The following is a 72,089-nucleotide window of genomic DNA, read 5'->3' as shown; positions in this document are numbered from 1 at the left end:
TCTGAAAACACTTGGGAGACCAATAAATTTGCACCAAAAAAAAAAAAATCTACAATAATGAGAATGAAGAGAGAGTGAACCTGAATCAGGGTAGGTAAGATTGAAAGCCAAATTGAAGGGAAATTGAGCAAATTTGAGGTAAATGTAAACAGGCAAACATGAAGGGCAAGCTGTGGGGAGACCGAAACATGATTTTCTCGCAACAAGAGTCACCTCTTCATCCATGTGTATGCGCATATATATATATATAGAGAGAGAGAGAGAGAGAGAGAGAGAGAGAGAGAGAGCGATGTATATGTATATGTATATGTATATGTATATATGTATGAGTATGAATTGCTTTATATAATGAGGGTTTTGTTACACTGGTTTTGAAATGGTGAAGAAGAAGAATGAGAAGCAATCATAATATGATTTTGCTTTGACGAAGGGAAGACACATAGTAAACCCTAGGGGTTTTTTCCTGAAACGGTGTCGTGGCAAGCTGACGGTTTCTTGGGAAATTAACTAATGACATGGTGGTGATTTCGGTAACGTCACATGCCTATTAATTAGTGTTATGATATTATTATCAGTAATGTTAAGGATCACGAAAAATATATCATAAATATTATCATGAAAGATTCTTAATCTTTAGATTACTCATACAATAAAATACTACACATTAATTAAGGTCAAGTTTGGCATCTATTAAATAATACAAAAAGTCAAAAAAATCACATCACCTCTCTAACACATCATATCAAACCTAACCCAAACCCAATCCATATAAGCCAATAAATCAAAAAGTATACTTTTTTAGAACATCCCAAATCAACCCTAAGACTAATCAAGGAATGAAAAATCTTCATGATGTATTTCATGATATATTTTTTATGATTCCTAATATTACTCTATTATTATTGACTACACTTACTATATAAGTTATAAATATTTAAAACAATCCAAATGATACTCTATTCATATATTAATGTATATATTAATTTATACATATAACATAATTCTGGTTTATACATATAGCATAATTCGGGTGATACACTATATAAGTTATAAATATTTAAAACAATCCAAATGATACTCTATTCATATATTAATGTATATATTAATATAAATATTTAAAACAATCCAAATGATACTCTATTCATATATTAATGTATATATTAATTTATACATCTGGCATAATTCGGGTGATTTTGGGTTATTAGGGTTTACTTACGTGTCTATATGTTTGGTAAAGAATTTTGTAATTTTGTCAGGGCCCTAGCATTGCTTATAACACTTTATTTATGCATTTTAATTCTTCGAATATAATTTTTTTTTTTTTATAGAAATGCCTCTTTTAGAGCATCTTTAACGTTGTGGTTGATAAAATTAAAAGCTAAAAATTAAATGTTAAATTTTTTAAGTTGAAAATTTATTTTATAAAAATTAAGTAATAAATTAAAATAAATTGTTTAATATTGATGGTACAGTACAGTTCGTTCTGGGTGGATGGGTCGGACTGATCCAAGCTCTCTGGGTTCCGATTCAAGTGGGTGAGTTCTCCAGATGACCTGCAAACAAGTTCAACGGGGAACAGGATAGTCCTCCGGTGAACCCTCCGACGAGTAAATTAGTAGAGGAAGCAGGGAGTACCGAGAGAGAGAGAGATGGATATAGAAAAGCTTAACCTTCTTCTTGTCTTCGATTCTTGCTTATATCCTTTGGCAATCATTTCACTGTCCCTTGCGACGTGCCCACATCGCCGAAAGCCTGTACTGTAGCTTACCTTGTTCAGGGTGAGGGGGCGCTGTTCCGACGGGGAGGTGTTGTCGTAATAAATGCTGTGATGGGCTGCATTAATGGTGATGTGTTGTGGCAATAACTCTGCAGATCTTTGTCTGCTGATGTGGCCTGTGCTTCACCTGCCATATATCCGAATATCATTGGCCCTCCATGCCCAGTTGGCCTCCAGCTGTCCTGGGCTTTACCAGCAGGGTTATGTTATGGATCCTAGATAGTGGGCTTGGGGCTTGTTCACTATGGGCTGTAGCCTCTGTGGGCCTATCCATGTCAAATATATATAAAATTAAAATTAAAATTTATTATTTTAAATTTTAAATTTATAATTTGTAATTTGTATTTTTTATATTGTAATAGTGGTGGCAGTGCTAATGACAATGGTAGTAGAGATACTAAAATTGTGATTGTGATAATGCTGGAGTGTAATGCAATGGTGGTAAAATGGAATGGTGGTAGTATAATGGTGGTGGTGATTGTAGTGATGGAATGATGGTGGTAATTATAACAATGGTAACAATGTGTACGTAGGTGAAGGGTAGTTATAATGGTGGTGGAGAGGTAGTCCTAATAATAATGGCAACTGTGGTAATAGTAATGAAATAATAATACTATAATATCTATGCAACGATGACAATGGTGATAGAGGTTGTAGTAGCGATAGTGGCGGTGGTGGTGGGGAGGAGTGGTAGCAATAGATGATGTAGTGGTGGCAGTGATAATAATGGTAGGAGTAGTGGCGATGCACCATCAATGTTAGTGGGAAGGAGATAGCAATGACAATAGCTACAATGGTAACGTGACGATGGTAATGGTAGTAATAGTTGTATTGGTGGCATGTTGATGGTAATAGTGGTGGTAGTGAGGTTATAACCATGTATGTCAACATATATGTATAAGTATTTTATAATTCAGTCAAAATTAAGAAGGTTTTTTATCACTTAAATTTTTTTTAATTTTTAGTCTATGTTTTAATATCACTTAAATTTTTAAATGATATCCATTATGTGTTACCAAATATATTTAATTAATTTTCACTTAATATATTCAATTTTAAGTGTAAATTAGGTTATAAAACACCACTTAATTCTTAAACTTTTTTTTATTATCAAATTTTTAAATTTGATGAAAAGTGCTCAAAAATTATCTTCAATTCATTCATCAAAATATTCTCGCTTTAGTTTTTGAAAAGTATTTTAAGCTTGAGTTGTATTTTGAAAGATAAGTTGTTGAAAAGAGTATTAAAAATTGAAAATTTGTTTGGTTATAAGGTTTGAAAATAATTTTTGATATGATTGGTAGTTTTTTTTTTTTTTTTTTTTTTGTAGTTACATAGATGGGTATGAGAAAAAAATTGATTTATTGATGTGCAAAATATGAGATAATAGAGAAGTTATTTGTTGGTCCAATGCAGTGCCACACGATGCTCCACATACATTGTGATTGATGGAGGGGGTGAAGTCTAGGATTTTGTATTGGGTGATTGGGAAACATGAAAAGATAAGGTGATTTGTGATTATCCAGGGGTATAGCTATGTGGTCTTCTTAGACCAATTAATAATTTTTCAAAATGATGACATAGGAGAGAAGATAGAGAAAAAGTGATTGATTGATTGTATTAAGTGATTGGGGAACATGAAAGGACATGATAATTTGTGATTGACTAGGGGGTATAGCCATGTGGTGTCCTTGGACCAACTAATAATTTTTCAAAAGGATGACATAGGAGAGAGGATAGAAAAAAAGTGATTGATTGATTTCTTAATATATAAAAAAAAAAAACAAAAACAAAAACAAACAAACAAACAAAGAGGAGAGATGAAAGAGAAAAAAAAATTAAAAAGAATTTAAAAAATTTGTTACCCAAACATATTTTTAATTGTTTGATCTAAATATTAATTTAAAAACTAAACCAAACGCTACATTAATTTTGCCAATTTTCTATAATCAATTAATCAAACTCAATGAGTTAAATACAATCTCGTTTGAGTATGTGAGAAGTATCAGACTTTCCTTCGATTTATTATGCCTCTGTTTGGGAAGAGGCTTTTTGGGCTTTTTTTGACTAAAACAGCCACAAAAGATAAAATAGGCTATTTTAGCCACAACAAATAAAACATCACATCAAACCCATAATTATTACACTTTTCTCTCACAAAAAAAAGGTCAAAAAGTCAAAAAGCCCTTCCCAAACCAAGCTTTTTAGCCCAGGCTAAAATAGCCAAAAAAACCAAAAAGCCAACCCACTTCCCAAACCAAGCCTAAATGATGGATAAACCAGCAAGTAGGGTCTTTCCTGTAAATAAGCTTCGTTTGGCCATTCTAATTGGAACTAAAAAAATATAAAAAAATAAAATAGACTAAATAAATTAATAAGATAAAAAAATATCACATTTAAATTATAATCATTTCACTCAAAAAAAAATTGTCAAACGAACTTTTTAATCCAAAGTTTAAAAAAATCTCAGTTTCAAAAAGCCAACTAATGGACTCATAGATTCTAATAGGTGGATTTATTATTTAATATGTCTTATGATAATTAATAATATTTAATATGTCTTATTTATTTTTTAGCAGCAGTTTGAAAATTTTGTCACATAAAATGTTACTAATTTTAAGTTTTAACGATAGTTTTAAAAAAGTAACAAAGAACATCACTAATTTTTAATTTTTAATGATAGTTTAAAATTTTTATCATAAAAACATCACTAATTAGTATAAGTTTTTAGCAATAATTTATAAAAATTGTGATAAAAAAATTATTAATTATCAATTTTTAGAGATATATGTAAAAAAATTGTCCTAAAAAATTATTTTTAATGATAATTTTATTAAGACTTGTTTTTAATAAGATTTTATTCGATTTAAATCTAAACAAACTTATTGATAGTTTACTTAAAAAATTATTTGATGGAGACAAACATTGCCAGCCACTGGTGGTGTGTTGTAACCCTTTTGGATTTTATTATATGGGCGAGATGGCTCACGTTCTTTGAGGCAGACCGACTCGATTGGCGGTATCAAGGCAAGGCATAAGGGTATACAAATGGCCCAAGGCTCGTGGGCGGCTTGAAACTCCCCCGCTGCCCGAAGTAGACCCTGCCCATTTCGGCTCAGGCCCCGAGCTCGGACCTTGGGCCTAGGCCTTGGCCTTCCATTTGAAGCCCGGTCCGCTAGCTCCCCAAAAAAAAAAATTCGAGCCCTTGCCCGACCTGGCCCACCAAATAAACAACATAAAAGGCAAATTACAATGGTTAAATAATTAAAATAAATAAATAAATAAATAAGGCGGTCATTTCCTTGCAGGGAAGTAGAGCTGACTGCCCCTGCCAGTGCCGCCTACCCCCTGCCCCCTTGTCATGCATCACTTACATCATCATTGTAATTTGCAATGAATTAAAAAAACCAATATATATATATATATCTGCACCTCTACAGAATTAAAAAAAAATTAATAATAAAAATAATTGAATGATCATATTACTGTTTAACACAACGGTCATTTTTTTTATTTATAAATTTACTTCAATCTTTTAAACTTCTATAAATATCCTCCATTTTCCAAAATAAATCTCACAAACAATTTTCTCTCTTAAACTCTCAATTGCTCTCAACTCTCAATTAATTTTGAAGTGTCATCTCTAAGTGGCAATTGCAATTGTGTAACAAGAAACTTTTATCAGAATAAGCTAATTTTTGTATCGCATTCGCCAGTCGGTAACATAAATTAGTTTAACTAAATTTATTAGCTACTCATTTGTTTTCTTAATTATTTCTGAACATATATTAATTATTATTTTTTTACTCATTATTGTTACTCATTAGTTAAATTAATTGTTAGTTCTTATATATTATTTTACTTACATTCTATGGATCATAATATTCTTAATTTTATGTCGATGTTGATACATATACTACATAATATGAATCTGTTGATTCTCCTTTTAATATTCCTCTTCCAATAATTAGATCATCATTTAGGGGCAAAACTAGTAATGTTTGGGAACATTTTGAAAAAATATCTATAAATAATTTTGATGGTACAATTATATTTAAAGCAAAATGTAAATATTGTGCACATTTACTTAGTACTGCATAGGCGGAAGGTACTAGTATAGCGATTTCAGTTTTTAACCCATCACTTACTATATTCCGAACTCGGGTTAGTGTGGTTTAGAATGGTTATTCACATCTTGTTTCACTTATTCCCCCTCTATTTTGGTGATCGAGTTGTAATTGTGCGTTAAAGACAGGTTGGTTGCTTGTTTTTCCAAACCTGTGATGCCCAGATTTTGGCTCTTCTGCTTGAACGGGCTTCACAAATTTTGCTCCTCCGCTCGAGTGGCCATTCTTGCGCTTGAGCGGGATTTGTCAATTCACAGCTTTTTACAAATCTGCAAATACTAGGAGAATGCATTGGACGCTTGAGCGTCCAGTCTCACGCTTGAGCAGGGTCTTTCATCTGCAAAACTTCTGAAAGAGCGTATCCCACGCTCGGGCGGAACTTTGTATCTGACGCTCGAGCGTCACTTTCCACGCTCAAGCGGACTACGTGTATAACAGTCCGTGAAGATGAACAATCCATGGAGATGACATTTTGAATCACTTTTTCTTCTCTCTCTCTCTCTCTAAAACTTTCCAAAAACCTAGATCTACACATTCTCTCTCTAAAACTCACATTTTCTCTAAGATTTCATCTAGATCCATTGAGATTTCCACCATAGTGCCTTTGAGAAAAAGGTAAAGCGCTTCAAGATCTTCATTTTGATCCGAATAGAAATGGGTTTCAGTGTTCTCGGCATTTCACTCTTGCTTGATTCATCTTCACTCTTTGAGGTAGGGATTTTTCTACACTCTTATATGGTTTTTAGCTTAGTTATTTGTTATTGTGTAACAATTGTAGGATTTGGGAGTAGTTTAATCAAACATAGGGTTTAGGGGTGAAATAAAAAGAGGGGTTTTTGGTGAATATGAAATCAATGAGTTTGGAGGATGAAAATATGTTCATGCTGCGTCAAAATGGTGGATTTTGGTACTTGGGTTGATATTTGGAAAAATGGGATTTTTGCCTTAATTGGATCAAATTGTTATTTTCTATAAATAATTGAAATTGTCATTGAAAATGTGAAATTGGATGATCTTTGATATAAATGGTGGAATTGAATATGTATTATTTCACACCTTTGAAAGTTTTGAATAAATTATCTGTTTGAGATTGAATGTGTTTAGAGATAACTATATTGGGCTATCAGTGAAGGATAGCTTTGACTGTTGTAGAAATTGCATGTGGATTAGGTGAATTGAAACTAATCTTTTGATGGTTGTCATTGAATATGGCCGTATTTAAATACATTATATATGTATGTTTGTTTAGGAGGAGAAAATGGATGTACTCCACGTGTGATTATGTGTTTAAATACATTGTATATGTATGTTTGTTTGGGAGGAGAAAGGGGATGTACTCCACGTGTGATTATGTGTTTAAATACATTGTATATGAATGTTTGTTTGGGAGGAGAAAGTGGATGGACTCCATTATAATTAAGTTGGCCGGAGTGTCCTGGGTGAAAGTCTTGAAATTATACATGGGTGCCTAGCCTGCGGACGAAATATCCGTAAAATAGCAATTGTACTGCTTGTGTAGCCTACGTTTACATGGGTACCGTTTGATAGCTGTCCGCGAACAAAATATCCGTGAAATGGAAGTTTGAAGTGTTTATGCATATGTGTTGTATGATTTGAAAATTATTGAGTTATAGCCTCAATTCGGTTGTTGATAAATAACGAAATTGACTCATGAATTGAGACAAATAAGTGAACGAAATATGAATTGAAAGTAAATAGATTAAGACTTAAAATTGATATCTTATGAGTATATAAAGTTGTGAAAAGTTTTACTACAAGCATTGTTTATGCACTTTGTACTTATATCTCTGCTAAACTTCATATATTGTGTTAGATGATTCCTACTGGGCTGTGACTCACCCTATTTGGGAAAAATATTTTCAGGTAATGGTGGAATGCCTCCACCAAGGCAATAGCATTAGAGACATTTTCGGGAGCAAGAGCTTATTATTTTGATTGTATATTTTTGGTAAAGTTAAGGGCTTAAGATGCAATAAGCGAAACTCACTTTTGTTGTAACCAAGTCAAGACTTGGAAAAGTGTAAGCCAATAGGGCATTTATTTTTGTCAAACTCTTTTGTATCATTAACTCCATGTAATGAAAGGACTATTTATTCTAACTTATGTGATTATTAATGTATGTTCTGGGTAGTATCTATTGTGTATTTCGGGGGCGTGATAACTAGTCATCCAAGAAAGTATGTTAACAAACATTTACAAAATCAACAACCTGATATTAGAAGTCAAATGCAATTAAGGGTTTCATCAACTAGTAATTTGCAAACATTTTCATATGATTCTATACGTGCACACAATTTTGTAATTGATTATATTATTAAAAAAGAACAACTTTTTACTATTAGTGAATGTCTCGTTCGTTTGGGAAGTGGGTTGTTTTTTTGGCTATTTTAACCTGGGGCTAAAAAGCCTCGTTTGGGATGGGCTTTTTAGCTTTTTTGACTTTTGTGAGAGAAAGAATGTAATAATCATGGGTTGGTTGTGATATTTTGTCTTATTGGACTAAAAAACCTATTTTTTCTTTTTGTGGCTAAAATAGTCTCAAACCCAACCCAACCCAAGTTGCCAAACGAAGGCGAAATGATTCACAAAAGTTTTGCACCGCAATATCAAAGTTTTCAAGAAATACTACTAGAAACAAGATTTTGAAGAAATTTGAGGATGTTAAAAGTGAATTATTTGACATCTTTAAAAAATTAAATGGAAGAGTTTGATTAACATCTGATATGTGGTCAAAGAATAGTTTAAAATATCAATGTATCACACATTTTATTGATAATGATTGAAAATTAAATAAAATAATTATTTTATTTAAATTAGTTAAACTTCCATACACTGGTCATTCGTTTGGTGTATAAACAAGAAATGTATTATATGAATGGGCTTTACAAAATAAAATATTTACAATTAGTTTAGATAATGCAGTATATTGTAATCAAATTGTAACTCATTTAAAATCAACTTTACAATTACTTGTTGATGGAAATTTATTTCATGTTCGTTGTTGTGCCCCCCATATTTTAAACTTGATTGTTAAATAAGCTATGTATGTATACGAGACTTTTGTACTTGTAATAAAAAATGTAGTTGTTACTATTATGTATTCTGCTAATCGAATTTCGGAATATAGGAAAATTTGTCAACGAGAGAGTATGCCATTTAAAAAATTAATTTTAGATATAGATTGTAGGTATAATTCAACGTATAATATGTTAAAAAAAGTTTATAAACTAAGAAGAGCAATAGACTTATTTTTTGCAGCAATATCAATAGGAGGAGTACTGACTCCCACAGAACTTAACTAACATCAAGTAGCCTTATATAAAGATTTTTTAAAAAGTTTTAATAGTTCAACAAAATTATTTTCTTATATATATATATATATATTCATACTTCACTATTTGTTTTACATATGAGTTTTCGTAAAATATATGGGTAATGTATATTATGTAACCATTATTACTTCAATGAAAGTAAAATTTGATAAATATTTTGTTCATTTGCCTTAACTTTTAGGTTTAGCCATAATAATTGATCCTAAGTGTAAAGAAATTGATTTACAAGAATTTTTAGAACATATTTTCGTTGATCAAATACAATTTGCCCTTATTATGTAAACATGCAACAAATTATTTGAAGAATACAGAACAACTACATCTATAAATACATCTATACACACTACACTAGCAGTCTTATCTCGAGGCGGGATATTAAGTGTTTTTTCAGCAATAAAAGTAGAAGAATATCTCAACATACAAGCGTAAGTAGTTCTAAACTTCAGTGTTATTTGGACAGCTTGTCAGTGGATGATTTCAATGATTTTGACATTTTGGATCGGTGGAAACAAAATGAAACTATGTGGGATGCAGTTTCTGTAACGCCCCCATTTTCATGCCCAACTGGTAATACAATGATCATGGCTCTTTAAGGTAAAACTGATAATAAATTCTCATACTTGCATTACATGATATAAATAGTCTTCATGTAAGAATATAATTAATTTAACAACAATTAATTAAACAACAAATATCCCTAAGGGTTTACAAATTTCCGAGGCTTGAGCCTGGTTGCACAAAACGGTTATTCAAACCCACACGCATAAAGCCCTTGGCTTGAAATCAGAGTCACAGCAAATGAGCACATTGTCATGACCCAAACCCGCCCCTGTAGGTTTGGCACCGTAACCGGCCAGTATTCCGTGGATTACCAAAGGCCTCTGAACAGATTAACAAATAATAAGGGGCTACGGAAGCAAATATACAAAATAAACAAGGTCCAATAAGCTGTGATAACGTATATGAACAGAACTTCTCAAAACTTATTTATATACATAAACATGCTAGTTAGATACATCAATATTTACAGAGAATAGTTCCCAAGACCTGACTTTACATAACACACATACAAACTAGCATGATCACAAAAATAACCATGCCAATAGGCTTCAAGCGGAACCTCCTCATGAGGCGCAACATTCGGCTGACAAAACAGAACAGAAGGCCGTCAACTCTGGCCTGGGTCATGTGCCGCCTCACCTACATATATATAGTAAACTGTGAGCGAAAACCCAGTGAATAATAAACAGAGTAAAGGGGTTTCAATGAATGAGTTCGTACAGATTTCAGAAATCAATTCATATTGTATCAAAATCATACTTGTTCAGATCATATACAGACAGAAATCTTAAGTCGTGATTAAGTTTACGTGATACATTCGTTAGCATAACAGAACAGAACGCATAAGCGTAACAGAACAGAACGCATAAGCATAAGGTTATGAATAACCTAGTTCCAAGAAGGAACCTTCAGATCTGGGACAGAACAGAACAGCTAAGCCCCCATAGCGGGCCTCCGATACGGGTAACAGAGTACAGACAGATATAAGTTCCATAAAGGAACCTCCGATACCGGGTAACAGCCATAGATATAACATGATACTAAGGATGTCACGAATACATATCAGAAATTGAACAATCATTCATTGTACAGAACATATCATTACCGAAAACAGATCTCATTTGTCACACAAAAAATAAGTACAGTTGAACATATCTTTACTATGTTATTACTCACAGTGGGCGTTGAAACGGACAAACGGAGCCCAAAGGTCAAACAGAATGCCGCACGTGACCTACATAACACATAACAGACACATACTTGAAACACAAGTTCCATTTATACAAAACTTACGTCATTGGTTCTTAGTGTGTTTCTACCCTTGAATTCCCCTTATAGAGTCTTAAACATGGCCTAGGAATGTCTAGGATGGAATGAGGATGCAAATATGCCTTAGAAAATATTTTGCAAAACTTGCTGAAAACAGGGGTCTCGCTCGAGCGAGACTTCCTTCGCTCGAGCGAGCTTGCCAAAACAAAGGGTTCGCTCGAGCGAGGAATCCTTTGCTCGAGTGGTCTGTAAAAATGCAAAAGTACTGGTTGCTAATTTTTTACGCTCGATGCTCGCTCGAGTGTGAGACACAGCTCCTCGCTCGAGCGTAGATCTCTTCGCTCGAGCGTGCGTCTGCGTGCACCAAAAACCTGAGAGCTTGAAATTTACGCTCGAGCCACCATTTATTCGCTCGAGCAGAGCTCTGAACAAACGATGGTCGCTCGAGCGTGGAATCCTTCGCTCGAGCGAGGAAGCCAAATTCTGGAATTTCTAGATTTGCTTTCCAAGTTCGAACCAAGCATCCAACACCCCAAAACACAACCTCTTGAGCCCAATTTCTGGAAAAACACTTAAAACTCATAGTATATCATGTTTTAAAAGTCAATTTGTAAAATTAAAGCTCAATGATGAGTCAATTGAACACGATTTCAACAAATCTTCAAGAACAAAGCTTAAACAAAAATGCATGAGTACAACTTGAATTCCAAAGCTCCAAAACACAGTCAAATATAAGATTAAACTCAGAATTTTGATGAATTTATGGACTTTAGCAAAAATATGAGCATGCATGTTAAGATTTGATACAAAACAACTTCAAATTCCAAGAACACGTACATGTATGCATGAATCTCTATCCAAACCAACATTATAAACCAATTTCTAGCTCTAGTCACCAATTTATCATGAACCAAGTAAGAACAACTCAAAATCATAAAAGGGTGTATTTTCTACCTTTAGGTCTTCAATTCAAGCTTAGTAGCCTAAACCTCCAAGTTGTCTTCAATTCCTCTAAGTTCAAGCTAAAATTCAAGATGAAATCACACTTGTTCTCCTTCTCTCTTTCTCTTACGTTTTTGGTCTCTCAAAGATAATGAAATAATGTAATGAAGTCTCAAACAAGATGACACAACATAGCCCACTCACAATGGCAAAAGGGTAAATACCTAGGTTCTTTTAGTTTAACATTATTTAATCTGATTTAAACATTCCAAATCAAATTTTAATTGAACCTACCATAATTTCACATAAAATCTAACGAGCCCAAAACACTGATTAATTTCAACATCGGGTGCCGATAAGGCTTCCAATTCGCAGATTAAAGTTTAAAACATGAACAGATATTTCGACACTGAACAGGTAGAAACACATAAATCATGCAACACATATGCAAATTAATTCCGGATTTCTTCTAAATTACTATTAGGCATAATTAATCACAGATTAACGTTAATTGGAGGTCGGGGTTATTACAGTCTTTCCCCCTTAAAAGAGTTTGGTCCCCAAACTCAAATTACTTTCATTCGGAATTAACACGAGGTTCAACAGAAACAAATCAGGATATCTCTTCTTCATGTCTTTCTCGATTTCCCAAGTTGCATAGGTTCCCCCGTGGTTTTGCCAATCAACTTTTACCAAGGGTATTGCTTTGTTTCTCAACCTTTTGATCCGGCGATTCACAATCTGGATAGGCCTTTCTTCGTAGGTGTAGTCATCTTTCAAAAGCACATGTGTCGGTTCAATGACATGAAATGGATTTCTCAAATACTCCCGAAGCATCGATACATGAAAGACGCTGTGCATATGTTCCATGACAGGAGGTAAGGCTAACCGATACGACACCGGATTGTTCTTTTCGAGAACTTCATAAGGTCCCACATACCTTGGCGCCAATTTTCCCTTAACACCAAACCGAGTTTGACCCTTCATCAGGGTCACTTTGATGAACACATGGTCCCCCATTTCGTATTCCCTTTCTCTTCTTCGAACATCGGCATAGCTTTTCTGCCTACTCTGTGTAGTTTTCAGACGTTGCTGTATCAGTTTTACTTTCTTGGTTGTTTCTTGCACCAGTTCTGGTCCCAACAAAGGTCTATCACCTACTTCAGCCCAACATATCGGAGAACGACACTTTCTTCCATACAAAGCTTCGTAAGGAGCCATTCCAATGCTTGAATGGTAACTGTTGTTATACACAAATTTAGCTAATGGCAAGTAGATCTCCCAATTCCCCTGGAAGTCTAACACACACATTCTGAGCATATCCTCCAGAGTTTGGTTTGTTCATTCTGTTTGGCCATCGGTCTGGGGGTGATAGGCACTGCTCAGTCTCAATTCTGTCCCCAAAGCCTGTTGCAAACTCTGCCAAAATCTTGATACAAACTTCGAGTCCCTGTCAGACACAATAGACACTGGCACTCCATGCAATCTCACAATTTCAGTCATGTAGATGTTGGCCAATTTATCAGCATTATAGATAGTTTTAACAGGCAGAAAATGTGCAGACTTAGTTAAACGGTCAACTATAACCCAAATAGAGTCCATACCTCGAGAAGAACGAGGCAATCCCAGAATGAAATCCATGGTGATGTGCTTCCATTTCCATTCCGGTATTGGGAGTGGTTGTAGCGAACCGGCAGGTCGTTGATGTTCAGCTTTTACCTGTTGACATTGTAGACATCTAGCTACAAAGTCTGCAATACTCTTTTTCATCCCAGGCCACCAAACATTATGTTTCAAATTATGATACATCTTCGTATTTCCTGGATGCATAGCAAATTTACTGCTATGAGCTTCGGTCATAACACGTTTCCTCAAATCATAACAATTGGGCACACAAAGACGGTTCTGAAATTTCAGCACATCATTTTCAAACACAAATCCTGGCCTCGGTTTCGAATCAAACTCCTCTATAATCTTTTTCAAATATTCATCTTCACATTGTTTTTGTTTGATCTCATCAAGAATAGCAGGTTGAGCAGAAATAGCAGAATACAGTCCATCTTGTTCTAGGTCAGTCAACAATTCTTTTTGGCTAGATAACAAACACGACATAGTTGCACTAGATTTTCGGCTCAAGGCATCTGCCACAGTATTAGCCTTTCCTGGATGATACAAGATTTGCAAGTCATAATCTTTGATTAGTTCCAACCAACGTCTCTGTCTCATATTCAACTCCTTTTGGGTGAAGAAATATTTCAAACTTTTATGGTCTGTATAAATCTCACAAGTTACCCCATACAAATAGTGACGCCATATCTTCAAAGCAAACACCACGGCTGCCAATTCAAGATCATGTGTTGGGTAATTCTTTTCATGAGGTCGGAGTTGTCTAGAAGCATAGGCAATCTCCTTTCCATTTTGCATTAGGACACACCCCAAGCCTTTGTAAGAAGCATCACTGTACACTTGAAACCCATCAGTACCATTTGGCAAAGTTAAGATTGATGCAGTCACTAACTTGGTTTTCAACTCTTGGAAAGCTGCCTCTCTTTGGTCATTCCAGTCAAATGGCATGTTTTTCTGAGTTAATTGAGTCAATGGTAAGGTAAGCTTGGAAAAGTCTTTCACAAATCTCCGGCAGTAACCTGCAAGTCCCAGAAAACTTCGAACTTCTGTCACATTCGTAGGTCTAGGCCAATCCACAATAGCTTCAATCTTCTGAGGGTCCACAGAAACACCATCCTTGTTGATAACATGACCCAAAAATGCCATACTGTCAAGCCAGAATTCACACTTGGACAATTTAGCATACAATTTCTTTTCTCTCAAAATTTGCAAGGCGGTTCTCAGATGATTCTCATGTTCCTTCCTGTCTTTAGAATATATCATAATATCATCAATAAATACAACAATAAAGTCATCCAGATATGATTTAAACACCTTATTCATAATATCCATGAAAACAGCAAGTGCATTGGTCATCCCAAACGGCATTACTAAGAATTCATAATGTCCATATCTAGTTCGGAATGCAGTTTTCTCTATGTCCTCGACTCTAACTTTTAATTGATGATACCCAGACCTGAGGTCAATTTTAGAAAACACTTGGGCACCCTGAAGTTGATCAAACAAGTCATCTATTCGGGGCAGAGCGTATTTGTTCCTGATAGTCACTTTATTCAGTTCCCGATAATCTATACACAATCTCAAAGATCCATCCTTCTTTTTGACAAACAAGACTGGAGCACCCCAAGGTGACGTGCTCGGACGGATAAAATTCTTGTCTAACAGTTCCTGAAGTTGGGTTTTCAGTTCTTTCAATTCGGAGATAGACATTCTATAGGGAGTCTTAAAAATAGGTTGTGTCCCCGAAAACATCTCAACAGTAAATTCAATTTCTTTGTCAACTAATTCCCTCGGTAAATCAGTCGGAAACGCATCAGGAAAGTCACAAACAATAGAGGTCGTTTCTACAGTAGTACTGGCAGATGATTTGGTCAATATGCAACACAGATAACCCCTACATCCCTTCCTAAGCAGTTTTGCAGCTTTCATAGCCGAGATTAAGTATGGGGGAGGAACTACCCCATTCCCACTAAAAGTAAATTCAGGCATACCGGGCGGTCTAAACACAACAGTTTTGTTTGCACAGTTAATGGTAGCACAATATTTAGTTAACCAATCCATCCCCAAAATACAATCAAAATGATGAATGTCCAAAGGTAATAAGTCCACATACAACATCATATCACCAACCCTAACATCATATGCTGGATATACATGAGCACACATCATAGAATCCCCAGATGGCGTAGACACAGATAACACATGTCATAAGTTCTAATGGCCTAGTCAATTTTCGAGAAAAAGCATGCGACACAAAAGAATGTGTAGAACCAGAATCTATCAATACACATGCATTTTGAGAACATAAAAAAAGTGTACCTAACACCACAATATAAGTGTTCGGTACGTCACCGGGCACTAAGGCAAACACGCGGCCTTGTCTCAAAGGTTCCTTCCCTGTATTGGCTTTGACATTGGTTTTGGTCACAGAAGCGGATCCCGCTGAACTTACTGCAGGATGGCTAGTAGTCTCAGATCTAAGCGGACAATCTCTTATTACATGACCTGGCTGGCCACATCAGAAACAAGCACCGGACGCTCGGTATATCCCTGTGCCTTTTACCACAATCAGGACAGACCGGAAGAGACCTACTACTTTGACTCGAGTTGTTCCAAGTCCCTGTGTTTTGCTTCTTATTACTAAAGGGCCGGCCTTTCTTAAAACCAAACCTGGATCTTTTTCCTCTCCACTCATTCGCTGTAGGTGATGGGGCTTTGCTTTGTCTCATGACAGTTAGGGTAGCCTCTGCCATTAAGGCTCTGTTTAGGACTTCTACATAAGTAGGCAATTTCAGGACGCCTACTTGATCAAACACATCGAGATCCAATCCTCCTTCAAACTTTCGGGCTTTCTTGTAATCTGTGTCCACCATATGTGGAGCAAATCGTGCTAACTCGGTGAACTTAGCTTCATATTTTGCCACTGACATTCTTCACTGTTTAAGTTCCTGGAATTCGGACACCTTTCGATCCCTGAAACATTGGGGAAAATATTTGTCGTAGAAGATAGCATTAAACTGTGCCCATGTCATATTTCCATTGCCACTTCAGATTAGCAACCACCACCTGTGAGCTTCGTCTTTCAAAGTGTAGGTGGCTAACAGGACTTTCTGAGTTTCAGAACATGGAAATACTTCATACAACTTTTCCATCTCAAGCAACCACGTCTCAGCTTTCAAAGGTTCAATTCCACCATAGAACATTGGTGGTTTCATTTTCAAGAATTTCCGTGTCAGATTAATGATGTCATTGTTATCTGCCTCGGCTTGTGCCGGTGGAGGCGGAGGGGGTACAGGTTGTTGTCTCTGTTGTGTCAATGTCTCAGTCAATGCTGCCAACATCTGTTCCATTCGGCTCATGCGAGCCTCTGAAGATTCACTTTCACCACTTCCTCTTGCATTCTCCATCTTACAATACAGATATCAAATAATATTAAACATAGGCATAATCTTATTTGTTTCCTTTAATTCATTTATTCAAATGTACATTTAGTCTTAATATCCAGTTGTATTACCACACACTCACACATGCAGATGGAATGCCCTTAATTCTTACTAGGACATCGTAAGCTCATACGGACCTGTGTGTGCGGTATAACTCGTGCTCTGATACTACTTTGTCACAACCCAAACCCGCCCATGTAGGTTTGGCACCGTAACCGGCCAGTATTCTGTGGATTACCAAAGGCCTCTGAACAGATTAACAAATAATAAGGGGTTGCGGAAGCAAATATACAAAATAAACAAGGTCCAATAAGCTGTGATAACGTATATGAACAGAACTTCTCAAAACTTATTTATATACATAAACATGCTAGTCAGATACATCAATATTTACAGAGAATAGTTCCCAAGACCTGACTTTACATAACACACATACAGACTAGCATGATCACAAAAATAACCATGTCAATAGGCTTCAAGCGGAACCTCCTCAGGAGGCGCAACATTCGGCTGACAAAACAGAACAGAAGGCCGTCAACTCTAGCCTGGGTCATGTGCCGCCTTACCTACATATATATAGTAAACTATGAGCGAAAACCCAGTGAATAATAAACAGAGTAAAGGGGTTTCAATGAATGAGTTCGTACAGATTTCAGAAATCAATTCATATTGTATCAAAATCATACTTGTTCAGATCATATACAGACAGAAATCTTAAGTCGTGATTAAGTTTACGTGATACATCCGTTAGCATAACAGAACAGAACGCATAAGCGTAACAGAACAGAACGCATAAGCGTAAGGTTATGAATAACCTAGTTCCAAGAAGGAACCTTCAGATCTGGGACAGAACAGAACAGCTAAGCCCCCATGGCGGGCCTCCGGTACGGGTAACAGAGTACAGACAGATATAAGTTCCATAAAGGAACCTCCGATACCGGGTAACAGCCGTAGATATCACATGATACTAAGGATGTCACGAATACATGTCAGAAATTGAACAATCATTCATTGTACAGAACATATTATTACCGAAAATAGATCTCATTTGTCACACAGAAATAAGTACAGTTGAACATATCTTTACTATGTTATTACTCACAGTGGGCGTTGAAACGGACAGACGGAGCCCAAAGGTCAAACAGAATATGGCACGTGACCTACATAACACATAACAGACACATACTTGAAACACAAGTTCCATTTATACAAAACTTACATCATTGGTTCTTAGTGTGTTTCTACCCTTGAATTCCCCTTATAGAGTCTTAAACATGGCCTAGGAATGCCTTGGATGGAATGAGGATGCAAATATGCCTTAGAAAATATTTTCCAAAACTTGCTGAAAACAGGGGTCTCGCTCGAGCGAGACTTCCTTCGCTCGAGCAGTCTGTAAAAATACAAAAGTACTGGTTGCTGGTTTTTTACGCTCGATGCTCGCTCGAGCGTAAGACACAACTCCTCGCTCGAGCGTAGGTCTCTTCACTCGAGCATGCGTCTGCGTGCACCAAAAACCTGAGAGCTTGAAATTTACGCTCGAGCCACCATTTATTCGCTCGAGCGGAGCTTTGAACAAACGATGGTCGCTCGAGCAAGGAATCCTTCACTCGAGCGAGGAAGCCAAATTCTGGAATTTCCAGATTTGCCTTCCAAGTTTGAACCAAGCATCCAACACCCCAAAACTCAACCTCTTGAGCCCAATTTCTGCAAAAACACTTAAAACTCATAATATATCATGTTTCAAAAGTCAATTTGTAAAATTAAAGCTCAATGATGAGTCAATTGAACACAATTTCAACAAATCTTCAAGAACAAAGCTTAAACAAAAATGCATGAGTACAACTTGAATTCCAAAGCTCCAAAACACGGTCAAATATAAGATTAAACTCAGAATTTTGATGAATTCATGGACTTCAGCAAAAATATGAGCATGCATGTTAAGATTTGATACAAAACAACTTCAAATTCCAAGAACATGTACATGCATGCATGAATCTCTACCCAAACCAACATTATAAACCAATTTCTAGCTCTAGTCAGCAATTTATCATGAACCAAGTAAGAACAACTCAAAATCATAACTAAAAGGGTGTATTTTCTACCTTTAGGTCTTCAATTCAAGCTTAGTAGCCTAAACCTCCAAGTTGTCTTCAATTCCTCTAAGTTCAAGCTAAAATTCAAGATGAAATCACACTTGTTCTCTTTCTCTCTTTCTCTTACATTTTTGGTCTCTCAAAGATGATGAAATAGTGTAATGAAGTCTCAAACAAGATGACACAACATAGCCCACTCACAATGGCAAAAGGGTAAATACCTAGGTTCTTTTAGTTTAACATTATTTAATCTGATTTAAACATTCCAAATCAAATTTTAATTGAACCTACCATAATTTCACATAAAATCTAACGAGCCCAAAACACTAATTAATTTCAACATCGGGCGCTAAGGCTTCCAATTTGCAGATTAAAGTTTAAATCATGAACAGATATTTCAACACTGAACAGGTAGAAACACATAAATCATGCAACACATATGCAAATTAATTCCAGATTTCTTCTAAATTACTATTAGGCATAATTAATCACAGATTAACGTTAATCGGAGGTCGGGGTTATTACACACATTATGCTCTCTACACACACATCCACACCTTCAGTTAGGCGGAATCACCACATCATTTCTTGCACAAAAATTCCATAGGGTGAGCACAAAGCCCAGTAGGAAAATCCTTCATAAAGTATATACATTTTATACAAATCTCAAAAGATGGAATGCTTATGCCATGCCATGCCTTTTTGAAAGTACAACACACCTTCACCTTTTGAAAACCAACATGCTCAATAATGCCATGCCATTTCAATTGCTCAACATTTATCAAATTTTATTCGAGGGGCGGTAAATACAACTCTGGTAATCCCTAGGTCAGTGTCTGCAAGTAGACTATACAAGTACTACCAATTTGTCATTTTTACCAGTATCAACTGGAGGGCTCGACACCCATAATCTGTCATTTTTACCAATCACAGCTGGAAGGCTCGACACTTATTCTTTGTCATTTTTACCAGTATCAACTGGAGGGCTCAACACCTATCATCTACACTACCTGTCAGGACTTACCACCGTATTTACCCCAAAACAGTTTCATGACAACTCATTTCTCAACATTCGTTCTCAATGCAAGTTTTTAAATCAACTTTCAAAATTCAATGCAATTTCACAAGATGAATAAATATTCTTATTTCAATTCATCCAAGGGATAACATAATTCCCACTTTTCAAACATTTCCAATAACGTAGTCAGCTCAAGACCATATTAACACTTTTAAGCAATAATTTCCAAAACCTCATCAATTAACATATTCCATGGAAAATCATCATTTACATGTAATAAATAAACAATTTTCAAACATCATTTATTTTGACACACAGAATAAATATAACAACATATTCTAAAGATTTTCAACACCTTCCTTAAAAATTCCCAATTTCTAAGTTTTCTCACCAAAACCATTCATCTTCAAATATTTAAGAAGATCTCACCAAAACTTATTTCTTTCATCAACATAGTTCAAAAACCCCCAATTTCTATCTCAAAGGATCAAATAGTAAACCCATTTCCAAAATCACCATTTTTCTCGAATCAACAATAATTTTTCAAAACTGAACAAAGGATAATTTCGAAAATCATCTTGATCTTGCAAAAACATATATATAACTCAAAGAAAATCCATACCTCAAGTTTGAAGGAGAAAAGAGTTGAAACTCCCAAAATCAAAGACGATGAAACTCGATCTTCACCGCACACAATAAAGCCCTCAAGAAGTTACATAACTTTGACGAATGAACTATGGCCAAAATCTCAATGGATTTGGAGAAATCAAAGAAAGAAGATGGTTTTCTAGAGAGAGAGGTTCTAGATCTGTAGATTTGAGACTTTTAGAGAGAGAGAGAGAGAGAGGCTTGCAAAAAGTGATTTGAAAAGCTACATTCGCAACCTGATAATGCACGGTCCGCTCGAGCGTGGAAACCCCTGCTCAAGCGTCAGACACAGACTCCCGCTCGAGTGTGGAACCCTACGCTCGAGCTTGAAATACGTTCTTCCAGTATTTTTGCAGATACAGTCCCTCTGCTCGAGTGCCCGAATGCCTGCTCGAGCGTGGAGCAAAATTTGTGAAGCCCACACGAGCGGAAGAGCCAAATTCTGGGCAACAAAGGCTTGGAAAAACAAGCAACTAACCTACTCCAAACACATAACCACAACCAATAACCAACATTAAGGGGAAGACAAGGGAATCAAGACATAAACCACCCTCCAAACCATACAAACCCGAGTCCGAAACACTATAAAAGGCGAGTTAAAATCAGGGTCGTTATAGTTTCATAGATGGCTCGTGATATACTAATCATTCCTATTTCTACAGTTACTTCGGAAACAGCTTTTAATGTAGGTGGACGGGTGTTGAGCGATTACCGCAGCAGGCTTTCATCCCAAATGGTTGAGGTACTGATGATATCCAGAGATCATATGAATGCGCTTACGAGAAAATAAAATTATAGTGAAAATGAGAGAATTCAAAATGATTTGGATGACATATCATTGAACAACACGACTGAAATGTATGTTTCCTCCTATGATTAATCAACAAATTTTCTTTACTATTCCATGTCGTAATTTTTATATATTAGATTATTAAGGTGGGGTATAATGCAAATGATTGGTAGGCTAGTAGGTGCCAACCTAGTTGGGATGTATTAGTGATGCAATTTCTCTACCATCTTCAATAATCTATACCTATTTTATTTAATGATATAATTTTTGTAATATTTTATTTCATTTTAAAATAAAAATTATTCATTCAGTAAATATTATATAATTAATTTACTATTATAATATTGAAAGTTTCATTTTCATATATATAAAATTGTTCATTTCAAAAGAAAAAAATTACATAATTGTATATTTTTTTTAGATATAAGTTCATAATTAAAAAAAACATAAGTCATATATAATTAAATTTAAATACTGCCATGAAACATAACTAAACAAAACATCTCATTAATCTTAACTAAAATACTCTAGTATAATTTTTCTTTTATTTTTTATCTCTAATAAATAATTTACAAACATAATGTATTTATCGTTAATTTTTTTTTAAAAAAAAAGCCGGCTTAAGCTCGGCCCGTGATCCAAGCTTAGATCCTATTCTAAGTAGGCCTGGGCTTGGACCTGTACCTCACTTTTCAACCCATAAATCAGCCCAAATCGACCTGCTAAAAATAAGAATCTGCAAAGCCCACTTAAGTCGGGCCGAGTCTAGGCCTGATAAACCGAGTCGGATCATTATTACATCCCTATCCCTAGCCAGGCAGTACAAATCGTTAAGTAAACTATTCATTCCATCCTGGAGTACAAAGGAAGTTTGCTAAGAGCATCTCCAGTAGGATAGTTATTCTTTGTTTTTAGCCATAGAAGCAAGCTTGGAAGGGTAAAAGATTGCTCCAGCAAACTCGCTTCTGCATCGTTAGAATGGTGGCGAGCTACAATACCTCGCCAGGACAAGCGAGGTACTGTTCATGGGCCTTTCAATTTTTTATTTGTTTTTGCCTCATGAATTCTGTTTTTGGCGGTAAAATTTTTCCCTCATTTTGGTGCTGAAAGTTCTGTCAGTACCTCTCCAAACAAATCTATAAAGAAGGCATTCCAAAACTCACAAACTCTCTCATCCTCTCTATCTTTTTCTCAACCTTTCTGCTCAAGGGAGGTAAAGTTTTGTCATTTATGTTTGTTTATGCCATGAATAGTGGATAAGAAATTGGAGAATATGAAAGCAAATGTTCAAACTATTGCTTTCTTATGTCATTATTTGTTGATTTTGGCAAAAATATTACACATTGCTTTATCATTTGTTCAAATTATGTAAATTTATATTTTCTCCTTCACTTTGTGGCTTCTATGGTTTTTAATCTCATCTCACAAATTGTTGTAGCAAGTTATGGCTCCATGTTCTTAATTGTAATAACCCTCACCACTGATCACTGATAACGTTACTAATTACTGCTAAACTGAGACTGAATATGATTAGTAATCGAATTGATTGAAATACTGAACTGACTGATTGAATGTGCTAGTTTAAACGCATATCTATCTGTTGACTGTTAAACTTATCTGTCCATGTTTTATGTTTTAAACTGCAAATTGAAGGCCTTATCAGCGGCCGAACCCGAAATCGAGGAGTGTTTTATGATCATTAGAATTTATGGGAATTTATGGTGTATTTATCTGAAATGTGATTTGGTATGATTTAATTAGATTAAAATAAGATAAATTATACAAGTTGCCTTATTTACCATAATGCCATTGTGAGTGGGCCATTTCATAGAACCAACTTGAGACTTAGATTCAACATTCCTCAGCCATTTTCTTGAGTTCTCACCGAAATAGAGAGAGGGAGAGAATTAAGAGAGATTTTGGCTTCATCTTGTGAATTGTTTGGGGACTTGAAGAAATTGAAGAAGAGATTGCAAACTTGAGCTTGTATTCTTATAATTGAAGACTTAAGGTAGAACATCCACCTTCTTGAACTTGTTTTTGAATTGATTCATGCATGGTTCTTGTGTCCTTAGTGATCTAAGCCTAGATTGAGCCTTATAATGTTGAATTGAAGCTTAATCTTTGCATGCATGGCATACTCTTGCATTTTGAGGTTGTTCTTCATAAATTTGCCTCATGCATGTTCATATCTTGAGTAGAGACTATGAATTTATCATGTCTTTGGAAGATTTGGCTCATTAGAGCATGTATTGAAGCTTTGAATTGGTTTAAAGTCTTGCATGTTCAATTTAAGTCATGTTCATGAAAATTGGTTTGAATTTGGATTTAATTGAACTACCTTTGGGCCTTGATTTTACAAATTGAGCTTTAAATCATGTCATACTATGTATTTACAAGTGTTTTCCAGGAAATGGGCCCAAAGGAATTGAATTGGGTACATTTGAAGTTGAATTTGAGCTTGAGGTTCAAATCTGAGAATTCCAGATTTTGAACTAAGGCTCGAGCGGGGTGACTGGCGCTCGGGCGTGAAATTCGTGTTCCCAGTACTTTGCACTGTTTTGAAGTCCGCTCGAGCGGAATAATTGACGCTCGAGCGAGACCTTGAAGTCCGCTCGAGCGGAATAATTGACGCTCGAGCGAGACCTTGTGTCTTATGCTCGAGCGGGTGTCGAGCGCCCAATCGAGCGTGATTTTCACACATCCAGCACTTTTGACTGGTTTGCAGTATGTTCGAGCAGGTAAGTCTACGCTCGAGCGGAAACCTTTGTCTGCATGTCCGCTCAAGCGGAGTAACCTACGCTCGAGCGGGATCCCTGTTTTCTGAAAATTCTGAAAATACTTTTAAAGTGCATCTTTGCATCCTCATTTTATCCTAAGCATTCTTAGGCCTAGTTTAAGACATCTTAATGAGGATATAGATGTAGAACCACATCGAGGCAAATTAGGGATTAAGTTATTATTTTCCCAACTATGTAGCTTAGTGTGTGTTCAATCTGTAACTGTGTAAGGTTGGCATCTGGGGACGTGCTCTAGCTTAACTGTAGCCCAAAACTCTGTGAGTAACAACTGTGTAAAGATATGTTCAAATATGAATATCTTCTGAATGGTACTGTACTGTTTCTGAATTGATACTGTTAACTGAATGAATGCATGTCCTCTATTCTGAACTATATTGTGGCATCCATAGCAACTACTGTTACTGTTACTGCTACTGCTACTGTTACAGAGATCTCTGTCAGTTCCTATCTTGGAACTTCTGTTTACTGTTATGATGGCCATCATTGACTGTTCGGTCTTTTAAGACCTACTGTTTACTGTACTGCTATGCTAATGGATGTACCACATATGACTGTTATGACTGAATGACTGATATACTGAATCAATTGACTGTTTTCAATACTGAAAAGACATTCATTCTTAACCTCTTTACGCATTATGTTATTCACTAGGCTTTAGCTCACTGCTCATATATATATGTAGGTGTACAGGCACCAGACCGGAGCTAGGAGCGTGGGTTAGACTCCTTTTTGTCAAAGCCAACTACTATGCCTCACTGCGAGGTTTCGAGCCCGTTCAAGCTACGGCTTTGGGGTGTTTTAGTTTCCCCCATTCTGTTCTGTTTTGTATAGACTGTATAGACTGTTACTGCACTGTTTTAACAAGGATTAAGTCCCTGTCCTGAATGATTGTAAATGTTGTACATATTGTTTTGCACTGATTGTATATATGTATGAAAAGTCTTTTTGCATACAGACTGTCACTGCTCATTGGACATTGTTTATTTACTAATTTGGCTTCCGCCATGCCCCTGTACTCTGTATTACTGTTTTACTGTTAAGCAGACCTTCGGTAATCTCGGATTACTGGCCGGTTACGGTGCTAAACCCATAGGGGCGGGTTTGGGTTGTGACATTAATCAATAGGTCATGATTTTATTACCTATAAAAGAGAAACTACTATGTATTTATATTGCACACCATATGTTTGTTGTAATTTCTATTAGAATAAAGATTGTGAATTGTACCCAATTATTTCTTGTATTAGTTCTTCTATCATATTTGACAAGAATATTCATTAATATCCAATTTTGATTGATTGTTTCATGAAAACAGGGCTTAGGATATTTCAATATAACAACACTCAGGGGTGGTTTGGGATATTCTAAATAAGTGCACTTTTTTGACTTTTTATGAAATATGGGTTGCGTTTGAAGTGATGTGGTAGAGAGGTGATGTGACTTAAATAAGATGATGTGATTTAAATAGGATAGTGACTTTTTGACTTTTTTAATACATGACAAACAAGGCCTTAATACCAATAATGTGCCATATGAAAATTTCAATCTAATTGGTACCATTTCAATTAGAGTTTGGCAGATTGAATAAGATTTTTAAGTAAAGTAATAAACAACTAATAAGGGGATTAAAAGTAAGTTAAATATGTATCAGGGCAAGTCAATGGGCATTTGAATTGGCTTTTATCTTTATCTTTGCTCCAGGACAAACCTCAGATGTTTGAATTAGCTACATAAAGAAAAATAACCTTAGAAACCAGCCCCTGGTAATTTTTTTTAAGCCCTTGGTAAATCTTCCGTTAGTGCCAAATTCCTATTTTCAATTTGCTTTGTCAATTGAGGTCATGTGCTCAACCTCTGATTGCTGAAGTGTATATATGCTGACTCCCCTACATCATAAGGTTATGAATACACAATAATCAAAATTGGCCATTAAGTACTGCTTGTCTTCAAAAAAATAAAAAGTAATAAAAATATGTACTGTTTGTCTTCAAAAAAATAAAAAATAATAAAAATATGTCCTAATAAGTTTATCTGTATCACTTATTGGAGAAATGTCTTGTTTGTTTGTAATTGTGTTGTCTCCTATAAGATAGATGGTTAAGATGTTGCAGATCAGTTTTGCTTTTGAAAACTTTTATAGTGGCTCCTTATACTAACCCCAAAAAATAATGTAATCAATATTTTATGTTACATGATAATTTTTGCACATATTTTGAAACTTCTATGGCTACATATTCATGTGATGTTTCTTCTATTTAGGCTGACAAAATTGATCTTGTTGGCCTGAAAGTTTATGCAATTGATGTATTTGTTATACAATTAATTTGGCCTCATAACTCTTGCTAAATACCTCTTCATTTTGTATTTGTTTTTTGTGTTTGAAATTAAATTTTTCTACTGCAATTTTATTGTACAGTAGCTTGGGTATTAAATTTTAATTCTTATATATTATTCAATCATAGGTATGGATTCACAACAAGATGGTTACTTTACCAATCTTTTACAAGAAAGGCCCAACATTGATGAACATTATCTGATGGAATCTCAATATTTGAATCAAAGCACTTAAGTTTTCGCCCAGGAGTCTCAATTTGCTGCTGAAATTGAATCTTTGTCGAAGAAACCTCAACGTGGAGGAAACTTCACAATTGAAGAAGATAAACTCCTTGTATCGGCTTGGATTAATATTAGTTTAGATGCAGTACATGGGAATGAGCAAAAACGCTCTACCTATTGGAAAAAAGTGTGGGATTTTTTCCATGAGCACAAGAAATTTGAGTCTAATCAAAATGAGAATTCTCTTATGAATCGATAATCAACCATTTAGCTTGCCATGAATAAGTTTTGTGGGTGCTACGCCCAAATTGAATCATTGCATCAAAGTGGCATAAATGAGGATGACAAGGTATTGAATATTGTACATTTACAATTATTATTATTTGTGAAGTCGCTAAATATTATTTATTTATTTAATTTTCAGATTTACAAGGCGAAAATTATGTACAAGGAACTCAAGAAATCTACATTCCAATTCAAACACTGTTGGATTATGTTAAGGGATCAACCAAAATGGGTGGTAGAGTCTGAGAAGAAAAAGCAACCAAAAAGACCAAGAACAGGGACAACTTCTTTTCCTTGTACTCCGGATTCGATAAATCTAGGAGAAGACGATGTCTCACCTAATGCTTTTGTAGACTTGGAGAGACCAACCGGTAGGAAGGCTGAAAAAGAGCGATTGAATAAACGAAAGAACAAAGAAAGCGTACATTCGAGTATTACAAAGACTTTGGAGGACATCAAGGAAGACAAAAAGAAAATGATTGACAAGAAAATTGAAATGATTGACAAAGTATATGTTCAAAAACAAGTGAAACTTCGTATCATGTAAGAAAAACATGAGATGGAACTTGAAAAGCATGAAATGGAACTTTTCAAAGAGAACGAAAGAGTTATTTTGATGGATCTCAGTGGCTTGCCGGAAATCCAACAAGAATTTTATCGTGCTCGGTAAATGGAAATCATTAAGAAAAGAAGAATGAATTAGTATTCATTCTCTCTTTGCTCCTTGTGATATTTTGGCTTTTGTCTAGTAGGCTAGAAACTTGATATATGGTATTTTGGTTATGCTTTTGTCTAGGATAGATGTTGAACTCAGCAATGTTTTGGTACACAATGTTAGTTGTCTAATTTGATGTTGTTTGTGCTGTGTTGTTCTGCTGCTCTTTGTGCTATGTTGCTGCCATTTTTGGACTGTTTTTTAATCTGTTTTTGTTGCTATTGTGCTGGGCTCTTTGGGCTGTTTTACTGGTGTTTTTGAGTTGTTTTTGGGCTATTTTTGTTGCAGTTTTGTTGTTGTTTTTGGACTATATTTGCTGCCATTTTTGGACTATTTTTGTTGCTATTGTGCTGGTGTCTTTGGGTTGTTTTACTGGTGTTTTGGGTTGTTTTTGGGCTATTTTTGCTGTTGTTTTGTTGCTGTTTTTGGACTATATTTGCTGCTATTTTTGGACTATTTTTGCTGCCATTTTTGTGTTGTTTTGCTGTTAGTTTGCTGGTGTGTTTGCTGCCATTTTGTGTTGTGTTTGCTACTATTTTACTGGTTGTGTAACCATTTTCCCCCTTTTCTTTAATCTCCTTTGAGGAGTTTGATTGAAGTTCTTCTACTTATTTTTTATCACTTGCTAAGGTTGAAATGAAAAGCATATAATTAAAACTAATAACATACTACCTATCTTTTTTTTTTTATAAAAGGCATATAATTAAAATGAAAACCATATAATTAAAAGGCATATAGAATTATAAAATTCCACATAAATCAAAAGCATATACCAATTACACTCAAAACTAATAACATACTACATAAAATGAAACTTCAAATTCAAAGCTTTAACGACTCGCTGTATAATTGCCACAAGTGTTCGATAAGGTCCGATTAGAGATGAGAATGTGTTTGCCTGTCTCTAATGTTGTGATGACATTGAATGAATTCCATAAGTTCAATAGTTCTCTCCTATAACACTGTTACATGGGGACTGTCATTGATTTGATCATAATTGAAGTCTTTTACTCCATTGTTTTCCTGTTCATCCTCAATGATCATATTATGTAGAATTATGCACGCCTTCATAATATATTTAAGCATTTTAGTATTCCAAAAATGTGCCGATCGACGCACAATTGCAAATCGTGCTTGAAGCACCCCAAATGCATGCTCTACGTCCTTTTTTGTCACCTTTTGAGCTGTAGCAAAAAGTTTTTTCTTATTTCCCTGAGGAGAAGGAATTGTTTTTACAAATGTTGACCATTATGGATATATACCATTGGCGAGATAGTATCCCATTGTATATTCATTACCATTGATGGTGTAATTGACTGCAGGAGCACGTCCTTGAGCAAGTTCAATAAATACAAAAGACCTTTCTAGCACGTTGATATCATTATGAGACCTAGGTAATTCAAAAAACGCATGCCAAATCCAAAGATCATATGATGCAACAGCTTCCAAAATAATTATTGGTTCATGAATGTGTCCAATATACATACCTTTCAACGCAGTCGGACAATTTTTCCATTTCCAATGCATACAATCAATGCTCCTAGCATCCTAGGAAATCCACGACTTTCACCAACCACTAGTAGTTTAGCGATGTCATTGCTGTTTGCTGACCTCAAATACTCATTAGAAAAAATATCAACAACTGCTTTAACAAAATATTTTAAGCTTTCTATTGCAGTGCTTTCTCCAATTCTCACATATTCGTCCATAAAATCAGCGGCTACTCCATAAACAAGCATTCTAAGTGCAACAGTTATCTTCTAAAGAGAAGACAAACTAAGCTTTCCTGCACAATTTCTTTTGTGGAGAAAGTATGGATCGTGTGCTTCTACTATAGCTTGAATTCGAAGAAAAAGTGAACGCTTCATCCGAAACCTCCTTCGAAATAGCTCAGGAGGATATGCAGGCGATTCAGTAAAATAGTCAAGAAAAAGCCTTTCATAACCTTGAATATGGTCACGATGAATGACTTTACGACCTCAAACAGAACCACGACGTGAGCTTGATCCTATCTCACTATCTAGTAGTTCTTCATCTATAGTAACAACTTTGAGCATCTTTAAATCATCATCAGATTCAGAGAAGTCAGAGTCATTTACAAGCATATCATAAAGAGAATTTGTAACGCCCTCAAAATAAACCCATAAATCATACATTCTTGACATGTTTAGACATAAGAGAATGAAGCATAATTACATTTCATCAGAGTATTCATTACAAAGGTATTACATGTTGACAACAAAGTAAATGCCCTATAGGCTTACAACTTTTCAAGTCAACACTTGGTTACAAAAGGAGAGTACTAACTCTACACAAAATAAGCCCTTGGCTTGATATACATGTAATACAACAAAAATAAACAAAAGAGTCTTCAACTCCCACAGCTATCCAAGCTAAGATCTCGGAGGCGACATAATACCTGAACCTGAAAATGTTGTCCCATATACGGTGAGCCAACGCCCAGTAGAGATATACTAAACATAATATGAGCAATAACTAAAATATTAACATTTGATAAATGTTTAACTCACATAAATCAATTCATAATCCATTTCAATTACATGACAAATGTGTCCATGTTTCATTCCATTTTCCATTTCTTATCCAATTTCTCAATTCATAACTATGGCTCAGAACCTGACCAAACAATTTAAATGAGATTACATCTCATATCAACAGTACTTCCATTTCAATTGAGATAACAACTCAAATTAAACACGTCATACTTCACAATAGATATACATAATTGCTGTATCAATCTCAAATAAAACACTTCCATACTTCATATATGATACACAGATTTGCTGTATCAATACTTCAATAGATATACATATTTGTTGTATCGTTGGAGTCCATCCTCTATTTCCTCCCAAACAATATTTGGTTTAGGAGTTCATCCCCTATCTTCCCCTAAACCGTGGAGTACATCCCATATCTCCTCCCACACAATACAATATATATAAACACATATCATATACATAATCAATCAATATATAAATTTGATGTATTACTCCAACCGTCATATTCGATGACCTATTCAATTGATTAGTTTTAGTTCGCCTAATCATCATGCATTGTCTACAACAATCAAGACTATCCTTCACCGATAGCCCAAAGCAGTTATTTCTAAATAGATAATAAATGCCTCAACAAATATATATTCAACATATTCAAAGTGAGCGATTAATAAATCCAACTCCACCATTCTAACTCATATTATGCCAATTTCATCATTTCCAACTCAATTTCATATTCCCGTAACATTCCTAAATTAATTATACCAATTAATTTATACAACAACTTAGGGTTTCCTTCCCCATTTCTCAATATTGACCCAAAGGTCCAAATATTGGCATTAAACAACAATAAACCCATTTAAGGCCCAAAATACAAATGTATCGACCCATATAACAAAGCCCCTCTTTATACATTTTGAAAACCTAACACCCAAAATCACCCAACTTCAACATTAAATCAAAATGACTAAATACTTATGTCAAAGGTCATAAAAATGAGTAGCTATCCCTACCTCAAATTCGGAGCTCAAAGGAAGAAGATGAAGAAATTCGAAATGCTCCAAATCCCAATATTTTCGAATCAAAATGTAGCCCTCAACGATCTCCACACTTTTTACAAAGGCCTAAGGATAGAAGATCACTCTTACTAGATCAAACCCTAGAGAGAAGTTGTGTTTTTAGAGAGAGGGGCTCTCAAATGGGTGTTTTGAAAAGTAAGAGAGAGAAGGAATGTGTGAAAAGTGATTTAAAATCACCCAGCTGCCAACTGATATACGACTAGTCCGCTCGAGCAGAGAATTGGATGCTCGAGCGTCAAGCACAAAAACTGGACCCGCTCGAGCGCAACAATGCTCGCTCGAGCGCCAAGACACAACTGCAAAACACACCCGCTCGAGCGCAAAAGAAAAGCCGTTCGAGCGTAGATTACACTCCTCCAGTACTTTTACAGACATTGAACACCCGCTCGAGCGCGACCTGCTCGAGCGTGAAGAAATACGCTCGAGCGTGAAAAACATATCTACAGAAGTTTTGCAGAGGTACAAAATGTTGAAAGTGTGCAAACTCCGCTCGAGCGCACAAGGACCCGCTCGAGCGGATCACCAAAACTCTGGGCAACAAGAATGGAGACTAAGGCTCAACCAACCTGTAACAAACTTGCCCAACACATCCTAAAACACAAATATAAGGAATTAAAGGATGACAACAAGACATATACAACAACCAACTCCACGGAACCTAAGTCCGGAATACTGTTAAACAAAGAAGGGAAAATCGGGATCGCTATAACCTTCCCCCCTTAAAGAATTTCGTCCCCGAAATTAAGTACAAGTTTTTTCAAAAATGTGATTTTCTCAATTCTCAACAGTATTACAACTCAATATTCAACAACCTGACCCACTACCGGTCATTCCATCTCTATTCAAGAGGCATTTCACAATATATACTCAATATGCATTATTAACATGTTTTCCCTTGAAATTTACCAATTTCAACACATATTTCACAATTCTATATCATATTCGATGTTCATGATATATTTCCATTTCTACAATATATTCAACATATGCAATGTTATACTAAACTTCCATTTCAAGGCAAGTTTCAAAACACTTCCATAAATCAAAACATATACAATGTTTTACAACTCAAGACATATTTAATGCTCTTAAAGTTCATCAATATTACAAAATCCCAATGCATGGTTAAACATTTACAAACAAGTTCGGATATTTCTTACGGACATCCACCTCACGTTCCCAAGTGGCTTCCTCCACTCTGTGATGTTTCCACAAAACTTTTACTAAGGGAATGGTCTTGCCTCGCAAGATTTGATCCCGTCTATCCAAGACTCGAACCGGTCTTTCCTCATACGAGATATCCTCGTCAACCTCTAAGTCGGTCCAATCCAGCACATGGGACGGATCCGGCTCATACTTCCAAAGCATACTGTAGACGTCCCCAAATGTCCCGGGAAAAATCTTGTTTTGTTCATTGGGCTTACTATAGCTTGGACTCAAATGTCACGGTTCTGAATCTAATCTCGCAAAGTGCAATGCAAGATCGATAAATCACTAAAGAGTCCAAATTTGGCAAATCGTTTTGAAAAACTGATTTTTAGAAAGAAATGTCAAACATGGACTGCTTTGCCAGATACAGAGTCGCCACCTAAATATTTTGTCTTGGAAAATTTAGAAAACCCCTGACTCGTGCCAAAGGCCATGTGTCTATCATCACCAAAGTTGCCTCGGCTCAAGAACTTGGATACGATTGGGAAAGGTCATTTCATGAGCACCCCCGCTAGCTCGATCGAAGATCGGCCACTACTAAGCATGATATCGAGTTTTTGAAAACACATGTGCTCTTATTCTAGTTTATTAGCCTAGAATTACTATGTGATGCGCACAACATACAAGTATAGATTGGATTGCCTAAGTTGGAACAAAGCATTGCATATCCGTTTATTTTGAAAATGAATTGAAGTTTGCTACTCACAAGTAGGCTAAAACACGGGTTTCGATGAATTATTCCAACTTAAGCAACCCAACCTTCGCCCACAAGCATTCAGGCAGTTATATCACACAAGCATATAGCCTCATGGTAAGCATGCTATCATGGCAATCACTCACACACATGCAAGGATGCTAAAGCATAAACACTTACCGAATACTCCGAGCCAAAGAAAGAAGCTAATTAGAAATCATGCATGAATCCTAACTATGCTAAGAATGCCTAATGCAACACATGCAAAAATGCAACTACAATAGGCTCGGCTATTCTAAGATGGCATATAAGATGCAACAATCGATACATGTATTCAACTTGGAATTGAAATACAATGCAGTTAGCATGATGTGCCGAGCCTGGTGCATGCAATACAGATGAATGAATGCAAACATGCGAACATATAGATGCTAATTGAAACATGCCCTAAAACTAACCATCATAAGCTGGTAAATAAATGGGAGAAAGACATGGGGTTGGAAGACATGCATCACACACACGCACACTTATTACAGCATTGCCCTCTCTCGGAGGGTCCAAATAAATAATACATAATTGAATTAACTAATTATTACACAACACTAGCTAATTAACAAATTAAACTAAGGAAGGAAATAAATTAGCATGTAAGCTACATGAAATGGATTGCCTCAGCTCTACCGTGAATGATAAAGGATGCATGCATGCTTGGTCGCCTTGTCGGGAAATCCATCGCGATGCCCCGGCTCGTTTTTGTTTGCAATTGATTTCAGAAACTTGCACAAAGCTCAAAGGAGATAAAACTCTACCCTGGGAATCTAGGGGGAGGCTGCCGACCAGCTATAGGCATTGGAGACCACCTACCGACCACCCTTGGTGGTGAAAACCAGAAAAGGTAGTCGGCTTGCCTGAAAACCTGGTCAGCCGACCAGTTTCTTCTCCTGGTTTCTGCATTTCGTGCAACAAAGGCAAGAGAGAGAAAAAGTAAGGTATTTTCAACATATGTGTGCCTAACTATTCTCCCTATCATTGCATAAGCTCTAGGGAGTGTAGTCCTCGATCCTCGTGTCATCAATCACGCATCTCGATGCATGATGGCCGAGGAGTCGAATTGCACGACTCAATGTGAAATGAATGCACATGTAAACACCTAAAGCCAACAACTCTATCATTGATAGTCAAGAGTGTCGGTGACCGAGAATCGAGGCACGTTTCGTCACTTTGAGTACGAAACGTCCCTCATTTCCCGTGTTTGGACTAAACCCTACTCCAAACACAATGTAACAAACAATGTATGGACAAATGCAACTCTAGCATGCGATCTAAATGCGATGCAACTAAGTGATGCGAAGATGCACGGAATGACATGCAAGCATGCAAATGGCATACACAATGCTATGAACTAATCAATGGCATACTCAATGCACATGGATTATATGGCATGCATACACAATGCACTAACATACGTAATGTTATGAACGAGGCATACGCAATGCAATGATCAAACATGCGATAACATAGACTATAGGGCATACACAATGCAAGATGGACTTAAACCAAGATGGATGGGCCTCAGCCACACCCAAATCAATGGCTAATATGACGAAATGAGGCAACAGGGTACATGAAAACATGCACAAATGCAAGGGACCAAACCTAAGGAACAAAGTGCAACTCTACCAAAGCATGACAAGGATGAAATATGGTATACAATGACACATGTTCCAGCTCTGAAATGACATACAAGATGGTCCCGAATCATGCAAACAACTCACCCGATGCATGTTGGATGGCACAATTACCAAAACTAGTGAAGTGCATTACACTAGAGGTATGCAAAGCAATGCCCAAATGAACAAACCAACCCCAAACAGTCCCTATGCAGGCCCAAAATAGTGGCAAAATGGACTAAGATGATGGCTTGAAATGCACAAAAATGAAGCTCATGCAATGGCCCATAAATGAGGTATACAAGTACAACTCTCAAACGCATTTAAAGAGTGGAAAACATGGGAACATGGCATAAGTATAAGCTCTGAAATAACAAGCCCAATGATGCCAAGACATGTAAACTATTACACAACAAGTATGCATGGCAAGCATCATTCAACCAAGGGACCTCAAAACAAAGCTAAGGAAGCCCAAAATATGAACAAAATCAGTTTGGAGCATGGCCAAAATATGCTAGAATAGAGGGCCAAAACAACATGCATTGTGAGCTGGTGAACATGAGTTACACTATAAGCATATGAAGCACGTGAAGGACTACCAAACCAAGCAAAAATAGAGTCATGGCATGTCAAATGATGGCCAAAAACCCACTGAAACAAGACCAATACATGCAAGAATGACCAAACCAGCCATGGTCAGAGCTTAGGCAGGTCCTAGAAGTCACCAAAAAGTACCTGAACTAGGCCTCCAAATGGTATAAACATATGCTCCTTTGGTAGGCCAAAAATGCTAGCAAACAAGACAACAAGAGAGAGGGTCATCCCTCTCTGATTTAGGACCTCAAAACCATATAACAACCACTGAAAATCCACTGGATTTCAGTGGTTAAAAGGCCAAGTAAGAACTAGCTCGAAGGCTTTATAGCATGGCACAAAACAAGGCTAAAACAAGCATGCAAGAGGGTAGATGACCTCCAACAAGAAAATGGCCTTAAAAAAACATCAAAAGGACCTCAAAACAAGACTTTTTTCAGTTGACAACAAAGCTCAAATAGGCATGCAAGTTTGGCTAAGAGAGTGATCAAGACAAAGCTTTAAAAGAGGGAAAAGAGATTACCATTGAAGCTCAGCAAAACCAGCAACTTCTCTAGCCCAAAAGCAACTCTTCAAGCTCTGAAAATACCCTCCAAGAACCTCAGATCAATGGTGGAGGTCTGTGGCTATGAGGTATGGTGCAATAGGCCAAGAATAATGCACTTTTTAACCCAAAATGTAGAGATATAGAGAGGGATATATATTTTGTCTTAAATAAATTTTTTGGAACCTGGTTCAAGGAGGGGGAGGCCCTCTCTTATAGAGGAGCAAAGGTTCAAGCTTCCTCAAGAAGCTAGAGCAAAGGTTCAAGCTTCCTCAAGAAGCTAGAACAAGGGTTCAAATCCTCCATACACGTGTATAGAGGATACAGTTTGTGCCTTCTAATTGGCACAGCTGGCAACAACTCACAGAGACAAAACTAGAGGGAGCAGGCCGACCAGTTAAGGTGATCGGCCGACCACTTCCCCTGGTCGGCTGACTAGGGTGAGTGGTCTCCCTCAAGAAAAAGTGGTCGGCAGCCCCATTTAATGGTCTCTACATTGAATGCAAGCTAGTGGTATGGTGGGAGACCAGTAAATGTGGCTCAAAGACCAAGAAGACCAGCTTCCTGACAAGAAAATCGGCCGGCGGGAGAAAAGTGGTCTCCAAGGAGAAAAGGTGGTCTCTCACCCTTGTACCACCTCCCAAACAATGAAAACAAGGTCCATGCCAAAATGAACCAAGGCGGGTGCAAAACGAGGGTTCGGGGGGCAAAACGCACAGCCGGGTGCCCCGAAAACAGGCTGTTAAGCATCGAAAGTGGCGTGCGACCACAAAGGTGGTCTCCCGGACCACAGTGTCCCTCTAGAGAGAGGAAGCAAGGTGTGTGCCAAAAACCGTGCCAAACGGAGACTGTTATCTGTCCCGAACCGAGGCGCACGGCCGACGGCTCCGAAAACCGGAAACTGGTCTCCAAACGGGAACAGTGGCCTACGACCACGAAAAGTAGCCTACGACCACTGAGAGATGGTCTACAAGACCTCTCCCTCCCTTTGAGAAGAGAAAACAGAACCTGGTTCGTAAACCGAGGCAAATCACAAAAAGTTCCGAGGCCCGAAGGCAAGGCTTTCAGCCAAAACTCCAAAACTCCAGAACGAGCACAAGATGCACCATCATCAAGCGCTCAATTGATGACGTGTGAGTCTTAAGGTCGGTCAAAAATGGGGTGTCTACACATACTAACATGAAACACGTCATGCACCCCGGACAACTACGGCAGTAAAGCTAAACGGTAAGCAACCTCCCCAATCCTCTCAAGGATCTTAAAGGGACCAATAAACCGAGGGAATAATTTCCCACTCTTACCAAATCTCATCAAACCCCGCCTAGGTGATATTTTCAAGAAGACATGATCACCCGTCTCAAGTGCTAAAGGCCTCCTCTTACGGTCGGCATAACTCTTTTGGGGACTCTAGGCTGTAACAAGCCTCCTACGGATAAGCTCAACTTTTTCCATCGTTTCCCTCACCAACTCCGGGCCCAACAAAGTTGCATCACCCACCTCGGCCCAACAAACTAGAGACCTACAAGGTCGGCCATACAAGGCCTCAAACGGTGCCATACCGATACTCGATTGAAAACTGTTGTTGTAGGAAAACTCCACCAAGGGCAAGTGCCTCTCCCACGACCCACTAAAGTCAAGGACACAACCTCGAAGCAGATCCTCAAGGATCTGAATAGTACGCTCGGGCTGCCCGTTAGTCTAAGGATGATAAGCCGTGCTAAAGGTCAACCTAGTACCCAAGGCACTCTGCAAACTCTGCCACAACCTAGTAGTAAAACGAGGATCTCTATTAGAGACGATCGACACTGGGACTCCGTACAACCTCACCATGTCCCGAATATACAAGTCGGCAAGATGATCTACCGAATCTCTTACGTGCATAGGGATAAAGTGCGCCGACTTAGTCAACCGGTCTACAACCACCCAAATAACATCACTACCCCGCTGAGTCCTCGGAAGACCTACAACGAAGTCTATAGTGACATGCTCCCACTTCCACTCGACAATAGGCAAGGGTTGTAACAAACCTGCTGGCCTCTGATGCTCGGCCTTCACTTGCTAACAAGTAAGGCATTTCGATATGAAGACTGCCACATCCTTCTTCATACCCCGCCACCAAAACTGGCGACTCAAATCACGATACATCTTGGTGCCTCCCGGATGCGCCGCAAGGGGTGAATGATGAAACTCTCGGAGTACCTCTTTTCGGCAAGACTCCGGCACAAACAAACTGTCTCGGTATCTCACACTCAGGTCGAGATACACAGACAAACCTTTCTCAACCTTCCCACTGGAGATCTTCTCCAGGAGGGATTCTACCTCAAGGTCACCTCCCTGTGCCTCTAACACTCGAGTCACAAGTATAGGCTGCGCAACAACAGAAAACAAGGCCGCAGCCTCCACGGATTCGCCCAAAAGCAAATCAAACTCGCCAAGTACACCCAACATCTCCCATTCCCGGATGGTTATACAAGCTACATCACTAATGGATTTCTTACTAAGGGCATCGGTCACAACATTGGCCTTTCCCGGGTGATAGTGCAACTCAAAGTCATAATCCTCTATGAACTCCATCCATCTTCTCTGCCTCAAATTTAAGTTTCTCGGTGTAAACAGATACTTAAAACTCTTATAGTCCGAGAACACCTCGAACCTCTCACCATAAAGGTAGTGTCTCCAAATTTTTAGGGCAAAGATCACTGCTGCTAACTCTAGGTCATGCGTAAGGTAATTCCTCTCATGTGCTTTCAACTGACGTGAGCCATAAGCTACCACTTTCCCCTCTTGCATCAGCACACAACCCAAACCCTCTCGTGAGACATCATAATAAACCGCATAACCCAAACCTTTCTCCGGAATAATCAAAATCAGAGCGGTGGTCAATCTAACCTTCAACTCTTGGAACGACTTTTCACAAGTCTCACTCCATACAAACTTGACCCATTTCTGCGTCAATCTAGTCAACGTAGCCTGGAGAAATCTTTTACAAATCGGCGGTAATACCCTGCTAATCCTAGAAAACTGCGGATCTCAAAAACACTCTTAGGCTGTGCCCAATCTTGCACTGCCTCAATCTTGGATGTATCAACAGACACCCCTTCCCCGGAAACTACATGGCCTAAGAATTTGACCTCTCCTAGCTAGAACTCACACTTCCCAAACTTGGCATACAGCCTATGGGCTCTAAGCAACTCAAGCACCACTCTCAAGTGTTCCTCGTGCTCCTCCTCTGAAGGCGAATAAATCAGAATGTCGACCACGAAGACGACCACAAAGCGATCTAGGAATTCCCGGAAGATTCGGTTCATCAAGTCCATAAACACTTCCAGTTCATTGGTGAGCCCAAAAGGCATCACCAGAAACTCATAGTGGCCATACCACGTACGGAATGCCGTCTTCGGAATATCCTCCTCCCTGACCTTCAACTGATGGTAACCCGATCTCAAGTCTATTTTAGAGAAACAACGGGACCCTTTCAACTGGTCAAACAAATCATTTATACGGGGCATAGGGTACTTATTCTTAACCGTAGCCCGATTCAATTTCCGGTAATCAATACAAAATCTCAAGGCACCATCTTTCCTTTTAGCAAAGAGAGCCGGTGCTTCCCACGGCGAAACACTAGGGTGAATGAAACCCTTATCCAGTAACTCTTGGAGTTGAATCTTCAACTCACTCAACTCGGCTGGGGCAAAACGATAAGGTACCATAGAAATCGGCGCCGTGCCGGGCACTAAATCGATGGAGAAATCAATCTCTCGATGAGGTGGCAAACTAACGAGATCCTCGGGAAAAACATCCGAATACTCACAAACCACTCTCGACAATACAATCTGGGTCTCATCACACTCATCACTCATAAAGCTGGCGAGAAGACCACTAAGCTCACTCCGCCCTCGCGGATCATACACCGATGACAACACACTACCAACTCGATCCCCCAAGAAATGGAAACAATTCCCGCTCAAGGTACATACTGTGACCCTTTGGCGGTAACAATCAATAATAGCCCGGTATGACGATAACCAGTCCATACCCAAAATAACATCAAAACCCGACATAGCCATAACTACAAATGAAAATTGAAGCCGGCGATCGGCGACCTCTATATTGCACCCTCTATACCCTTGTTTCAAAACCAATTCCCCCCCAACAGGTGATACTACACAAATAGAAGATGCTAACTGTGCCAACTCCAGCCCCAAAACAGATGCAAATGCAGCAGATATAAAGGAATGAGATGCACCTGTATCAATCAACACATTGGCAATCGAGTTGCAAAACAAAAAGGTACCTCTCACAATAGATGGAGCCGGTACTAGATCCTACACGGTAACAACATACACACGCCCTGAAGGCCCCTGATCTACCTGCTCACCTCTCAGAGCAAAAGACCGCTGCACAAACTGGGACGACGAAGCTCCCTGATTGGCCCTCGAGGCCTGAACTGACTGAGTCGACTGAAAACTTTGCCTCGACCCAGATGCTCCAGATATGCCACTCAATTGCGAGCAAAACCTCTTCAGGTGCCTCGCCTAACCACACTAGTAGCAAGAAAGCGGCTGACCTCTGCCCTGACTATGGCTCTGAGGTCGAGCCGAAAATGAAGCTGCTCTCTGACATCCTCCCCTCTACGGGCAAGTTGGAGACTTGTAGCCCAGCTTACCACATTTGTAACAGGTGATGTCTCCATGACTACCTCTCCCAGAGCCTGCACTCGGCACTGGAAAGGTCGATCTAGCAACAATACCCTAGGACTACTGAGGATTAGGACCCCTCTGCCTCCTACCGTCCCCCTGACCATCCTGACTCATCTTGGAGCCCCTCTGCCTCTCCTCCTCTTCCTGCATCATAATCTCCATATGGGCCGCAACATCCACAAGGCGCCCATAGTCTCGGGTCATAGAACCCCCGACTCTTATCTTGAGGCCATGCCTAAACTTCCTCTCAAACTCGATACAACGGCGTTCCTCAGACGCCACAAGCTTAGGTGCGAACCTGGATAAGCTAGTAAATGCAGCCTCAAACTCGGCCACTGATAAACTCAGCTGCTTGAGCTGACAAAACTGGTCCCTTAGCTTCTCCCTGACAGCTGGAGATAGAAACTTCTCATGGAAAGCATCTACAAAAGCCTCTCAAGTGCCACCAATACGACTCCTCATATACTTCCACCACTAACCCGCACCCCTCTTAAGCTGGAAAGATGCCAAGGTCACCTTCAAAGCCCCGTCTTCGATGCCAAGCATCTCAAATGTCTTCGTCATCTGCTCCAGCCACTCATCAGCCTTAAGTGGCTCCTTAGGATCCCCAACAAACTCATCCGGATTAGACCGGAAGAACTCCCTCTTCAGAAAGGAAGGCCCTGCATCAACAACCTGGGCTTGAACTGGATTCTCGGCTCTGAGAATGCCTATGGATTCCCTCATAGCTCCTGCTATCTCGCGGGTTAAGGCACCCATGGCCTGCTGACCCACTGGCTCGGCCACATTGGCCTGACTAACACCCTCCTGCTACGCCGGAATATCATCCGGTATAGGCATCTCCTGTCTACCACGCCTACCACGTCCTCGTCATGACATCCTAATAAAGGTAACGAAGAACATTAGCACATTCATAAATGTGCCGAAGCTAAAACACTCGTGTCCTAATGCATGGACAACTGTAATTCATTCCACGTAAGCACATAATCACATAAGCACCTACGAATTTCATTTCTAGATAATGATAGTCCCGAGGCGTTACTAGAGTTCCGGTTAGAAACAGCATTGATCAAGTGCTTTTCCAACAAGACTCACAGAAACCCAAGGATCCAATCAACATCCTAGAAACTAAATCTCATACCCAAATAGTCACATAAACATGTTTTCACATAAGTACATAACATTACATCTAAGTCTCTACCAAGCGAGACAAACCCATTGTGATACTAATCACTTCCCACATACCCAAAGTATTCAAATCCGGTACGCTCTGATACCAAGTTGTAATGCCCTCAAAATAAACCCATAAATCATACATTCTTGACATGCTTAGACATAAGAGAATGAATCATAATTACATTTCATCAAAGTATTCATTACAAAGGTATTACATGTTGACAACAAAAGTAAATACCCTATAGGCCTACAACTTTCAAAGTCAACACTTGGTTACAAAAGAAGAGTCCTAACTCTACATAAAATAAGCCATTGGCTTCATATACATGGAATACAACAAAAATAAACAAAAGAGTCTTCAACTCCCACAGCCATCCAAGCTAAGATCTCGGAGGCGGTATAATACCTGAACCTGAAAATGATATCCCATATAGGGTGAGTCAACGCCCAGTAGAGATATGCTAAACATAATATGAGCAATAACTAAAATATTAGCATTTGATAAATGTTTAACTCACATAAATCAATTCATATCCCATTTCAATTACATACAAATGTGTCCATGTTTCATTCCATTTTCCATTTCTTGAGAATTGGAAGCCATAGAGAGAGATATGGAAGTTTGAATGAAGTAGAAAATTGAGTTGAGGGTAAGATCAAATGAGAGGAAATGTCTTATTTATAGTTGAAAAGTAAAAAAATATGACCGTTGAAAAAATATGACCGTTACAAATTTATGGCCGTTGAAAAAATATGACCGTTTAAAAAATACGACCATTGAAAAAATATGATCGTTACAAATTTATGGCCGTTGAAAAAATATGGTCGTTTGAAAGATACGGCAATAGAAAAATGTAACTTTTACAAAAATATAATTATATGTAAAAGAATGAAAAAAATAATAATTTGAAAGAAATTATTATTATTATTTTTTAGATAGGAAAAAAATTAAAGTATAAGAATATTTTAATAGAAGATAGTTAAAGTAGATAGCCTTGTTAGAGTGTATATTCAAAAAAATAAGTAATTAAAATAATAAAGTGAAATTTTGAATAGTAATTATTTTAACTATCCTTGGGATACTCTAAAAATAAGAATCTGAAAAGCCCACTTAAGTCGGGCCGAGTCTAGGCCTGATAAACCGGGCCGGACCATTGTTAGGTCCCTATCCCTAGCCAGGCAGTACAAACCGTTAAGTAAACTAATCATTCCATCCTGAAGTACGAAGGAAGTTTGCTAAACATGATAAGTGGCTCCTACAACTGCACCACATATCGCCTCCCAACTTCCCCCGCAACAGTCGGTGTGGGTCCTACTCCGCCGCTGTCTCAGGGACCACCGGCGCCATCAATAGGACTCTGGAAGAAGAAGAAGATGAAGCTTTCAGTTTCAAGAGCGAGTGCGTCGACGAAAGGTGCGGTGTACACAGAGGCTGAGGCTGAGGAGGAAGGTAAGCTCCAGCTCCAGAAAGGGATTGCTGAGTTCTACGACGAATCATCGGGGTTGTGGGAGAACATATGGGGAGACCACATGCACCACGGCTTCTACGACCCTAACGCCGCCTCTACCACCACCACCGATTCCCTACTTTCCGATCATCGCTCCGCTCAGATCCGTATGATCGAAGAGGCTCTCCGATTCGCCGGTGTTCCAGGTAATTTATTTCTTATTTGATTTGATTTGATTTGATTTTTTTTTTAAATAAACAGAAATTCTTATATTTTCAGTGATTGTTTTGTTCAAACCTGGTGTGCCTCTAACTGGACCATTTTACTGCGTTCTAATCACTGATTTTTATCATTAAAGATAAGAGCAATAGGAGGAAGAAATTGACAGCACAAGGATTAGGTGATTTCGGAAGAACCATGTTTTGGATTAGTAACTCAAAATTTCCATGTAAAAATTTGATGGAAAGCTTGATATGATATAATATGATGCACTCCAACTCGTTTTATCAATTTGGCCAGTCGTCTGGTAAGAGTAAATTTTTATCCTGATTCGTTTCAAACCCAGTACGAGTAAAAATTTGATGAAATGCTTGATATGATACGATATGATATGATGCATTCCAACAACAGGTTTCATCAATTCGGCCAGTCATACGGTAAGAGTAAATTTTTATCTTAATTCGTTCCAAACCCAGTACAAATTTGATAAAAAGATAAAGCACTCCTTGATTTGATGACAAAAAAGTAACTCTTGCTCATTTCATATGGGTTTGATGCTATGGTTGGAGTAGAAAAAATGGGCATGTTTCATCAAATTTAAATTTGAAGTAAAGTCTGAGTAAGGGTTGGATACCCTCTAAAGAGGGGGAATATGTGATAAAATGGGAAGAAATGTAGAGAATTTTATTATCTTCAAAATGAATCTCTCCATGGAGAGAGACTGAAAAAGACAAAAAAACATTAAATTATTTTTTGTAATACCAAAATTACCATTTAAATATAGAAGAAATAAAAATAAAAATAAGATTGTCATCTATAAAAGTTTTTTTTTTTCTTTTCTTCAAGGTGGGTGAGAAATAATTATGTTTTCTCTTATTTTCTCTCCTATTTATTTATCCAAACAGAAGGAAGAGAAAATATAATCTTTTGTCTTTTTTTCTTTTTCTCTCCTGATTTATATACTCATTTCATTTCTTTTCCCTCCTTGTTCCCAAACAGAGTGAGTGAAATTGTTCTCTCTTAAAATTAACATTTCCAAAGCCGATAATTTGGGAGAGAAAAGAAATGGGTAATTATTAACGTATTATAATTATTGGGTTAGACTTTGAACCTGAGAAAATTTGAGGGGTCTGTGGGCTTACCACTGGTCCATTTTGATAATTTAAATCGTTTATTTTGTAGGCCTCGAGTGTATATCATTTATGAAAAAAATTAAATTGATTTGATAATCATAATCCATTCATTTTATCACATTTATCGTTGACAAAATAGATGACGACAAATATGTTTTTCAAATTAAACCATCCAAAAAAACACGGTAAAATAAAAAAAGAAAATTATGATGGATTCACCTAATTTTTTTCATGGATGATATAAATTTAAGATCCTACAAAATGAACGTTTTGGATCATCAAATCAAGACTATTGGTGAGTACCACTGGCCCCTCAAGTCTTGAGGGAAGCACAATCTTAATTTATAATATCAAAATTGTCTGGAAACTAAAACATAAAAATTTATTTTGGTAATATAACCTGTAGTAGTTTGGTTTCAGTTCTTTTATGTGGGCTATCCAAATAAGATAGGAATACCTTTTATTTTATTTTCCCTTCAATAAAACTAATATTTTCTCCTCTTTGTTTCTCTCTCTCTCTCTCTCTCTCTCTTAAATCAACAAATAATTTATTATTCCCAAACAGATTGTAAATTAGGTACTACAATCTTTTAAGTACTTGAATATAGAAATTTTAGGCTGATTTGTGGTGGTTCTAATGAAGAATTTTAACCTTGTTCAAAAAAAAAAAAAGAAAAAAAGGAAGAAATTTAACAATAGTCTGGGTCTTTATCTCGATTTGTTCCCAAGTTTCACGTGGTCAATGACTTGCTTGTTTCTTCATTACGCATCAGTGAGTCATCCTTCTGTTTATTAATCCTTTTAGAAAACATTTTTGGCTTTTCTGTTTTAATTGAGTCATGTGAGCACTGGCTGTGCTGCTGGTATTTTCCTTGCCAAAGAGCAGATGGTGGAGTTGTTGACTGCTATGTGCTATGGTAAAGTATTGTTAAGGGCTATGATTGGAAAAATAAATTCAGCGGACAGACAGAAATATAAAGAGGGAGAGAGATTTTTTACATGTCTTGATGTCACTACAACTGTGGAAGGCAATGAGCTGGTGACTACTTGATCAGGGCAATGATGACATGAGAACAAAAGGATAGGAGAGAGAGAGAGAGAGAGAGAGAGAGAGAGAGAATTTTTAGGACATGATTATTTGTTTAATTAAAAAGCATAAAAGAGGGAAACTGGCAAAAAACTGGTTTCTCCTCATCAAATTTTTGTGTTCCAAACATCTGTTATGCTAGCTGTTGGATTTTTTTTTTCTTCTCTCTGTTCACATTTTTTTTTTGTCTATTCAAAATTTTGTAATGCACACATGTAATGCACTCTAAAAATAGCAAACAAGGTCATAGACAAAGAAGTGGATGAAGAAGGAAGAACAGACTATGGAAGAACCATTTGCAGTAAAAATAATAACAGGAGAAGAGGAAGAAACATAATTACTTTGAGTGGATAAGTTAGGTGTCTTGTAATGAGAGGAGTCGGAATCTAATATCCATGCAGTGGGTTAGAGACCAGATGCATAGGAACCTTGCAAACCTGGATGCATAAAGGACATTGTAGAAACATAGGACGAAGTTAAGGAAAAAGATACAAGCATAGGCTGTAACTGCCCAATCATAGGCTGCACTGAGGAAGGTGAAACATTGCTTGAGCTAGGAACTGTAAATTTAAGACACATAATTATTCCAATGTCCTTCCTAACGACAAAAACTTCACATGTCAAAAGCGACATGCGGTTTTGACATTCCTGTAACCCGAGTGAGATAAGCAGATGAAGTGGTTAACAGTGGAGGCTGAATGTGTGTCTTGGTGTCCTCATACATGTCTAGATAATAGAAGAAATCCAAGTTAAAGTTCCTTGGGTCGTGCTGAGCTGTGGCAAATGTAGTCTGAATTGCTTTCAACTAGTCTGAATTTGAATTGCAGATCCACTGGTGTGTGATTAATGCTGGCCATAGATGGGTTGTATTGGGGCGGGTCAGAGCTTTGATTCAGACAGTTTGTGCGAACAAAGGAGGCTGTGATGTGAACGATATAGAGAACAACTTGATGGATTTGATTCAATTCAAGAGAAGAAATTCCCACTGAGGTTGCCACTAGTTTGCGATGGTGATGCACTGGAACGGAAGAAGAACCAGATGATACCTCGAAGAGAAAGAGAGAGTAGGTTTGAGATGGTGATCCAACATGGTATGAGAAGAACAAAACCCTAAAGACTGAACTACTCCTATATTAAATACTTCTATAACTTAACCAAAATACATTTCTCGTATCCAATTTACACTAAGTCTTTTCTCAAGCTTCTATGGTTTTTAGGTGAGCCAATGGAGCAGCCAATTGGGTGGCGGTTTCAGCCAAGTATGGATTGTTACTTCTTGTCTGGTCTTTCATTTTACCATCCCTGATCATCTGAGAGAGATTTTGGAGCTTGATCTCCCAGGTTGTGAAGTGGGATAGTTTTCATTTTTAGCGTCGATGTTCCAACTTGCTTTGCTGTTCTGTTTTAGTATTTTCTTTTTTTTTCCCCCCTCACCTGATGTTGCTTGGACCAAAAAAATGGTAAGAATTTATTATATTGTCAAATATAAATAAACTAAGAATTTCTTAGAAAAATCTAATCCAATGTTTGAACTAATTTCTGCTGAAATTAGAATTTGGTCATTCCTGATAGGATTCATTTCGTTCTCATTGTATTTTTCTTCGTTTGTTTCTAGTCATTATGCAGCTTTGTGGCGCTCTACATTATCTGAGTTTGTAAGTTCCGTAGGGAAAAGGTTTGGTGAAGTTTTGTCGATGGGAAGTGTTGCTTGTCTCATTATTAGAAGCTCTCTCTCTCTCTCTCTCTCTCTCCCCCCGTGTATGTGTATATGTGTTTCTCTCATATGCCTATTTGTGAATGGAGGTTACCTTCTACATGTTTCTTTTCTTTATGTTTTAATGTTTCGATGAATTGGTTTGCAGAGAATCCAATGAAGAGACCTAAGAGTATTGTTGATGTTGGATGTGGAATTGGAGGCAGTTCTAGATATCTAGCTAGGAAATATGAGGCCCAATGCCAAGGCATCACCCTGAGCCCCGTCCAAGCCCAAATGGCTGAAGGTCTTGCTGCTTCCCAAGGATTAGTCAACAAGGTTTGTGTGAGCTTTATTATGCTTTCCACTTTCCAGCTGGTTTTTGAAAATGAGCAAGGGAAGGTAATGGAAACCCTTAGTGTACCTAAATTTCAGTTGACCTCAGTCTATGAGATTATTGTATCTCGCCTACCTCCATGGAGTATATGTTGTCTGCATCATTTAAATTATTCGTTTTATGAAATCTCACTTATCTCTTGGAGTAGATGTTATCTGCATCATTTAAATTATTCTGTTGAAATTTGGTTGGTGCATGGGTTTGAAATTCCATTTGGTCCTAGTTAAGAGTATAGTTTATCATTCTTTCACTATCTTAGAATAGGGGAAGAAAACTATTGCATGGAATAAGCAATGCTCACCCGAGCCTCAGGGGAGGTTGATATTTTCAAGTATTTCTGTGGGACATTTCTGATTGCCATGCTACAATTATGACTGAGAAAATCAATCAAGCCCATAAGATTTGTCATAGAATGCCTTCTTTGAAAGATAAAATTCAGTTATCTGAACTGTTGTTATCTTGGTGTGGGGGAAAAAATCACTATGGCAATTATGATTATTCATTTCATTGCAGGTGCACATATAATCTGTGGTTTAATTGTTCAATTATATTGATTTTAGTTTGTCACTGGTTTTTCTTAGACACATCTGATGGAACTCATTGAGAAAATGGTTCCTGTCTCTATTTTATTTTATTTTTGGTGAATTACACTAACAGTCCCTATAGTTTGGTGCTTGTGTCACTTTGGTCAAAATCATCAAAAATATTAATCTCACGGGCAAAATCATCAATTTGATAAAATATAAACTAATTTGACAAAAATAAATGTCAAAATTTTTTTTTGAATTTTTAAAAATTATTTTTATCCACTAAAGATAAAATTATGTAAAGTTGATAAATCTTTTAGACATTTATTTATTTTACCAATTTTTTTTTTTTCTATTATGTGTTTGGATGATGATCATGTAATGGCCCATTCGGGGTCGGGATCGGGGATCCCCGTCGGGCCGGTTTCAAATTGCCATCATTACTAATGGGCGATCGTTTTTATTTTCATTAAATTAGTTTTCATTTTTTCAAAAATCAAATATGGAGACAATTTTTATATCATTGTTAAACCAATCCATTAAATAAAAAAAATCAAAACTAAAAATCTTTAATATATTAAATATATTGATTACACATTAAAATCTTAATAACCATCTATTACATGATCATCATTCAATCATATAATAAAAATTAATTTAGTAAAATAAATAAATAAATATCTAAAAGATTTATTAATTTTACATAATTTTATCTTTGGTGGGCAGAAATAATTTTTAAAAATTCAAAAATATTTTTTTGACATTTATGTTTGTCAAATTAGTTTATATTTTATCAAATTGATGATTTTGCCCTTGAAATTAAGCAATGGTATATTCAATTGTCCTTATTTGAAACAAGATTCGAAATTCATGATCAAATGTGTCACAATTAAAAAGTGAAAGATCAAAATGACAGGAGCCCCAAACTATAGGGACTAGTAGTGTACTTCGCTCATTTATTTTCTTGACTTTAGACAATAAATGCTAGCCATGGATGGTTTTGTGTGACCAAGGTGAACGATTTGCAGGTTTCCTTCCAAGTTGCAGATGCTTTAAATCAACCATTTCCTGATGCACAATTTGATCTGGTATGGTCCATGGAGAGTGGAGAACACATGCCTGACAAAGCAAAGGTTCTTTATCTCTCACTCTTACTCCTCTGTTACTACGATCGATACTTCAAATCCAAGTCATCAAACCTAAGTTCTTGATTTTTGTACTGCTTTTATGGGTATTTGATTTGGTTGTCTCACATTATACTCTCTCATACTGATAGTTCGTTAATGAGTTGGCTCGAGTAGCAGCACCTGGAGGTACGATTATAATAGTAACTTGGTGCCATAGGGACCTCTCCCCTTCTGAGGAATCTTTGCGGCCGGATGAGACGGCTCTATTGAAGAAGATTTGTGATGCTTATTATCTTCCGGCCTGGTGTTCTACTTCTGATTATGTAAAATTACTTCAATCCCTCTCTCTTGAGGTATTAATTTCTTCAGTTGACCAATCTTTTATATATATATATATATATATATCAGCGACAAAAGAAATTTATTAAAAAAGTGAGCAAGTACATGAAGTCCACCAAAATTAAGATAAAAGAAAAACCATGAATCTCATACTCATGACAGTCCAATCTCTATAAATTCAAACATGATACTTCTATACATGGTCTTATATATACCTGACTCTCTTATTTTCTGGGTTTTCATGTCCTGTCATAATTGGATATGTGTCGAAAAATAGTCAACCTAACTCCCTAATAGATTAATCTGAGTATCCAAGCAATATGATTTTTTGACTGCACGGCTATTGCTTATATATATATATATATATATATGTATGTATGCAAGACAACGAATTCGTGATGAACTTTCTCGTGGCAGGATATCAAGGCAGAGGATTGGTCTGAGCATGTTGCCCCATTTTGGCCGGCTGTGATAAGGTCAGCATTGACATGGAACGGCTTCATATCATTGCTGCGAAGTGGTAGGTTGTTTTATGGAATGCATTTGGTATCTTGTTGTTGCCACTTTCTTTGTGCTTTGTTTTACATTCCTGACTGGATAACTTGATCAGGATGGAAAACCATAAAAGGGGCGTTGGTGATGCCATTGATGATCCAAGGATATAGGAAGGGTTTAATCAAGTTCGCTATCATCACATGTCGAAAACCTGAATAATTACGAAAGAGATAAAGAAAGATGTGCGACAACAAAGAGGCAAGGAGACCAATCATGGATGTTTTGGCTACCGTTACTCAGGTGGTATGTAATAATTGTAGTCCTATCACTTATTTCTATACTCATCTCTTTGGAACCTCGTAGAGGCCCACCGGATTCTGGTAGACATAAGGTCCGGTTTTGTAGTGAATAAAATTAAGACTTGAACGATCAAAATGAAACATAGGTGTATTTTTGTTCTTGTTGTGCTAGTAGTTATCTCTCTTCTTGCTGCTCGATTGATCCACTAAGAGATCAACATCTCTCATATATAAGTTTTATTTGGTGGTTCCGGAGCACTATGTGATCGTGTCCTAAGCAATAGGGGATATGTTAATATTTTTTTTAGAAAAAATAAGAACAAAATTAACATTTGAACATTTTAATTTTATTATTTTTTGCACAGCCATATACGCTATTTTCTTCTTTCTTAAGCCCATATATATTAAATTCACATATATATTTGTAACCAAGCCCTAAGCTTTCATTGCAACACCTCCAAATCAACCTCTTTCTTAGGAATTATTGAAATAACTTCGTTAAATATATTAATCAATCGATGCCATGCCAAATCATGTGAACAGGATGAATGCCTCACAATCAATTGAGAATGGTTGTATTAATTTCATTACCACAGCCTCCAGCTGAATGCTAAGGCTCATTGCCTTAAAAAGAAAGAGCCTTTAAATTAAGTTACGAATCATTAGACAAGTCACAACAATAAAGCTTTCTTCCGAAGATGTAATTACCAAGACGACCCTTACTTCCCTTTTGTTTTATCTTTAGCCTTTTATTTTAGCTTTGAAAAATTAAAATTAGACTAGCGGTAACTTCGCATGTTCTTGCTGTGTCTCATGAAAAAAAATAAAAATAAAAAATAAAAAAATAGACATGTCATATGTAGGGGTGTGCGCGGTGCGGGTCGGTGCGGTTTGAGAGAAAAATAGAAACCGTATGGCGGGTGGCGGATTGATAAAAGTGTCACTAGAATTTGCCATTTTCCTTATCAAAAACCGGCGGTTTGGTTGGCAAATAATGGCGGATTTGCCTTGGCGGTTCGGGCGGATTGGCGGTTTATAAAAAATATAATTCAAATTACAAAACTTAAATCAAAGAGTAAAAAAGACGAGAGATATCGTGATGTTAAGCATCTTGCGAAACTTTCTTCTGATGCAGCAAATGTAGCAACAACATGATAATATCAACGACTATGCCATCAGTTCATTACAAGCATCTGTAGAATCTACAATGATGAAATACAATACATAAAATTCCCCTCGAGCAGTAATGTAATACTACATTCTAAGGTATAGGACAACAAGCAAATTTAAGTAAAAAAGAATTTTTAAAATCCTATAAAACATGATTTAATAGCGGTGCGGGTCGGTGCGGTTTGGAAGAAAAATAGAAACCGGCAGATTGATAAAAGTGTCACTAGAATTTGCCATTTTTCTTACCAAAAACCGGCGGTTCGATTGACAAATAATAATGAATTTGCCTTGGCGGTGCGGTTCGGTGCGGTTTTGGCGGTTTTAGCGGTTTCGGCGGTATTATGCACACCCCTAGTCATATGGCATGTCTCATATACTTGTTCTAGCATGTCTCTGCCATCTCTGTATCCTATACGTGTCTGACACGACTACGGTACCTATGTTGAAGTGTCGGTGCTTCATAGTCGACGACAAAGAAAATGAAAAGAACTGAAGAAAAAGCTAAAGAGAAATGGACTGCATAGAAAAGAGGAATAGATGTAATAAAGAAACCCAACAAGAATGTGTGACCAAAGGAGAATCAGTCGCCATTTCCTTTCTACAAAAAGTAAATTCAGATATATTATCTATCCCCTTTGTTGTCACAAACCCAAAAACTATATAAATAATAAATAAATAAAATACTAAACCTTCCCAACCAGAATAATGGCAAACACAACCAAACCAAACCAAGCCTTAAGTCCTATCAAATGGGGTCGGCTACATGAATCATTCTTCTCCACGCGGCCCTATCAAAGGCCATTTCATTAGTCAAATTAAGTAGATTCATATCTCTATTTATAACGCTAGTCAACGTTAATCTAGGCCTACCCCGTCCCCTAAGACTTCCATCTACCGTTACAGCATCGCATTTCTTCACTACTGCCTCTGTTGGTCTCCGTTGAATATGACCAAACCATCTCAAACGATTCTCTCTCAACTTATCTTCTATCGGTACTACTCCTACCCATTCCCGAATACACTCATTCATAATCCTGTCTTGTCTAGTCTTACCACACATCCACCTTAACATCCTCATATCAGCCACACTCATCTTATCTACATGTTGTTTCTTAGTTGCCCAACACTCCGTCCCATACAACATAGCTGGTCTAATAGCCGTTCTATAAAATTTACCTTTTAGTCTAGTGGGTATTCGTTTATCGCACAATACTCCAGACGCACTTCTCCACTTACACCATCCCGCCTTAATCCTATGGGCCACATCTGCATCAATCTCTCCCGTTATTGTGATAATCGACCCTAAATAACGAAAATGTTCACTCTTAGGCAGTTCTTCGTTCTCAATCTTCACTCCTCCTCTGCTTTCATTGTTACTGTTACTAAATTTACACTCCATGTACTCTGTCTTACTTCTGCTTATCCGGAATCCTTTAGATTCAAGAGCTTTTCTCCAAATCTCCAACTTTGTGTTAATTCCTTCTCTAGTCTCATCTACTAACACAATATCGTCTGCAAAAAGCATACACCACGGTACGTCATCCTGAATATTTATCGCCAACTCGTCTATAACTAAAGCAAAAAGATAAAGACTTAAGGTAGATCCTTGGTGTAACCCTACAGTGATAGGAAATTCATTTGTCTCTCCAGCTGGCGATCTAATAGTGGTCACACACAAGCACACGCGCACGCACAGAGAGGTGGGTTCTCTTTTTTTTTTCCCTTTCTATTTAAAAAAATAATAGTTAAGGGTTACTTTACACATTCCAGATCAATTATTCATTTTTTAGAAACACATATTTTAGAAATAAGGAATATTAATAAGATTTTTTTTTTCTTCTCCTCTTTATGGCTTTTGTTTTTTGGGTTGCGGGGGAGGGGGCATATGAAAATGACTATAATCAATATTATATAGATTGCATATAGCGATCCCGGTTTTCCCTTTCGTGCTTAACTGTAATCCGGATTCGATTTCGTAAGGGTGCTGTTGTCTTACCCTCTTTCTATCCCTTTCTCTTTGTGTTCGAGCTTTGGGTTGTGTTGGACAAGTTGGGAATAAGTTGGTTGCGTTTTAAAACGTAAAGTCTTTGCCCAGTTTTTGGTCTATCCGCTCGAGCGGCGCTTTTGACGCTCGAGCGGGACTCTGTTGTTGCTTGTCCGCTCGAGCGGGGGTGTTGGAGCTCGAGCGGGGAAATCACCCATCCAGTATTTCGTCTGCAGTGGTATATGCTCGAGCAGGGGATTGGACGCTCGAGCGGGAGTATGTGTCTGACGCTCGAGCGGGGAGTTTGACGCTCGAGCGGGCATCATGTCTGTAAAAGTTCTGGGAGCGTGCATCTGCTGCTCGAGCAGGGGATTGGACGCTCGAGCGGGGATCTGTGAGTGACGCTCGAGCGGGGAGTTCGACGCTCGAGCGGGGCGACTTTTATATAAAGCCGAGATCCGACCTTTTTGTTCATTTTTCAACATCCTTTCTCTCTTATACTTTTCCAAAAAGGTATTTTGAGAGCTCCTCTCACTAAAACCCCAACTTCTCTCTTAGGATTGATCTAGTAGGAGTTATTTTCTCACCTTGGGCCTTTACAAAAGTTGTGTTGATCGTCGAAGGCTATCTTCTAATATGAAAATTTCGGGATTTGGAGCATTTTCGTTTCTTTATCTCCTTCGTTGAGCCCCATCATTCGAGGTAGGGATAACCTACTCCATCTTATGAGCTTTGTCTTTGAATTTTAGCATTTTGATATGTTGGGGGTTGTTGGGAAATTTTGAGAAAGTTTGGGCCTTTGTGTAATTTTACAAAAGTCGGGGTTTTAAATATATAAACCTATATGCATGTTAGGCATAGAGAAATGAGATTAATGTTGGGTCATTGATGGAAATGGAACCTTAGGGTTGTTTTGTGAATTATGGTAATTTGCCCTAATTGGTTTAATTAATTAATGCATATAATTAATTGAAGAAAGCGAGGAATTGAATTGAGAATGTTGAAATTGGGAATGTATAGGATTAAAGAGTGTAGACAAATCATTTGTTGCTCACCTAATTGGAATGTTGATATATTATCCATTTGTGCATTTATTTCCTGCTTAGAAATAATTGCTTTGGGCTACCGGTGGAGGGTAGTGTTGATTGTTGTAGACAATGCATGTTGATTAGGCAAACTAAAACTAATCAATTGGCTGTGTCATAGAATATGACGGTTGATAGAATACATTAACTTTATGTATTGAGTGATTGTGTATATGACCAATGTGTTTATATGCGTTATGTGTAGACGGTTGATAGAATACATTAACTTTATGTATTGATCGATGTGTATATGATTCTGTGTTTATATGCATTGCTTGTGTAGAGGAGGAGATAGGGGATGTACTCCGCGGTTTAGGGGAAGATGGAGGATGTACCTCTAAACCGGATAGGATTGGGAGGAGATGGGGGATGAACTCCGTAGATACAGCTCATATGCTTGTCTAGAGAAGTGAAGATACAGCTCATATGCTTATCTTTGTGAAGTGTAGATACAGCTCATATGCTTGTCTAGTGAAGTGTGGATACAGCTAATATGCTTATCTATTGAAATGTTGATATAGCTCATATGCTTATCTGTTGTAGTAGTAATATAGCTCATATGCTTATCTATTGAAAAGTTTGTTTGATTTGATATAGCACTAAAATGTATATCATCATCGTTTGTGAAGTATGGAAGTAGTTTATGTGTTATTGATACAACACCAAAATGTGTATCCACCGTGAATTTTGAAAATGTTTTGGTGATGAACTATAATCTCATCAAAATGTTTTGGCCAGAGTACTGAGTCCTGTTTTCAAACCCAAAGTTGAATAAGAAATGAAAAGGTGAATTGTAACATAGGCTTGGTTGTCATGGAATTGAATTAAGATGTAAATGGAAGTGTAAGTGTCGACCATCTATCAGTTGCTAATCTCTTAATCATTGTTCATAGTTGGTTTAGTATATCTCTGCTGGGCTGTGGCTCACCCTACATGGGAACATCATTTTCAGGTACAGGTAGCATGCCACCTCTGAGGACATAGCTTGGGAGGCTAGGGGCAATCATACTTTTGTTGCCTTATTTTCCTTCTGATGTATTACATGTAAAATTCAAGCCAAGGGCTTAATGTGTAACCGAGTCAATACCCTCTTTTGTAACCAAGTGTTAACTTGGAAAGCTGTAAGCTCGTAGGGCATTTACTTTTGTTGTTAACGTGTAATACTTTTGTAATGAAGTACTCTGATGAATTGAGGAAATGTGGATCTTTTGTATATAAATGTATGTTTATATTGATGGGTTTAATGTTATTATTTTGAGGGCGTTACATTGCAAATATATATATATATATATATACATATCGTTTGATAAGTGGATTGCAAAATATGTGTACACACATATAATGTGATGATAGTTAAACAATTGCCAAATTGTTTAAATTCAAAATTCTATCAACATAGGTAAAATAATTAGCAATAGGATGACAATTTAACAATTGTCAAATTATTTGAATTCAACATGATATTCTATGCACTAAGGTAAACGTTGAGAAATGTATGTTATCATAAAATTAACTACCATCTAATTGAATCATAGCATTGCAATATTCAAATTATATTGGATATTGAGTACGGGCATACGTCTATTAATTTTGACAAAAGACCAAGCACAAAAACAAGTTTAAAAACTAAACAAACACAAGAACTCCACATTTATCCAAGGGATTTCAGAATTTGATGGTATTAACACAACTTCATAGAGTACGAAGAAATAAATTTAGAGGCAAGAGTCATAAAGCCTCCACAAACCTTGTGAGTTGGTCTAAACCAGCCGAGGCATATCTGTGGGAGCTAGAAAAAAACATATATCAGTTTATTGGGATTAACCCAAACAAGGCCTACAATGGGTCCAGCCCAAACAAATATCACACCCCCTATCTATATTAGGGGGATGGGAGGATCCCAGAAGAGAGGGTGTGTCATATCTTTCTACACTAGACACCAACACTCTTCATTTCTATATCTTCATTTTGTCAATCAAGTAATTAACTTCACCATCGGAGTTTCTCCAGCTAGCAGTCCTAGTTGGGTGGCGTCGATTATGCTCATCTTTGCAGATCTACAGGGACAAAGTTCATCTCTTCGTCGGATCTCTACAATCCATGTAAAAGGATTTTCATGGTCTCACAATTGGCGCCGTCTATGGGAACGACTGAATGAGATCAACGAAGAACACAACAAACATAATACTGTAAGTAAACATGTACTGGTTTGTTGGTGATAATTACTAATAAAATACTAAAAATTACAATAACTATTGAAAGGGCTGAGGCGCGAGAAATTCGCTCTCTTTAAGGAGATTCAAGCTCTTTGTAGTTAGGCAAAGCCTCACACCGGTGCAATAGAAAAAACCTTGACTTATCCCCCCAAGATACAATAGCCCGACTAAGTTGTATGGTTCACCAATACTACATAATTGGTTGAATCCAAAACTTCATCACATATACTCTTTATTTCTTTGCTTGATAATCTCTCAAATACAAACTCCAGATTTCTCTCTCCCTTGAGTTAGTTTTTTTTTTTTTTTGGAGGGGGGGGGGGGGTGAGCTACAAATAAGAGAGGTAAAAGGCTCAATTTATAAGTAAGGATACTTGGAGAGAAAGAAAAAGACTTGACTTAGAGGCAAAGACTTGGAGAGAAAGAAAAGATTTGACTTAACTTAACTTAGAGGCAAAGACTTGGAGAGAAAGAAAGGACTTAACTTAAAGGCAAAGACTTGGAGAGAAAGAAAAGAAAACTTGAAGGGAAAGAAAGGTAGCTTAGAGAACAAGCACACAATATAATCTATAATACATTATAATATTAAAATATCTGCTAACATTCCCCCACCTATTTTAATATTATAGGCAACAAAATTTGAAATTATTAGGCAAAGAAGAATATTATGCATCATGGTAAGTGTGCTCTGCATTGAACCTCTATTAGTGAAACAGTAATATCTACTCCAGAGTCAATAGTATGCTCAACATTGAACTATGACTGCTTAAGGGAAATAAATAATTATTGTACACACATAATATTCCAGGTGTTCACATAAGCTTTAATAGCCACTACGGCCTTGTGCGCTTCCAGGATTCATGAGTGTGTTTGAGAATTAGCTCAAATCTCAGAGGTAGCGACCCCACCAACATACTCACATAGGTGAATTCTATCAAGGGTGCTCCTACAACTATGACACCCCACTCAATAAGAGCTACAAAAATTCATTAAGAGTTTTTTTTTTTTTTTAATAACTCAACCTCTACAATGTTACCGGATAAATGTACTTACATCATAGGGATGGGTAAAAATTAATTTCGTGTATTTCTTACGGCCATCATATGATCGTTATTCTTATTGAATCCAATTACAGGATCTCTGGTCCCTAGGTTGGGTATCCTCATACATGGCTCCTGCTACATTCAATGGGCTTCAACCCCATCCTCCTCGATGTATTCCAAACTCTATCTCTTGCTAAAGCCTTAGTTAATGGACCTGCAAGATTATCACCAGATTTAATATAATCCACATTTGTGATGTCATTATTTATATAAGATCTCACAGTACTGTATTTTCTTCTGATAGATCTGGATTTACCGTTATAATAACGGTTATTAACTCGACCAATTGCTGCGGTGCTATCACAATGAATCAATATAGGTGGAATTAGTTTTTCCCAACAAGAGATTTCATTTAACAAATCTCTCAACCAATTTGCTTCTTCACTAGTTGTAGCTAAAGTAATAAGCTCAGCCTCCATTGTTGAATTAGCAATAATGGTTTGTTTTTTTGATTTCCAACTTATAGCACCACCTCCCAAGGTAAATAAGTAACCAATGGTTGATAATAAATCACCTGACAAGATATTCTAATCGGCATCACTAAAACCTTTAAGTACTGTAGGATACTTACTATAAAACAAGCCATATTTTATGGTACCAGATAAATATTTCATAATCCACTCAATGGCTAGCCAGTGATCATTGTCAGGCTTGCTAGTAAACCTCCTAAGTACTCCAACTGCATAGGCAATGTCAGGTCTAGTACAGTCAGTCGCATAACGCAAGCTACCAATCATACTAGCATATTCCTTTTGATTAATTACATCCTCATCACTTTCAACGGGAAATAAATATACATGAGGATCAAAAGGAGTAAGAACATGCTTGCACTTATAAAAATTATATTTTCTCAAAATTTTCTTAACATAATGCGATTGATCAAGAAATATACCATCACAGGTTTTGATAATTTTCATTCCCAAAATATAATTAGCCTCATCAAGATCTTTCATATCAAATGGCTACTAAGTATATTTTTAGTTTCCACGATAATATGCAAATTAGAGCCAAATATAAGTAAATCAACCATATAGAGGCTAATAATGACATGAGAATTTTCTTTAGATTTATAGTAGATGCATTTATCACATTCATTAGTTTTATAACCATTCTCAATCACGCAGGAATCAAATTTCTCATGTCACTGTTTAGGGGCCTGTTTTAAGCCATATAGGGGTTTAACTAGCTTGCACACTTTGTTTTTTTGACCGGGTTCCATAGAACCCTCAAGTTGATCCATATAGATTTCTTCATCAAGGTCTCCATTTAAAAAGGCTGTTTTAACATCTATTTGATGAATTTTTAGATTATGAATTGCAACCAATGCAATTAATAATCTAATGGATATAACTCTAGTAACCGAAGAAAATATATCAAAAATGTCAAGATTTACTTGTTGTTTAAAACCTTTTGCAACAAGCCTTGCTTTTATATTTATCAATAGTTCCATCCGGTTTAAGTTTTTTTTTCTCAAAATCCAGTTACAACCAATAGTTTTATATCCTGGTGGTAAATCTACTAATACCCAAGTTTTATTGGATAATAATGATTCCATCTCATTATTTATAGTCTCGTTCCAAAAAACAGAGTCAGCAGATGCCAAAGCTTCTTGTAAAGTTAATGGAGTTTCCTCCACATTAAAAACATGATAATCAGGGCCAAAATCTTTTTCTAATCTGGTTCTTTTACTCCTTCTAAGTTCAAAAACTACAGTGTTTTGGTTTTGTAAAAGAGAAGTAGAGGAACCGGTTTCAGATAAAATATTTTCTTGATAATTTTGACCCCCACCATTTTTAGATTTAAAAGGAAATTTTTCTTCATGAAAAATTGCATCACCTGATTCAAAAATTATTTTGTTTTCAATATCAAAAAATCTATAAGCTGTACTATTTGTTGCGTATCCAAGAAAAGCACAAGTGGCAGCTTTCACACCTAATTTAGGTCTTTTAGGGTCCACAAGTCTAACAAAGGTTAGACAAACCCAAACTCTCAAATGTCCCAAATTTGGTTTATGCCCTTTCCACAACTCAAAAGGTGTAACTTTTGTTTTTTTTATGTGGCATTCTATTCATAACATAACATGCAATTAAAATTGCTTCTCCCTACAAATTTGAAGGAGCACCTACTTCAATTAGTATAACATTTGTTAAATCAGTTAAAGTTATATTTTTTCTTTCTACTACACCATTAGATGTAGGTGAATATGGTGGAGTAGTTTCATAGATTATTTCTATAGACTGAGCAAATGAATTAAATCCAAAAGATTCATACTCCCAGCCTCTATCACTTCTATATCTTTTAATCTTTTTACCGAATTGATTTTTCATTTCAAGTAGGAATTCTTTAAATTTTTCAAAAGCATTACTTTTATTTTTCAACAAGTATGCATAAGTGTATTTTGAAAAATCATCAATAAAAGTGATAAAATATCTATTTCCACCACGTGTTAAAATTCCTTCAAATTCACATAAATTAGTGTGAATTAATTCTAGCAATTCAGTATTTCTCATCACACTTTTATGAGGCCTTTTAGTTATTTTTGTTTGACTGCAAACTTCATATTTCTCAAAATTATTTGTTAGTCTGGGAATTAATCCTAAACTACTCACGACTCCTACATATCGGCTATTAATATGACACAGACTTGCATGCCAAAAATTCATAGAAGACAGCATGTAAACAGAAACATGTGCTTTCTTATTCTCAATATTTAATTTAAACATTCCATCACATGCATATCATTTTTCTACAAATATGCCTTTTTTAGTGATTACATATTGGTCAGATTCAATAGTCTGCTTGAAACCAGCTTTGTTGAGCAAATAACTCGACATTAAATTTTTCCTCATGGATGGTGTATACAACACATCTTTTAAAACAAGCATACGTCCAGAGGTAAATTTCAGCTCAACATCTCCACACTCGAGCACCTTGGTTAAACTGGAGTTACCAAGTATAACAGTCATCTCCTCATTAAAAGGAGTAAAATCTTTGCACTAATCTTTATCATAGCAGACATGCCTATTGGCACCAGAGTCTGTCCACCACCCTTTCACAGATTGAACCATAAAAATATCTATAATCATAGCCACACATGGGTCCTCGGTAACATTAACATGTGGTCGAGACATTTGTTTCTGAAAATTGCAAGTTCGAGCAATATGCCCACTTTTGATACACACAAAACATGCCACATTTGTCAGATCTTATGAAGGGGGTTCTTGGTTCCATATCTTTTGCCTCGGGTAATTTTTATTTTGTGGCCTTCCAGTATTTTTTCATATTTTCTTAACTGGCTTCAAGTGACTATTTTTATGAAATCTACCTTTAGGTAAAGTATTTCCAGAAGTTAAATTTACATTTGTAGTGGAGTGCTCTTGTGTCATAATGCATCTTGTCCTCATGCTTCCTCCTCCACCCGAATTTGTGTGATTAGAAGTTTGTCAATAATACCCGCTACGACAAGATTGTCTCCAATTTTGATGCCTTTGGATCTAACTTTAGCCACTAGCATCTAAAAATCTTGAACTTGCTCCACCACTAATTTTCCATCTATCATTTGATGCCGGAAAAAACAGCTTGCAGCATATTTTTTAGCGCCTGCCTCTTCAGTATTATATTTATTTTACAAGGCTTTTCAAATTTTCTCGGCAATGGTGTAAATAGAATCATAATAATTATAAAATTGATTCGAAAGACAATTCAAAAGATAATATCGACATTTATACTCATCTGTGTTGTATTTCTCGATTTTTTCAATATAAGTGGCATACTCCTCGTCGGTCATCTCTTTAGTGGAGACTTTGTTCGGATTTTTTTGGGTTAGGATATAGGCCACCTTGAGGAGACTGAGGTAGAAAAACACCTTGCCTTTCTATCTCTTGAAATGGGCTCCTGTAACATGCCCAGGGAGTACCCGCGCGCGTTAAATAGTTTGGACTCTTGAGATCTCTTTGATCTAGTCTCACGAGTGCAATGTGAAACATAGATGAGAGTCTAGATTTGACAACTTTATAGAAAATTCATTTTATTACAAAATTATTGCCACAAATGGACTGCGTCATCAGATCTTAGAGTCGCCAACTAATATTTAGAAAACCCATGACTTGTGCCAAGGCTACTGTTCGTCATAACCAAAGTTGTCTTGGTTTGGAATCTTAGGTATGAGAGGGAAATGCCATTAATTGAGCACCCCCGCTCACCCGATCAGAAGATCGGCATTTACTAACCATGATATGAATTTTATTTTCTTTATATGTTCATGTTCTGATTATTTAATAAATCCTAAAATTTACCATGTAAAGCATACAAGTATAGACTATGTCACCCACTTTGGAATAACTTGATTTCATGTAGTTTTGAAAGAGTTTTGAAGATGCGCAATCCAAATAAATTGAGTTTACAAACATGAAAGTCAACATCATTACAAATTGAGCGACACAACCTCCATCCACTGGCATTCATACAATTATATCACATAAGCAAATAGCCACATGGTAAGATGCTAAACATAATAAAAAAAATTATGTACAGACAGGATGCTAAAGCATAACAACTTACATATTTACCGACATCCCGCGAACAACTACAAATCAAAGTTAGTAAAACTTGCATAATCCGATATACAAAATCCTAATGTAATACATACACAAGAATGCTTCTAAAGATCCAGCTTCTAAAACATGACATGTGAAACATTGCAAAACATGCGATAGCGCACAAAATCATGTAATAATCAATTAAAGCACAAATATGCAAATTTAGCCAGATCTAGGCATGAATCATGTATATAAAAGCAAGGATGGCATGTAAGATATATACATATGCATAGTTATGGAAAGCAATTAAAGAATGGGATAGATAAGAAATGGGGATGGGGAATTATTACAATACTTGAAATAATAACTACAAACCAAATTAGAGAGGCATGAGGAGAATATTACATCAAAATAAAAACCTCGCAAAACACTCAAAATAAAAATAAATAAAATAAAAGCTTTATGTTCCTTGGAATCTTCAGCTGAAATTGGTCAACATTAAGAGATTACGCCATCTTGTCCGAAAGAAGCTAACCGACCGGCCAAATAGGCAAGCCGACCAACTAGGCCTAGCAAAACCTGTCTTATTGCGAAACCAAGAAAAGGAACAAACAAGGAATATGTAAGTGGCTCAACTAACCACTACCGGATAGATTAAAAATAAGAAAACAAATATAAAAAAAAAATATGCAAACTTACAACAAAACTAACATGAACCTAAAACAAAAAAGCAAATATAAGATAGAACATGCAAGATTACAACAAAACTAATATGAAATTAAAACAAGTGAATAAAAATAAATAAATAAATAAATAATTATGAGCTAAACAAATCACTTAGATTACAACAACACACTATGAAATATAAAGTAAGAAAATAAATATGAGATAAACAAACCATTTGGATTATAACAAAACACTATGAAATAAGAAGCAAGAAAATAAATATGAGATAGAAAATATAAGAAAATAAAAGACTAGAAATTCACCTTCCAAATAAAGATTGAACTTCTTGATATCCAAATTTCCTCTTGATTCAAGTTTAGGAAGTGGGTTCTCAATCCTTAATTTGAAACTAGAATGGAACTCTGGGTATGTATGGTGGAAAGTGGCTAACTTTCTTATTTTTTCTCACTTTCAACAACTAAACACTCTTCCTTATGATCAAGGCAATTGATCTTTGGCTATATTAGAATTTTTTGTGTGGTTTTTGTGTATGGAAATGAGGAATTTCAATAGCTATGGAAGGTATGGGGTGTATATGGAAGATATAAGTATTTTTGGCTCAAAAACTCAATTTTCTCTCTTTTTTTACCCTTTTCTCACTCTTTTCTCTTCAATTTCGTGGTCCTCTCACTCTCTTACAATATGATCATTCTATATAGGCAATGAGGAAGAGTGAAGGTCAAAAAGAAGGTGGGAGACAAGAATCTGATAGGAGGGCAAATTTTCAAGGTGGTTGCATGGGATACTCCTTTATGGATGCAAACAAAACTTCTTTTTGACAATGGGGGGTGAGTGGAGATAATGGAGGATGAGTGGGTACACTTGAATGGATCAGAAAATGGCTCAATGGGGTGTTCCTATTGAGCCAAAACCAAAAAAAAAAGGCCTGCTGCTGTTTTGGGCCAAGTCAATAAAATCTGCTATTAAGCCCAACTTCAAACGGGCATATCTCCCTTATATGGACTTGGTTTTAGGTGGTTCTTAGATCTAAATTGAAGCTCCAGAAGTTTAATTTTCAATGGTGATGGCCTCACATTTAAATTTCAAGTGTATAAAGAGATATGCCTAATTTAGTGAAGGTTGTTCATTTCCCTCGGGTCAGATCAACAAAATCTGCTCTTAAGCCTAACTTCAAATGGGCATATCTCCCTTATCCGGACTTGGTTTTAGGTGGTTCTTAGGTCTAAATTGAAGCCCCAGAAGTCTAATTTCCAATGGTGATGGCCTCATATCTAAATTCTAAGTGTACAAAGAGATATGCCTAATTTAGTAAAGACTGTTCATTTCCTTCTTAATGATTTGTTGCCCATTCTTTTCCTAAATCAGTTTTCTTCCATCCCCTCCTGTTTTCTTCAAATCCAAACCTATCCAAACCTATAAAGAAGATGTTTTTAATACTTTTTCAAAGAGTTTACCTCCCTTCCATTTATTTCCACTTTGTCTTTACTCGGTTTACTGAAAAGTGTAATATTTTAATTGAAATAGAAGCCTCAGAACATCGTAGAAACATTTGGAAAAATATTTTGAAAATAGGATTTTAAGGCTTAAAATAGTTTGGCCAAAAATGTGTGAAGGTTGGGATTAAAGCTCAAATTTCATTTTTCTTGTTGAGGACTACTGGGGAACACATTCTGATTGTCATCATCGGGTAATCAACAGAAAGCGCCCAAGTTTTAGGGTTGGTCAAAATGGGGTGTCTACAGCTCCCTTGAACTGGAAGGGCTTATTGAGATCACCGGTATTCTCGTTGGGCTTCTCCAATACTGGCTCCATAAATTTTACTGTTTGAATCTCCTTAAAATTGTTAGTGATAATTACAAATAAAACACTAAAAAATATAAATAATAAAAATTACAATAACTATTGAAAGGTCTGAGGCATGAGAAATTCGCTCTCTTTAAGGAGATTCAAGCCCTCTGTGGTTATGCAAAGCCTCACACCAGTGCAACAGAAAAAACCTTAACTTGTCTTCCCTAGGATACAACAGCCCGACTAAGTCATATGGTTCACCAATATTGCACAATTGGTTGAACCCAAAGCTTCATCACATAACCCTTTATTTCTTTGTTTGAAAATTTCTCAAATAAGAAACTAGCAAATACTTTCTTTTTTTTTTTTAAACTCCAGATTTCTCTCTCCCTTGAGTTTTTTTTTTTTTTTTTTTGAGCTACAAATAAGAGAGGTGAAAGGCTCAATTTATAGGCAATGATACTTGGAGAGAAAGAAAAAGACTTGACTTAGAGGCAAAGACTTGGAGAGAAAGAAAAGACTGGACTTAGAGGCAAAGACTTGGAGAGAAAGAAAAGAAAACTTAGAGGGAAAGAAAGGTAGCTTGGAGAACAAGCACGCAATATAATCTATAACACATTGTAATATTAAAATATCTGTTAATATGGTTGAATTGAGGTTAGTGCACTTTCTACAAAATCAAAATCAATCCCAAGTAATATGGCTCACGGCTAGGTCTCTTACTTTCATTTTGATTCAACTTGATTCTGTACATATAGGTCATGTTTGATTCACAAGACTAATAGTGAAGTATTAATAATCCTATTAAATTAGTGTAGTATTCACTATCCAATTGGATTAATATCTATTGGATTAATAATCCCACCGCTACCCCATTACTAATAATCCTACAAATTTGCTGAATTAATTATCCATTGGATTAATAATCCTAAACCAAAATGTTAAAACAAACATAAGATAATTGGACCCACGGATTAATAATTCCAATCCCATGCTCTAATCCACCCAATCAAACATGCCCATAGTATCTATGATACCAGTTGTGGTGGGTTGTTGTTTGAATATCAATTTTTGCCTGCTACAACCAAAAAAAAAAAAGAAAGTATTCTTGATCAATAAAACCGTTTAGGCGTATGAATGACGCACCACAAAGTATTGTTGATCAATAAATCATTAATTGTTGATAGTCGACTATGTATGTATACAAAGCCGTTTTATAGCCTTTTTTCTGCTTGAAACAACTGCTTTATGCCCCAAGATCCTTTACAAAGCTGTTTAAACAAGGCCGTTTTATGGCCAAGTATGTATGCATATTCTTAATCAATTTTTGCCCCAATTATAGTTTTTTATACATTTAGATACATTTTTAATTAATCAGTCATTTACAAAGCAGTGCTCCTAAATCTACTTGAACAGTTTCACTTTCTCTCTCTCAAACTGAGTTTCACACTTTTGTTTGTAAGAGCTTCTTTTTGGCATTATACAAACAGTTGCTCGACCGAACCCACTTCTAGAATTGTTTGTTTATTTATTTATTTTTTCACAGGAGTTTATTTTAAAATTTCTAGATATACATGTTATTGAATTAAGAAATTACGTTTTGTGGCTCCCCAACTAAAAGAAATAGATAGCTCACGTCTTTCCTTAATAATTTAATATTTGTATCTATGTTGTTTCGGCAACCATACCCGCTATTAGCATTATTTGACACATTATTGGCAACCGAAATTTGAGCCAAAGTAACCATTATTCGGCACAACATTAGGCACATTATTGCAACTTATTTGGCTTATTCGGTAACTTAATCGGCATATTATCAACTTTTATTCGCATATTATCAACAAGGAGTTTCGACAACTTATTGACTTACTCGGCAATTTTTATTTGCATATCAACTGCATATTAACTCTGCATGTTATCAACTCGGCTTCAACAACTTATTTGGGAACTTACTCGGCATATTAATTCACAACTTATTCGATATATTACCGCTACAATTCGGTATATCATATGGCATATCATCAAGAGCATATTAATATCAACTTTGCATTTTATCTAGCATCAGCAACTTATTTGGTACTAACTTCTCGACAACAATATTTGGCACTGATATCTTGGCTTCGAAAACAATATTCCTCGACACTAATCTCGGCATCAACATAGAACTAGCATCTCGGCTTGCCGAAATCCACATCTAACAATACCAGAGGATTCGCGTCGACTCAAAGAGTCCAAAGCCACTAACCGAAGGAGCCAAAAATTAATCGACGCTTGCCAATAAGTGCACAACAACCCATATTTTCAACAAACTGCAATTTTCAACATTGTCGAAATCAAGTTTGGATTATACCAGTGTGAAGTACTCATTGAGACTAGTTCAACGCAATAAACCGCATCAAAATCGGAGCTCAAACGTAGCCGTACAAGCCGGTCAAAGTTTGCTTAGACATTCATCCATTTTTGTCGAAGAAGATGACCATAGTTGGCAATGACAAACATAAGAAATTGTCATGTGCTTCGCGGTTGAATTATAACCTGTTGATCTAAGTCCTTTGATCTATTTTGGCTACAACGATGCCATCATGCGTCCGATTACAACGAGCAAATAGTCGTTTCCAACTATTTGGAGGCTCTTGAACACATCTGTGCAGTCTGATTTTGCCAATTCCATACCCAAAATTTGTTCTTTATCAAGAAACTTAACATTTATTTGAACAGCGTAACTCGTCAATGAAAACTCTCATTCCTTCTACCGCAGACAATGGAAGTTTTGAGACAATTGTGGGAGCCAAAAAAAATATATATATCAGCTTATTGGAGTTAACCCAAACAAGGCCAACAATGGGTCCAACCCAACAAATATCACACCCCTAAGGGGGCATCCCAGAAGAGGGGGTATGTCATCTCTCTCTACACTAGACACTAATACTCTTCATTTCTATACCTTCATTCTGTCAATCAAGTGACTAATTTCACTATCGGAGTATCTCCGGCCAACAATCCCGATTGGGTAACGAGGATTTTCATGGTCTCACAATATCCATGCAAAAACATGAAAAGTGCAGTCATTAATCGATTGGCTTAGACATTGTATTTTCCAATGGTAAAAAGCGCAAGGATTGATCGTTACCCCAAGTATGTATGGGTGCATAACTATTCTTACAAATGGGTAACTGAGAGGGTTGGAAAATCTGTCTTCATACACTCCACAAAATTTCTATGCTAGTTGATCCCCTAATGGTTGATGACGCATACGTAAGCTTTGTAGTGTAGAATCACGAGAAATCTGTCCTTCAAGGCAGACCTATTTGGTTGACGATTGGTTGACCCATACGTAGACTTTCCCCTTTGTTTGTTGTACTAAATATGCAGGTGACTGCAAGGGGAGAAGAAAGTATGACACTGCTCTTTGTTTGCTACAACCCCAACTGTTTCCGTCGTTGGAGAGATTAAGATTGATCTCCTTATGATTAATCCGGTACTGAAGCTTAGTCTAAATGCAACTGATCACTAGTCATTGTTATCGTGCACTTCCATTATCTTCCGGTGAAAGAAATGAACTCAGTAATGACTTGTTATTGTGCACTTCCTGAATCTCAAATCTAATTGTTATCGAAGTTTTAACATTCTAAAATGTCAGCCTATATGGGCTTTTTAACTGTGGTTAGAACTACTTGACTTGGTATGATTCTGGGATTGCAGCTGCAAGCAGATCATTATAAAAACAGCTACAAAATCACATGTAAATGACAGTGCACCGACAATTTATGCTATTCGGCTGACAAGGTTGCTGGCATTTTCAAAATCAATTGATGCTTGTGGTTTAATCCTTTACAGACACCATTTATTTGTGCTACCTAAAAAGGGTGATGGGTTTATGTATTGTTTTGAGGGTGAATTATACTAACAGTTCCTATAGTTTGCAGCTCATGTCACTTTGATTTTTAACTTTTCAATTGTGACACATTTGACCATGAATTTTGAATCTTATTCCAAATAAGAACAATTGAAGATACCATTGTTTAATTTCAAGGGCAAAGTCGTCAATTTGATAAAATATAAACTAATTTGATAAAAATAAATGTCAAAAAAATATTTTTTAATTTTTAAAAATAATTTCTACCTACTAAAGATAAAATATGTAATATTTATTTCTTTATTTTTTTACCAAATTAATTTTTATTATGTGTTTGAATAATGATCATGTAATGAGTGGTTGTTAGGCTTTTAATGTGTAATCGATATATTTAATATATGAAATGTTTTTATTTTTGGATTTTTTGATTTAATAGATCGGTTTAATAATGATATCAAAGTTGTCGCCATATTTGACTTTTGAAAAAATAGAAACTAATTAATGAAAGTAAAAACAACCACCCAAGCATATAATAAAAATTAGTTTGATAAAAAAATAAATAAATGTCTAAAAGATTTATCAATTTTACATAATTTTATCTTTAGTGAGTAGAAATAATTTTTAAGAATTCAAAAAAAAAATTTGATATTTAATTTCGTCAAATTAGTTTATATTTTATCAAATTGATGACTTTACCCTTGAAATTGAGCAATAATATCTTCAATTGTCTTTATTTAGAACAAGATTTAAAATTTAAAGTCAAATGTGTCACAATTAAAAAGTTAAGGACCAAAGTGACACAAGACCCAAACTATAAAGACTATTGATGTAATTAGCCCTTGTTTTGATTTCCAAGTCCAGAAGGTAAATTTTAGAAGCGAAATTACAAGACTCTGAGAAGTAGGGAAACTATTTCCCAAAAGGTGGGGATACAACTTTTAATGTGGGATCTATGAAGTTGCACTTCATGTATTTGTAACTACTGTTGCTCTTCTACATTGATTTGTAATTCTTTCAATTTTAAATCTTCAAAGTGCAAATTTGTTTGCGCTCTTCGGAGTCACTAATGCACCCGCAGCATTTATGGATTTGATGAACAGGATTTTCAAACCTTTCCTAGATGACTTTGTTCATGTATTCATTGATGACATTTTGATGTAAAGATGAGCATGAACAATATTTGAAAATGACCCTTCAAACACTTAGGGAAAAGCAGCTGTATGAGAAATTAAAGAAGTGTGAATTTTGCCTTGATGAAATAACATTTTTAGGGCATGTTATTAACAGAAATGATATCTCAATTCTCAGAAAATCGAGGCGATTGTTGATTGGCCTACTCCAACTAATGCAACAGAAGTTTGTAGTTTTATGGAACTGGTTGGTTATTATCAGAGATTTGTTAAAGACTTCTCAAAAATTGCAAAGCCATTGACTCAATTGACTTGAAAGGGAGAACCATTTGAATGGACTGACCAAAGAGAATCTGCATTTCAAGAACTAAAGACAAGATTAACTACAGCTCCAATCCTCACTATTCCCTCAGGTACCGAAGGTTTTGTAATCTTTAGTGATGCATCTTGTAAGGGTTTGGGCTATGTTTTAATGCAGGATGGCAAGGTAATTGCATATGTCTCTCGACAGTTGAGGCCACACGAAAAAAACTACTCTACACACGACCTAGAACTTGTTGCAGTTGTGTTTGCACTAAAAATATGGTGTCACTATCTGTATGGAACCAAATGTGAAGTGTACACAGATCATAAGAGTTTGAAATACTTTTTCACACAGAAGGAATTGAACATGCATCAAAGGCGATGGTTGGAATTAATCAAAGATTATGATTTACAAATTCATTACCATCCGGGCAAAGCCAACACTGTGGCAGATGCACTTAGTAGAAAGAATGTGGGGAATCTTGCCTATTTTCTCATAGATCAGAGAGAACTGCTACTAGAGTTTGAAAAACTCGAAATTGAAGTAATGCCTTTTGGACAGGATAGTTTGATGGCCGCAATGTCTGCACAACCTGCAATTATTGAAGAAATCAAACAAAAGTAAATGAATGATGAAATTTTGAAGAAGATTTGTGATGAACTTGACACCAAGCCTAAACTGGGGTTCACAATTGAAGACTCTGTGTTGAAATTTCAAGGGAGATTGTGTATTCCAAATGATGCAAATTTAAAAAGGAAAATATTGGAGGAAGCCCACAAGTCAATGTTTGCTATGCACCCAGGAAGCACCAAAATGTACTAAGACTTGAAGTTAGTGTATTGGTGGCCCAACATGAAAAGAGAGATTGCCGACTTTAACTCTAAATACTTACAATGCCAGCAAGTGAAAGCAAAACATCAAAAATCAGCGGGTTTGCTTCAGTCTCTTCCTATCCTGGAATAGAAATGGGAGCATATCGCCTTGGACTTTGTTGTTGGCGTACCTCGAACACCTAGAGGTATGGACTCTATATGGGTTGTAGTTGATAGACTAACTAAGTCTGCTCATTTTCTTGCCATAAAGACTTCCTTTACTGCATATAGACTTGCTACTATCTACATTGATGAAATTATTTGACTGTATGGGGTTCTTGTGTTTATTGTATCAAATAGGGATCCTAAATTTGTTTCTAGGTTTTGGCATAGTCTACAAGATGCAATGGGGACAAAATTGAGGTTTAGTACAGCATTTCATCCACAAACTGATGGACAAATCGAAA

The 72,089-nt window shown here is 36.6% G+C and overlaps 2 protein-coding genes across 5 annotated transcripts in view; one reads left to right on the top strand and one right to left on the bottom strand.

Moving 5' to 3' along the window:
* LOC114270950 (mitochondrial outer membrane import complex protein METAXIN) overlaps positions 1 to 476 on the bottom strand; it is a 9,722-nt gene extending 9,246 nt beyond the window's left edge. For 2 of the 4 annotated variants that reach the window (XM_082869039.1, XM_082869041.1), the window contains exon 1: positions 81 to 476. In XM_082869039.1, coding sequence (XP_082725165.1) covers positions 81 to 237 — 157 coding nt within the window. In that variant the 5' untranslated portion in view covers positions 238 to 476. The remainder of the gene's footprint in view (positions 1 to 80) is intronic. The other 2 variants (XM_028212574.2, XM_082869040.1) reach the window with 2 other exon arrangements.
* Positions 477 to 43,303: 42,827 nt separating this feature from the next.
* Positions 43,304 to 51,110, top strand: LOC114270949 (gamma-tocopherol methyltransferase, chloroplastic). Its single transcript, XM_082869037.1, has 6 exons — positions 43,304 to 43,839; positions 47,935 to 48,104; positions 49,718 to 49,822; positions 49,966 to 50,169; positions 50,573 to 50,675; positions 50,766 to 51,110. Exons 1-6 carry the CDS (start codon positions 43,428 to 43,430, stop codon positions 50,867 to 50,869), a joined length of 1,098 nt encoding a protein of 365 aa, XP_082725163.1. The 5' UTR covers positions 43,304 to 43,427; the 3' UTR covers positions 50,870 to 51,110.
* Positions 51,111 to 72,089: the final 20,979 nt, after the last annotated feature.

Source organism: Camellia sinensis, chromosome 5, assembly GCF_055761805.1.
Source record: "Camellia sinensis isolate YWXY chromosome 5, ASM5576180v1, whole genome shotgun sequence".
NCBI lineage: Eukaryota > Viridiplantae > Streptophyta > Magnoliopsida > Ericales > Theaceae > Camellia > Camellia sinensis.
Note: the sequence above shows the minus strand (reverse complement) of the source record. Positions and strands in the feature narration are given on the sequence as shown.

What these genes read in the sequence shown, in the direction of transcription:
- LOC114270949 (XM_082869037.1), top strand. Translation starts at nt 43,428, where the DNA reads ATGATAAGTGGCTCCTACAACTGCACCACATATCGCCTCCCAACTTCC. An exon ending in ACATGCCTGACAAAGCAAAG is followed by an intron (nt 49,823 to 49,965) that starts GTTCTTTATCTC and finishes TCATACTGATAG; the next exon opens with TTCGTTAATGAGTTGGCTCG. An exon ending in CATATCATTGCTGCGAAGTG is followed by an intron (nt 50,676 to 50,765) that starts GTAGGTTGTTTT and finishes TAACTTGATCAG; the next exon opens with GATGGAAAACCATAAAAGGG.